Source organism: Lathyrus oleraceus, chromosome 6, assembly GCF_024323335.1.
Source record: "Lathyrus oleraceus cultivar Zhongwan6 chromosome 6, CAAS_Psat_ZW6_1.0, whole genome shotgun sequence".
NCBI lineage: Eukaryota > Viridiplantae > Streptophyta > Magnoliopsida > Fabales > Fabaceae > Lathyrus > Lathyrus oleraceus.
In genome coordinates, this window is record NC_066584.1 from 495,804,913 (window position 1) to 495,877,001 (window position 72,089).

The 72,089-nt window shown below is 38.9% G+C and overlaps 1 protein-coding gene and 1 non-coding gene across 4 annotated transcripts; both read left to right on the top strand.

The window, feature by feature from the left end:
- Positions 1–1,131: 1,131 nt before the first annotated feature.
- LOC127099633 (small nucleolar RNA R71) lies at positions 1,132–1,238 on the top strand. The gene has a single exon (XR_007794115.1). It is a non-coding gene; the product is annotated as a small nucleolar RNA R71 (small nucleolar RNA).
- Positions 1,239–22,136: 20,898 nt separating this feature from the next.
- Positions 22,137–37,813, top strand: LOC127091223 (uncharacterized). 3 transcript variants are annotated; one of them, XM_051029790.1, is made up of 3 exons: positions 22,137–22,448; positions 22,535–22,616; positions 22,799–23,124. In XM_051029790.1, the coding sequence occupies exons 1-3, from the start codon at positions 22,332–22,334 to the stop codon at positions 22,963–22,965; spliced, it is 366 nt and encodes a 121-aa protein (XP_050885747.1). In that variant the 5' UTR covers positions 22,137–22,331; the 3' UTR covers positions 22,966–23,124. The 3 variants fall into 3 exon arrangements, with proteins under 3 accessions (XP_050885747.1, XP_050885749.1, XP_050885748.1); XM_051029792.1 differs by lacking the exon at positions 22,799–23,124 and adding an exon at positions 37,457–37,813 and having other exon boundaries at positions 22,152–22,448; XM_051029791.1 differs by lacking the exon at positions 22,799–23,124 and adding an exon at positions 37,454–37,813 and having other exon boundaries at positions 22,161–22,448.
- Positions 37,814–72,089: the final 34,276 nt, after the last annotated feature.

Genomic DNA, 72,089 nt, shown 5'->3' on the forward strand with positions numbered 1-72,089 from the left:
TTAGCATATGAAGGCATCTGCGTAATAGCTTCTGTAAAAGGAATCGTGACGTTTAATTGTTTCAGTAGGTCAACAAATTTCTTAAATTGGCCTGCGTCTTTGGTTTTAATTAGCCTTTGAGGGTAAGGGATAAGTGGTTTGTAAGGCGGTGGAGGTACATAAGGTTCTTTGTTTTCTACGGTTTCTTTATTACTCTCTTCCTTTTCCTTAGGTCTACCTTCTTCCTCAGTTGACTTTTTAGAGTTTTGGTTCTCAATCCTTGGGTCAGACGGTCCTTCTACCTCTGTTCCACTTCTTAGTATAATTGCATGAGCGTGGCCTTTCGGGTTAGGTTGGGGCTGTCCAGGAAATGTACCAGTTGGGGCAGCAGTAGGTGCTTGTTGTTGAGCTACTTGCGAGATTTGTGTTTCCAGCATTTTGTTATGGGTAGCCAGGGCATCTACTTTACTTGCTAGTTGTTTAATCTGTTCGCTAGTGTGTATATTCTGGTTTAAGAATTCTTTATTGGTTTGCTGTTGAGAAGCTATGAAGTTCTCCATCATGATTTCCAAATTGGATTTCCTAGGAACGTTATTGTTAGGTGTAGATGGGGTCGGCTTTTGATATCCAGGAGGTATAGCTGGGGCTTGAGCGGGAGCTTGTCCTGGTGCGTATAAAGCGTTGTTACTTTTATATGAAAAATTAGGATGGTTCTTCCAGTTTGAGTTATAGGTATGCGAGTAGGGATTTCCTTGAGCATAGTTCACCTGCTCTGCTTGGATTCCTGTTAGGAGTTGACAATCTGTAGGGGTGTGGCCTTGAATTCCACAGACTTCGCAATTTTGAGTTACGGCAACCACGGTGGCTGGAGGTGATACATTTAAACTTTCAATTTTTTGGGCAAGAGCATCCACTTTTGCATTAACATGATCAAGGCTACTTATCTCGTACATGCCCCCTTTTGTTTGAGGTTTTTCTACCATTGTTCGGTCGCTTCCCCACTGATAATGGTTTTGGGCCATGCTCTCGATAAGTTGATAAGCGTCAGCATAAGGTTTATCCATAAGCGCACCACCTGCGGCAGCGTCTATTGTCAACCTTGTGTTGTACAAGAGACCATTATAGAAGGTATGAATTACTAACCAGTCCTCTAAACCATGGTGTGGGCAAAGTCTCATCATGTCTTTGTATCTTTCCCATGCTTCGAAAAGAGACTCATTATCTTTCTGCTTAAATCCATTTATCTGGGCTCTTAACATAGCTATTTTGCTTGGAGGAAAATATCGGGGAAGAAAGACTTTCTTCAACTCATTCCATGTGGTGACTGAGTTGGAGGGAAGAGACTGAAGCCATCTTCTAGCTTTATCTCTTCACGAGAAAGGAAAGAGACGAAGTCGAATTGCCTCTGAAGTGACACCATTAGCTTTAACAGTATCAGCGTATTGGACAAATACGGATAAATGAAGGTTTGGATCCTCGGTAGGATTTCCAGAAAATTGGTTCTGTTGCACTGCCTGCAACAGTGAAGGTTTAAGTTTGAAGTTGTTTGCTTCGATTGCGGGTGGAGCAATACTCGAATGCGGCTCATCTTGTGATGGAGCAGCGTAATCTCGAAGAGCACAAGCTGGTTCTGCCATCTCGGGTATCAGCGAAGGAAGGAGATTTTTGAGATCAGGAATTTCGATTGGAGGAAGAATGTTTGCAGCACGATACTCCCGAATTCGTCGTAAGACTCGGAGATATCGTTCAACGTCGTTGATTCGTAAGTAATACGGTTCGCCTTGTAAGCGAGTGTGTGGCATACAAATCAACGAAAGACAAGGGAAAAATAAAAATTGCCTTAGTCTCTACAGCGTAACAGAAGAGTTACGATATCGACTAAATAAAAGTCCCCGGCAACGGCGCAAAAAACTTGTTCGCGACTTTATGAGTCTATTGGGGTATTAACTGCAAGTGCACAGTCTAATCGCGTAGTTTTAAAAGATATCGATCCCACGGGGACTTAATGAATCGATATACCGTTTTTCTAAGGTTACTTCGTAAAGCTAAGACGGATGATCCTTTGATGATTAGGGGGAAAAGTAAAACTAAAATTGGATCTAGATTAAATATCAAATAACGCGGATATCGGTATGTAGTTCGTCGTAATTAGGGAATCAAATCTTCGTTGGTTTCTTAGTTTTAAAATAAGTCTTTTCAGTAGACACTATTAATTAAAAGTCTTTTCTCAAACTTTCACTCTGTTGAATCAGACTATGACTTTATATTAACGTACGCTCTCACTATTTAGTTAAATCTAAAATCCCTTTTTGAAAACAATAGAATCTATAGAAACTCTTTTTAAGAAAATACTAACCGTTTAAACGCCCTCGTCTCAAACTCTCGCTCTGTTGACTTAGACTATATGATTAAACTTAAATGCTTAACTCTCGTCCTCACATTTAACCTTTAAAAATAATTTTTGAAAATGATTAGGATTTAATTAACTTTAAAAATTGCTTTCGCCCTGATTTAAAGTTAATGTTCAATTTACAATGTCCAGTTAAAAGCTCAAACTGTCGTTCTATTGATTTTAACTTCTTTATGTCTTTTACTCTCGTACAAAAACTTTGGTATTAACCCTGTAAATTGAGACCATAAAAAGAGTGACTAAATTTTGAAACAAATTTAAACCAACTAGTTTTGATTCCTTTATTCCGCTTACTTTACATACCAATATCTAAATTAATTAGCCGGACATGGCAAACACGCATAAAAAATAATCATGCATAAATACAGCCATATCAAACAGACAATATATATAAACAGCAGCGCAGAGCATATGTAAATTAAAACAATAACTCAATTAATTAATGAACCTGGTAAATTACTAGAAATCTTGGTTTTGTTCCTAGCTTCGATGCTCGAACACTCCACCACAAGTCGGTTGGATTTGTTCTTCACAATTCTTGAGCAGACAGGTAAATAAAACAAGGAAATAAAAATATTGTGATCTGACGTAAGGTTAGATCCAGTGAAAAGTACACAATAGTTTCCGGTGTAGAAACTATTGTGAGAAAATAAATTGAATGCTTATTAAATTAAGCTAGCAAAGAAAAGAAAAGCAAAAGCAAAGAAAATAAAATGCTGAAGAAAATGGAATGCTGAAGAAAATATATTGCTGTAAAAATATTGCACGGCGTGGAGAGATACGACAGAGAGAGGAGAGCTTCAATTGGATCCCTTGAGGTCTATTTATGTTCCTCCATAAAGTAACCGTTTCCCAAAAGTTCCTTCAATATGGTTTCTAACGCGTCAACGAGTCAAGCGGAGAAATAGGGGAGAAGTGCTTATGTTACGCGCGTCAAAGGCAGAAAAATAGGAGTGGGGGGGGTGTGACGTCCATCACACCATGTGTTACGCTCGTAACACTAAGTAGAGGGGCGTGACGCTCGTCACATGAGTGTGGCGGTCGTCACAGGCCATTTTCCTTGTAGTTGGCGTGGGTTGGGCTTTAGTGAAATGCTTTTCCTAGAGAATCCTCTTTTTGCACCCCTTTTCTTTCCTTTTCACACATGCTTCAGTTTATGTTACCTGAAATTAATAATAATAGAATACCAAGTAATATCGAATAATATAAAATAAATCGAATCAAATAACACTATAATTTAATTAAATCAAGTCCAAAAATGTGATATTATTTCATGTTATCATGCAACTCTGATTTTTAGCTTTCTAACGCTTCAAACGACGCGTCATTTGGACATACGGATCAAAGGTTATGGCGTAAATCATCAGACAATTACACATATAATTTTCATCAATTATTTATGTCATTCCCTCACATTCATCCTCTGAAAACATTACCATTTGATAGTATTTCACGTCACCTTTCTAACACTTTAAATTGCGTCTCAATTCGAGTCACGAAACTCAAGTTACAACAAAAACAGTTGGAAACGAAAAATTAGCATTTCTGGAAAACACAATAGCTGTAACCGGTTAACCAAAACCCGTAACTTGTTACAGTTACGAAAATTTCAAAAACAAAACTTATCAGTTCAGCTGTAACCGGTTAACTAAAACTTGTAACCAGTTATAATTACAAAAATTAAATTAAAAAAACTTATCAGTTCAGCTGTAACCGGTTGCACCAACGCGTTAATCGGTTACCATTGTACATGAATGAAAAAAAATTGCAATTTTCATTGTTTGAGGCCTTCCGGATCTCCGATTTCGATTCCGTAAAAACCCTTGACCTCGGAATTTAACATAATACACTTATTCAGTGATTATAACAGAAATTTCACAATAATTCATATATTATCAATAAAATCATTCAATCTCATTAATTCATGTTTACACCAAACCTTCTAAACCCTCAAACATGGTGGAAAACATTTAACATCTCAAAACAAAAAATAATGCACATATAATAGCAACAAAATTCACACCAGATTCATCATACAACAATAATTATAACAATAAATTCAAAATCAAGCATTAGAAAACTCAATCCTATTGGAGGTCAAGGATTCCTCCTTCTACCCCTCATGCTTAAATATCCATTAAAGAAGCAATCTCCCCCTTACCTTAATCCTCAGCAGCACTTTGGTAAAATTCATGTTTTATTGATCCTTCTTCCTCAACTCTTAGCCTTATTTATATTCTCCCTTGTCTCTTGCCTCTTTCTATTTTTTTCTTCAACTTTCTACGTACTGATCCAAAAAGTTCCTAAACTTAGGTTAGACTCTTAACTTATATCATTAGGGTAATCTTTCTAGAATTAAAATTCTGACCCAACTCTTATCCCTCTTACTCCTTCCTCCACTCTACTTCTCATAATCTCTTTTTATCCAAAGTCTCTATTTTATCATTATAATTAAATAAATCAAATGAATTACTATCATTTATATATTAAAATACTAATATTCTAGATCTAATATAGTTTTCTCCATACATTCCACAATGCTAACCATACACCCTCCAACACTTATTTCGTTATTTAAACCATAATAATTAAATAAATTGCACACAATTAAAATTAAATCAAACATCGAAAATCATCAAAAATCACCAATAAGTCAAAATAAAATAATTAATAAAATTGGAGCGTTACATGATCAGTGATGGGTCATTGATTCAGAAGGGGGAGTCAGTGACGAGTCCTGATTCAGAAGGGGGATAAGTTATGTGTATAGTGAGAAGGGGGGCCATTGGTGAGTGGATTGAATCAGTAACATACCTCTTATGTCCGAATTGGTACCACACCCATATAGAGTCAAGGAGTTGATGCATTGTATACATACCTACTCTGTGATCGAGTTACTATTATTGTTTTGTGAATAATATTCATGAATTGGTGATTCTGATTCTGTTTGGGTGAGACATGAGTAAACTGTTGTTGTGTTTAATTCATACATTGATGATTGTCCTGTATGATGTTACCCTTGCTATCTTTTGCATCCTTAACATATTTTGAGCGTATTCTCACCCATGTATGCTTGTTTGTTGTTTTTTCTACTCTTTTGGGGTATAGAAAATCAGGTAGAGGATTAGTTGATGTTCCAGGGGGAGGATGGCCTTGAAGCCTCTTCGTTTATTTACTATTTTTTTACGAGTCATTTAGTTTTCGTTGAGCTCTAATTTGTAGCACTGGGGCGTGTTGCTTTGTTACATGAGATGTTTTTTGAGATGTTTGAATCACTAGTATAAAAAACACATTTTAAATCGGTTAAAAATGACTTTTTAAATCGGTTGGTGGTCCAATTTAATTTCGATCAATTTAAAAAGTTTTTTGGTTTTTAAATCAGGTTTGATCAAATTTAAAATGTTTTATTAAATAGGTTATTTTGATTTAAAAGCGTTTATTTAAATCGGTTTTACACATTTAAAAAATGTTCAAAAAGTAAGGAAAGTTTTTAAATCTATATGATCTGATTTAGAATCTCAAATTTAAATTGGTTAACTTGATTTAGTAATGTTATTTTAAATCGTTTTATCTAATTTAAAAGCACAATATCATTTTTTTTAATAATTATCATTTTTTTAAATAATTATCATTTTTTTAATTCTTGTTTCTTGCATAATATTGTACAAAAATTATAAATAATACAAAATTTCATCACAACTAAACACTAATAACATGCTTCATACACAACCATTGATACAAAATGTCATAGAATAAATTTTTAAATAAATTCGATCAATTTTAAATATATTCATGAAATTATGTTACAAATAGTACCATCGAATTAAGTACCTCTTGCCAAAACCAAACTATGGTACTATCAAAATACTAACTAGTCTAAGCAAAGTTAAACAAACTATGAGGCCTACTGCAAAAGCACAAAAACAAATGGCACCAACCTATGATTGCCATTTTTTACCTAACCAATTTAGTTCAAATGAATTCTAGAATAAAATTTGCACAACGTTCTTGAACATTTGTAATGTCATCCTCATGAAATGGTGTTGAGTATCCAAATATCTGAATAAATATTAAATAATATTAGAATATTATATTAACATTAAAGAAAACAATTAACACATATTTTTGAAATTTTTTGTTACAAACCTGATTCCATGAATTAACAATCCCAACCGATACAATGTTCAACATATGAATCATAACATAATAACCACACTCATAATTGAAAGATTGTCTTTAGCACTACAGTTACCATAAATTATAGTAAGTAAATAGTAAATATAAAAAAATTCCTAACTAATTTTAAATTATTTATGAAATTGTTAACTTACTTTAAATTATTCATTAAATTTGTCTTCTAAAACATCATAAATTACATGTAAGGTAAATAAATTATACTTACGAATCAACAATGAGAACAATGCTTTTATCTGGCTTCAATCCCGTCGAACATAAAAAGACTATATTTTGTATTTTTGGCTCAATAATATGTAATTGTCAATGATGACTACACTTCATGAGAAACAAATATTAATTTTGTCAACTTCCATTCTTTTAATATATGTGATTACCTAACAAAAACTAATTTAGTAAAAAAATACTATGAAGATCAAATACACTTACTTGTTGAGGTATGATTAAAAAAATAGTCTTTGTCATTCTCAAGCAGCTTTTCAATTATGTGACACTGAGAACTAGCTCGGTCGTTTTGTGGTTGAATGAAATTTGGAACAATGAAACCATACGTATTACTCTTGTCCAATTGAGTACAAAGGTGTTTTATATACCTAAATTCAAGCACCAAATTTGGACCAATAACATATCAACATGAAATAAAAGCATAATATAAAAAAGCGGCCAACAATCAAATTCAGGAAGTGAAGTTATGCATTAATATCTAATTTGTACTCCTCTTTTGGAAAATGGAAGGAAGTACACAACCTTATGTCTAGAAAATCATTTCAATATACACTTTAAAACCAAAAGGAACCAACATTAAATACATATCTCTAAAATTAATGTCACTGATTTATTTATCTATGATTTTGGTTATTGTATAATATAAGACACACTTATAGATCATGAAGATATTTATACATACTTTCTTCATTTCATTGACAAAAAGAAAAGTAGCACTATAACTTTTCTTATTTTAAAAAAGTTACATTATGTATCTCACTATAAAACACTTAGCAACTTTGTATGATTTTTAAGAATTTTGCTTCTGCTTCTCTAAGATGTTTTAGTTGTGGAGGGTTACTTCAGCGTGCTGCTGATTGCAAGAATGCTGGTTTTTGGATGAGACTGTAATTTTTCCCGCACCCGGAGAGAGTACGAATTCGAGACTCATCATGTTTGCTTCTTTGAGAGTAGAGAGCAATGTTGTGGCAAGTGCTATGTCTATGGTGTGTGAGTTTCCTGATGTTTTTCTGGAGGATATTCGTGACTTGCCACCAGAGCGAGAAGTTGAGTTCACCTTAGATTTAGTACCCAATACTAGTTATGTCGGTGACACCATATATGATGCCTGCATCAGAGTTTTGTAAGCTGAAGAAGTAGATAGAAGATCTCCTTGAGAAGAACTTTGTCAGATCTAGTGTGTCGTTATGAGGAACACCTGTGTTATTGATTATCGACAACTGAATAAGGTTTCAATCAAGAACAAGTATACTCTTCAGAGAATTGATGACCTTATGGATCAGTTGGTTGGTATTTGTGTGTTCAGTAAGATTGATTTGAGATATGTTCATTATCAGATTCGCGTGAAGGCTGAAGATATTTCAAAGTCTATGTTTAGGACCCGATATAGTCACTATGAGCACTCGATGATTTCGTTTGGTGTGTCTAATTCCCCAGGTGTGTTCATGGAGTATATGAATAAAATATTTAATCCTTACTTGCATTATCTCGTTGTGGCTTTCATAGATGACATCTTGGTGTATTCTAAGTTAGATGAAGAGCATGCACGACAACTACGAGTTGGGTTGCAAACCTTACAAGATAATTAGTTGTATGCTAATTTTTCCAAGTGTGAGTTCATGTTGCGGGAAGTGATTTTCCTTGGTTATGTGATTTCTAGTGGTGGTATAGCAATTGATCCGTTTAAGATAGACGCGGTGTTGCAGTGGGAGACTCCTCAGTCGTCTATAGAGTTAGGAAGTTTTCTTGGCTTGGCTGGTTACTATAAGAGGTTCATTAAAGGATTTTTGAAGTTAGTTTTTCCTTTATCTCAGTTGACTCGAAAGGGTCAAACTTATGTGTGGGATGCTCTATGTGAAGAAAGTTTCAAATATTTGAAAAAAAGGTTGATGATTGCGCCAATTTGATTTTACCAGATGCGAAGGAATCCTTTGGTATGCATTGTGATGCATCGAAGATGAGCTTATGGGGTGTGCTTATGCAAAATCACCAGGTTGTAGTGTATGCTTCAAGATAGCTAAAGGCTCATGAGAGGAATTATCCTACCCACTATCTAGAGTTGGCAGCAGCAGTTTTTGTGCTTAAAGTTTGGAGGCATTATCTGTATGGTTCGAGATTTGAGGTTTTCAGTGATTATAAGAGTTTGAAATATTTGTTTGATCAGAAGGAGTTGAATATAAGGTAGATGAGGTGGCTTAAGTTTTTAAAGGACTACGACTTTGAGTTGAGTTACCATCCCGGTGTTACCACCAGAAATTGGTAGGGCATGTTGAAGGCGTAATTAATGAAAGCGCCTTATGGATTTAAGGATTATACCCCACCAAGGGGAGGTTTGAAAGAAAAGTTGAGCCCCAGATAAGCAAGAGCTGGGAAAACCACAAGTTACTAGAGGATGAAATCGACAGAAGAAGCAAGTTTGGTCGAAATCCGTTTTGTCGACTGAACCAGAGATTGGGACTTAAGAAATTATTGATTGTACCAGAAATTATTGATGGTGTCGACATAAATACCTGAGCGGGATAAGTTTGAAATTCAAAATGACTAGCAGTTACAAGGAGAAAGAGCGCCAAAGATATGGAGCAGTTTTTAGATCGTGTAGCACGACGTCTGTCTACAAACAGTTATTTTTTAGTGGTTTTGCTTGTAGACAGTGTCTTTAGTTCATTATAAATAGGGGATCCCATAGAGGACTCCGGGGTGTTCACTTTGTACCTAAAGTGACTTGTAAAAAACTTCACATTCCCAGCGCGAGGAAGCAAGAGTTTTTCAAGAGTGCTATGTACGTGAATCACCACATTTACTTCAATGCAATTTCCTTATTTTTCAATTGTTCCCGTTGAACACTTTGTTTTAATTTCGTTTACGTTTGAATTGTCCTTTTTTGTTGTTGTCTACGTCGTCGACACTAATTCTATTACGATAATAGAATTCACCAAAAGCGTTTTCGTTGTGTATGTCTTTTGAATGTTATAGTGATGTCGGTCATGAGTCACCCATAGTCTATAGCATCATCATTTCGTGTGGAAAAACCTTTGCTTGTTCAATATTTTGTCAGAAGCCGTTTCTCACAAAGTTAATAGTCCGTCGAATTGAACGAGTTACCTAGTTACATTAGCACATGTCTTAGGACCAACTGGTCGATCCTGCAAGTAACCCTTAGTTTTAGGCTTAGGGAGGACCAGCGATTGTTTACCAATTTCCACAGTAAACAAAACGGCACACCCGGTGGGACCAGTGCTAGTGTAGTTACGCAATTGCATGAAACTTAGAAGTGGCAAACTATATAGTAGACCACAAGAAACTGTGAAAATGTCAAACTCCAATACGGATGAAGTGCCACAAGGGACTTTATCCACTACAAAAACAGTAATGTCACAGGTTGCAACTTTGCCTCCATTGATAAATGCAGCCTCAATGATGTCGACTACGGGTGCGGTTGGAGCGTCAATCCCTTTACCTCCACCGGGAGGTTCAGGATCAACGATGACAACGTTCAGACCTTATGTGCCTCGCTTTGGCACCACATATCCTCTTTATGGAATGCCATATTCCTTAATGCCAGGATATCAGTCAACATCAAGTGCAACATTGTTTTCAGACAACACTCAAAATACGAGTTCCTCCTTACATGGATTAGCGCAAAGGGGTAATGCTCAGAATAAGAATAATACTCAGAATAGAACCATGCCGCTGTCGAATACTTCAATAGCGGCGTTGAGGTAGCAAATGGATGATAGTAATCATGAGTTGGTTAATATGTTAACTAATCAAATGGGTACAATTTTTAATCCTGTGATACAAGAATCTGTTGAAACAAATAGGCAGGTGGCTAATCAATTGACACGCTTGTGTAACTTCCTAGGGGCACCGGCTCGACAGATGGCACAAGTGGTTAGGCAAACCATTCCTGTTCAAGTAGAGATAGGGGCAGCAGAAGATGAGACAGTCCATGAGGGATAAATCCTTAGACCCCAACAAAATCAAGGCGTTGAGTCAGGAGTAGCAGGACGTAATCAGATGGTGTTAGTTAACCGACATCAGGATGCTGACCAAATTGTCGATCAATATCGGCAAGAAGACTTAGCAGTGGAAAATAATTTGACAACTATTGTCGAAAGAATTATGGCTAGGAATGGTATGGGTGCCACATTGCAAAGGCCACTATATGCCTCCCCATTGGCTGAATTTATTCTCCAAACTGAGTCACCTAGAGGAACGAGAGTGCCTAAATACACTAAGTTTGGGGGAGAAATTGGGTAGTCGATAATAGAGCATATTGCCAGATATTTAACAGAGTCGGGAGATTTGGCTCACAATGAGTGTTTGAGAGTAAAAAACTTTCCTTCTTTGACTAAGGCTGCCTTCACATGGTTCACTTCTTTGTCCCCAAATTCGATTGATTTGTGGGCCAAGTTAGAAAAGAAGTTCCATGAACAGTTTTACGAAGGGCACTCCAAAATCAGTTTGGAAGAATTGTCTAGCATTAAGAGAAGGTTTGCTGAGAGTATTGACGATTATCTGAATAGATTTAGATCATTAAAGGCCAGGTGCTTTACGCAAGTACCGGAACACGAACTTGTTCAAATGGATGTTGGGGGGTTAGATTATTCCATTAGGAAGAAAATAGACCCAACCTTTGTAAGGAGTATGTCACAATTGGCTGATAGAGTTCGACATCTCGAACGACTGAGGTTAGAAAAGGTTAGACACAATAAGGCTAAGAAGGAAAAAATAGCTTTCGTCGATTATGATGCGACAGATCCAATCTATGAGGCTGATTATGCCTCATCGACCGAATTAGAAATTAACGTGGCTGAGTTAAAGCCAAGATCTGCTTATGAGTGTCGATCATTACTTCCGGCACAAGGGAAAAATCCTGTCGAAAACAATCCAAAATTCCCTTCAAAAACTTATACATTTGATGTGACAAAGTGTGAGGAAATTTTTGATTTATTAGTTAAAGATGGTCAAATGGTGGTGCCACCTGGTACTAAAATACCACCATTGGAACAAAGACAGAAAAGAGGATTTTGTAAGTATCATAATTATCTTAGTCACAATACTTCTAATTGTTATCTTTTTAGGGATCTGGTTCAGAAAGCAATTCAAGAAGGCAGGCTGAAGTTTGCTGGCCGCAAAATGAAGATCGACGCTGACCCTCTCCACCAGAAGGAAGCTCTGTTCGTTGAGCCAGTCAAGATCAACATGGTCGAGATCACTGAATATGATGAGGCTGACATGTTAGAGGAAACTGGTGAAAGCCCAGGTGTCGACATAGCTGAAGTCTATCCAAGGGCTGATGAAGATTTGGTAGATTTCATCTACCACTGCAAGAATAAGGGTTCACAAGTCTGCTTATGCCCTAGATGTGGTGTTGTCACCGACAAAGTTGCTGCTGAAAATTTCCAAAAGCTACAATTGGGAAAAAGCAAAGGAAGTGGGCTGAACAGAGCACACCAGAATGAAAGAATCTCAAGGAAAGTTGTGGAAAATGCTCAAGCAAGGCCTAGGAGCTTTGTACCATCGACAAGTGCTCCTAGAGGCACCTGGATCAAGCCTTAGGGAAAACTAGAAAACCCACAAGGTGTTGCTGCTGCCAGAGGAGGTTTAGCAATCAACTACAAACGTGAGTTCAAGTCTGAGAAAAAGACTCATGTTTCTGAAAATTATTTGGGGAAGAACCCCATGTCCAGAACTCAATGGAGACGTTTTCAACGTTGCAAGCAGGCTGAAAGAGAGGCTGCTAGGGAAATGGCTGAAAAAGGTATGGCTAATGGGGCTGATTCTGGAAAGAGAGTTGTTGTGAGGGTCGACACTGCAGCTAAAGAACGAATCATGGAGTATGTCCGTCGACCAAGTGAAAAATGTTCTGATGAGGTTACTGATGACTTAAATTCAGAATCAGAAGCAAGTTTGGATATCTTAGTCAACATGGTGTCAATTTTACCAGAAGAATACAATTGCGTTACTGAGGTGAAGGATTTGGTAGATGATGCCGACGCTGAAGAAATGGCGTTACATAAGCCAAGATGTTACTTTGTGCTGAATGATGGTTCTGTTGAGAGCCAAGAAGAAATTTTTGAGAGGCCCACAATGGCTATGAAGAGTCATCTGAAACCTCTGTTGATTAGGGCTAAAGTGGAAGGTGTGACTATCAATAAAGTGTTGGTAGATTGTGGAGCTACTGTTAACATCATGCCACACCACATTTTGAAGAAAATTGGCAAGTATGATACTGATGTTAAATCCAACAACGTAGTCTTATCTGACTATGGGGGCAAAACAAAAAGCACCATGGGTGTGATCATGGTGAACATCAATGTCGGCTCAATCACTAGGCCGACATTGTTCATGGTAATAGATGCCAAGCCAAGTTACAATTTGCTAGTCGACAGAGAATGGCTCCATGGTGTGGGAGTTGTACCATCTTCAACACATCATAGATTGGTGATTTGGAGAGAAGATGGAGTGGTCGAAAACATTGAAGCTGATCAAGGCTATTTCATGGCTGACGTGAACAATGTCGGCAAGAAGGAATTCGAGAGAAAGTTGGCTAATATTTCTCCTTGTTTACCAGCTGAAGATGTGTATTCTAATCTGAGTGAAGCTTTTGTTTCTCTAACTTTGCACGAAACTCATGGCTTCATTTGGGATGTGGAACGTTTAGAGGAACCACCTTATGCAGAAATTCGGCCGACAGACTGGGGGGATGTCACTGATGATGTCTGAGCTAGAAGCTCTAAAGAGGATTTCGGCATACGTTCCCGAGAACAAAATAAAATCGGCTTTAGGGTCTGAAGAAAACATGGTTGTCGAAGCCTATGTTTCAAAGAAAGAAGATATTTTGGCTATTGAGCCAGAGCCTCCAGATAAGTCATCTGTGACTAAAGGAAACGTCGACATGCAACGTTTAGATTGAATTTACGACGATGAACCTTTAGGGTTTGAAAAATATCCAAGGGCGCCAGAGAAGATGCAACCACAAGACCCTTTAGAAGAAGTTGACCTTGGCGAAAATGGCGACAAGAGGACAACATAGATCAGCGCCAACATCGACAAAGGGTTAAAATATGAGGTAATATCTCTACTTAAATAATTTAAAGATTGTTTTGCTTGGGATTATAACGAAATGTCTGGTTTAAGTAGGGATTTGGTAGAGCTAAAACTACCAATAAAAGTTGGAAAAAAGCCAGTAAAGCATACGCCTAGGCGTTTCGCACCAGATATCATGGCAAAAGTAAAAGCAGAGATAGAAAGGCTCCTCAAAATCAAGTTTATACAAACTGCAAGGTATGTCGAATGGTTGGCCAATATTGTGCCAGTAATTAAGAAAAATGGGTCTTTATGAGTATGCATTGATTTTAGAGATCTAAATGTTGCTACCTCCAAAGACGAGTATGCCATGCTCGTAGCAGAAATGCTGGTCGACTCGGCCGCTGGTTTTGAATATTTAAGTATGTTAGATGGTTATTCTGGATATAACCAAATTTTTATCGCAGATGAAGATGTGCCGAAGACGACGTTTCGATGCCCAGGAGCCTTAGGTACATATGAGTGGGTTGTCATGCCATTCGGCCTGAAAAATGCCGGAGCGACATATCAGAGGGTAATGAACTCAGTGTTCCATGATTTTATTGAAGATTTCATGCAAGTATACGTTGATGATATCGTGATAAAATCAAATTGTCGACTTACTCATGTCGAACATCTCCGAAAGGCCTTGGTAAGAATGAGAAAATGTGGATTGAAAATGAATCCATTAAAGTGTGCTTTTTGTGTGTAGGCGGGTGATTTCCTTGGCTTTGTGGTGCATAAAAAAGGTATTGAAATAAACCAAAGCAAGACAAAAGCCATTATGGACGTCAAGCCTCCGTCGACCAAAAAGGAACTTCAATCGTTGTTGGGCAAGATAAATTTTCTTAGAAGATTTATATTCAATTTAAGTGGTAAAACTAAAGCTTTTTCACCACTCCTTCGACTGAAAATGAGGATTTTAAGTGGCAAGAAAAGCATCAAGAGGCTTTCGAAAAAATTAAAGAATATTTGACTAAGCCTCTGGTACTGGCCCCTCCTGTTAGGAATAGGCCAATGAGGTTGTATATTGCAGCTTCAGAATCGACTATAGGAAGTATGTTAGTCCAAGAGGATGAAAAAAGTGTCAAAAGACCTGTGTATTACCTTAGTTGAATGCTTAATGATCCTGAAACTAGGTATAGTGATATAGAGAAACTATGTCTATGCCTGTATTTTTCTTATATGAAACTAAAACAATATATTAAGCCTGTTGATGTGTATGTATCGTCTCACTTTGATATTATTAAGCACATGTTATCTAAACCAATTTTGCATAGTCGAATTGGTAAATGGGCTTTGGCATTAACTTAGTATTCTCTGACGTACGTGCCCTTAAAAGCGATGAAAGGGCAAGTGGTGGCAGATTTCCTGGTCGACCATTGAATGTTCAAAATGGCTCAAAATTATGTAGACACAGTGCCATGGAGATTGTACTACGACGGTTCAAGACATAAGAACGGATCTGGGATGGGGGGAGTCATAATTTCTCCAGATGGAATTCCAACAGAGTTCAAATATAGGATTGAAGGAGTATGCACAAACAATGAAGCAGAATATGAATCTTTGATCACAGGACTTGAATTTCTGCTGGAATTGGGGGCATGGAATGTCGAAATTATGGGAGACTCTGAGTTAGTAATCAAACAAGTATCAAAAGAATACAGGTGTGTCAAAGAAAATTTAATCATGTATTTTGTGATTACCATCAGACTACTTAAGAGATTTGAGCAAGTAAACCTCCAACATATACCACGGAAGGAGAATTAGAGATCAAACGATTTGGCGCAGGAAGCTTTAGGGTATAAAGCGTCGAAAGACCAGAATGAAGAAGAGGTTCAAGTAAGAGAGAAGGTACGAGAAACATTGTTATCACCATCAGATTTGTCGATTATAAAGTTAGGAGTTGTAGATAGATATCATTTTGAAATTCTGACGGTCGACGACGGGGGAGAAAATGATTCGCACAAGCTGTTAGTAGATTATTTATGTAATCCTATAGGGTCGACAGATCGAAAGGTAAAATACAGGGCCCTCAACTATGTCCTGGTGAATGAGGAATTGTTCAAAAAGACAGCTGAAGGAGTTTTGCTAAAGTGCCTTGGAGAAAGTGAGGCGTATGTGGTTGTGTCGAGTGTACATAGTGGAGCGTGTGGGGCGCATCAAGCAGGACTGAAGATGAAATGGCTTTTGGTGCACTCATGAGTTTATTGGCCTTCAATGTTGAAAGATTGCATTGAATTTGCTAAAAGTTGTCAGGAATGCCAATTGCATGGGGGCATACAACATATGCCCGCAAGCGAGTTACATACAATTGTGAAGCCCTGGCCTTTTCGAGGGTGGGCATTGGATGTGATTGGAGAAATAAAACCAGCTTCGTCGAAACAACAAAGGTATGTTTTGGTCGGTATCGACTATTTCACAAAATGGGTCAAGAGGTTGTGATAGACTTTGTCCAAAGTCACATCATATGCAAATTTGGTATCCCCGAAACAATTACAACCGACCAAGGGTCAGTTTTTACTGGTCGAAAGATGCAAGATTTTACAAAAGAGATGGGAATCAAATTATTGACTTCTACCCCATATTATGCACAGGCAAATGGCCAAGTCGAAGTGGCCAATAAAGTGATCATTAGCCTAATAAAGAAACACGTAGGCAAGAAGCCAAGAAATTGGCATAAGACGTTAGATCAAGCTTTGTGGGCATGTCGAACGTCGCCAAAAGAAGCAACTGGAACAACTCCGTTCCGACTGGTATATGGGCACGATGCAGTGTTACCAGTAGAGATTCAGGTTCATGCAGTCAGAATCTAGAGGCAACATGAAATACCTTCTGAAGATTATTGGAGCATGATGGCAGACGAACTGGTCGAGTTAGATGAGGAAAGAATGTTAACCTTGGATTCATTACAAAGGCAGAAAGAAAAAGTCGCTAGAGCCTACAATAAAAAGGTGGCGGACAAAATGTTTGCTGTCAACGATTTAGTTTGGAGAGTGATTTTGGCTATGGATAAAAATGACAGGGTCTTGGGCAAATGGTCCCCAAATTGGGAAGGACCGTTTAAGGTTTTGCAGGTTTTCTCTAATAACGCTTACGAGGTCGAAGAGTTGGCACCAGATAGACGAATCTTGAGGGTAAATGAAAAATACTTAAAAAAGTATAGGCCTCTCCTTCAAGAGGTCAAGATTTCGACATGCTAAATGGCTGTCGAATAAATTAGGTTGGAGAAAACTATGTTTGAAACCAGCTACAAAAGCACAGAAAATTAAACAGACACGGTGCTGGAAAATAAAGTAGTGGCATAAAAGTTGGCAAAAGCCATTGTTCAAATATTACATCAAAATAAAAATGGCTAAAATTTGCCGAATCTAGACTGAAATGATTGAAGCTTAAGATTGTAGTGTAGAGACTAAGGTTCAAAGTTGTCGGCCTGGACCCTAAGCTGTTCAAGTTTCTTTTTAACGTTGGAGAGCTCTTCAGCTATGGCCAAGGCATCTGTGGTGGTTTGCTCAACAGTATCTTGGGTTGGCTTCACAACCTTGTCGACAATGCGGGATTCTTCCTCAGTAATTAACCCCAATTCACTGTCCAGAGCAACAATTTGACGTTGAAGGTTATGATTTTGTTCATTGGCATACATTTGTCTATTTGATCATGCATTTAGGTCATTCATCACCATTTGCATATTGTAACAAGTTCAGGCCAAAGGTTCAACAATAATGGATTTACTTGGTTAAAGTGGATTTTCGAGGTGGATATTATTTGGTAATTATTCGGGTTTATTTCCCATATTATTATGGTGCGGATCATCTCTTTATTTGATATTCATGGTTAGCTGGGAGATTGGAATGATTGTCACTTAATTCAGAAGTTTGCTTAGATTTAAAGAAAAGAGCAAAGTTGGAATAAAGGAAGATTTCATTCATTTATTGAAAAATAATGTATTACAAGGAAAGAGGATAAAAAAACTACACCTTTTTGGTACAGTTGACTTTTTCGTAAAAAAATGACTTTTTTTGTCAACGGTTGACTTTTGGTCAACTGTCGACCATTGACTCAGGTTTTGAATCCTGAGTTTTCCTAGACCTATTCTACAAGCATTTTATCAAGGGATTCATCATCATTAATTATAAATGACTTGTGTCATGATTATGTCAAATGCTAATTTCCAACAAATTCTATCTTCCATCACGCTTCACTTTCATGGCTTATTTTTCAATATTTTCCAACATTGTTTCAAGCCCAAAAATTCAGAATTTAATCCATGAGTTTACACCATTCAAAAATTGTTTATTTTAAACATAAAATCACTTCCTAAAGTAATTTAAAACCATGAGTTAAGACACTCAAAATTCAAGGCAAAAGTGGTGGAAAAACCAAAGGCAAAAGCATTTTAATTCAAGTTAATTACTAATGACTCTTTGTCTTACATCCTAACTTAATATTTTTTCTAAACTCAAACACCATGGAGGGAGCGTAATGTGAGAGCTGGAAAGTCAAATGAAAGAGTCTTATCCAGATTTGTTTCGTTCAGATAATTTTCGAGGACGAAAATTTATTAAGTGGGAGAGAGTTGTAGCGTCCCGAATTTTGATTAATTGATTTAATTGAATTTTAAATTCCTTTTATTTAATGATTTTGGTGATAAAATATTTTATATGATTTATTTGATAATTATGGGATTTATTTGAATTATTAAAATATTGTTAATTATTATTTAATTAAAATAAGGGAAATATGGATTAAATGAGAAATATTTAGATATGGGTGGAAAATAGTATTTTTCTAAAATTGGTCGGTTAAGGGATGAGTTGCCACTAATTTTGGGAGAATTGTGAATAAAATAAAATAATTGGGATTGTTAGGTTATTTAAATAGAAAAGTGTGGGGGGAGATTTTACAGTACATGAGAAGTTGGGCAAAGATGCAAGAGTGGAAAAGAGACAACTCTAGGTTGGAGAAGCACACCATAACCAAAAGATTTTATCTTTGCTGGAAATTAAAGTAAGGGGAGGAGATTAATTTAATATGAGTGTCAAATGCATGAAGGGTAGAGAGGGATCCTCACCCTCATCTAGATTTCCTCCTATTTCCCTCCATTGTTGATGCTTTTGGATTTCTTTTGGAAAAGTGTGTAAAACTAGTTGTAATTGTTATGAATGACATGAAATTCGTGAATTATTTTACTACTGGTTTTTCGTTTGCCTCTGTATGTGCAAATTGATTGAGTTGTTGTTCATGTTTATGATTTTTGATGTGATGAACATATTCTTAAAATTGTGATAAATTGATGAATTAGATTATGAATCAGTGGTTGATTAGTGTAATAACTGTTATATGAAATATGTGTAATATTTTTTGTTCGATTTGGATGGTTTAAGGGTCAAAATGGAGCTTTGATAGGGTTCCAATGATGGAATTTGTGTTTCCTGGTTTTGCTGTCATGAGCTTCTGCGCTTAGCAAAGACCTAGCGAATTTGCGCTTAGCGCAAAAAGATACCGCCCAGCAAATTCGTGATAAGCGAACGATGGTTACGCTTAGCGAGGATGACAATATAGAGTTGGCTATTTTCGAATCAATTTTTCGGCAAAGTTTTGTTTTGGCAAATGTTTAGTACTGTTAGGTACTGATTAACACTATTGGCATTGTCTGATGTTAATTGAGGAGTTGGTGAATAACAATTGATATGTTTTATCAGTTGTGTGAATACTTTGTGGATGTAAAAGTATGTGTTGTTAAATTCTTATATGATTATGCAATGGTGAGTCGTAATTATAAAGCATGATTACTTATGTTGAGATGGTGGCCTTATTGGCGAGTATGTGGTTCTAAGGGGAACTGATGAATGTTTATTACATTGGTTTGTTGTTGCATTGCCATGCATCATGGTGTACGAACTTTGGTCCACTGTTGTATCGTTGGTTCAGAAGGGGGACTAGTGACGGGTTGTTGATTCAGAAGGGGGACCAGTGATGAGTCCTGATTCATAAGGGGGATCAGTGACGTGTATGGTCAGAAGGGGGACCATTGGTGGGTGGACTAAATCAGTAACATACCTCTGATGTCTAAATTAGTACCACAAGCATATAGAGTTGAGGAGTTAATGCATTGCATACATACATGCTTTGCGATCGAATTACTATTATTGTTGTGTAAATGATATTCATGAATTGGTGATTATGTGATTCTGTTTGGGTGAGATATGAGTAAATTATTGTTGTGTTTAATTCATACATTGATGATTGTTATGTATGATGCTACCCTTTCTATCTTTTGCACCATTAACATATTTCGAGCGTATCCTCACCCATATTTGCTTATTTGTGGTATTATGTACTCTCTTGGGATGCATATAATCAGGTAGAGGAGTAGCTGATGTTTGAGTCGGAGGATAACGTTGAAGCCTCATAATTTATTTAATGTTTTTTCCCGAGTCATTTAGTTTCCGTTGACCTCTGATATATAACACTGAGACAGGTTGTTTTGTTACATGATATGTTTCTTGAGATGTTTGAATTATTTTATTAAGTACTTATGTTGAGACATAATAAATGTTTATTTTGGAGTTTTGATGTTTCACTGCTATTTAATATGTGTGATAATTGGAGTAAAATGCATGTCGTAAGTGTGTAACACCGACGTTGTGCAAAATTACATGTCATATTTTCATAAACCAACGGTGTCGGGTTTAGGGTGTTACATCCAACGCCTCCCCTGAGGGACTTATAGTCTCATTATCTAGACAACATATAACTTTTCTTGAGGGACTTAGATATTCTAGAATAACTAAACTCTCTCTTAAGGGACTTAGTATTTTCTTGGGCAAGATCAGACATAGAAATCACACCTAATAGATAAGAACAAAGCCTAGACTAAGAGACTTATTCACAGGTCTTGTTTGAGAGATTGATAGAATTCACGCCTGAGAGGTTCAACATCTCGCCTGAGGGACTTGTAGTCTCATTATCCAGGCTACATATACTTTGCCTGAAGGACTTAGATTCTCAGGCTAATTAAACTCTCGCCTGAGGGACTTAGTGTTTCCTTGGACGGGATGAGACATAGAAATAATGCCTAAGAGGTGCGACCGATGTCTAACCTAAGAGACTTAGTCATAAGTCTTATTTGAGAGCTTGATAGAAGTCACATCCGAGAGATTCAACGCCTGGCCTGAGGGACTTATAATCTTATTAGTCATGCCACATATAAATTCTCCTGAGGGGCTTAGATATCCCAGACTAATTAAACTCACGCTTGAGGGACTTAGTATTTCCTTTGAGGGAATCATGCATAGAAATCATGCCCAAGAGACGCGATTGAAGTGTAGCCTAAGAGACTTAGTCATAAGTCTATCTGAGAACTTGATAGAATTTTCGCATGAGAGGTCCAATGCCTCGCGTGGGAGATTTATAGTCTCACCATTCAATATGATTCCCCTTAAAAAAAAACTCAAGCCTAATAAGCTTAGCACGTCACACATATCATTAGGAAACCCATGACCTCGAGCTACTACCCCATACCCAGTTGTGCTCTATATCTCTATTTTATGCATAAAGTGCTTGTGTTTACATATATTTTTTTGAATGTTTTATATATAGTACATCTCATAACTATGGTGTATATCAAGTTTTCTTTTAGAGCAAGGGAACATTTAAATTTGGTGTAAAATGATAATTTGTAAATTACTTTTATAGATATTTATACTATCAAATTAATGGTTATGAGATTTTCATTTTCTTGTTTAAAATATTAGTGGTGGACTCTTTTAGAATGTTTACCATAGTTATTTTCAACTTAAAATACAATATATATATATATATATATATAATATATATATAATATATATATATATATTATATATATATATATATATATTATTAAATAACTTGTAAAAAATACTTACAAATTTACAATTAACACCATACAAAAATTAGTATAAAAACTAAACATAAAAAATGAAGTCTAGAAAACAAGCATCTAAATTGAAAATTTTGCTTGTAATAATAAATGAGTAGATATAGTGGTCCAAGTTGTAAGTTGAAGACTGACTTTTGAAGGTAGAATACTAGAATTTCAATAAATGCATACTGTCAATGAAATGGATCACTACTGGATGCAGCCAATTCTTTGACTTTAGTTACATACACACCCAATAATCTACACTACACGGATCCAATGCTATTAGTATTAATCTTCTAGATAATAATACTTACTTTGAATCATTCTTGTGAAAGAAAAAACAATCAAACACTCTGTCACTATGTGGGACCTTCTTAACATACTCATCATAAAATTAAAAAAAACGCCACTTTCACTTTTTTGCTATTCTCATTTTTCTGCCAACCCCACCAGGCACCAACAAGTGATGAAATTGTTCTATCAACTCAAGATGAGACTGATCTTGCAAACTTAGTAAAAAAAACATAGAAATTATTCAAGAAGTATAGTATGGCTTTTAAAGATTGTTCTATAAACAGGGAGGTTCAGAAAGCATCGGGTGTAAAAGTCTCAAAGAGTTTTCCTCTTTCCAGTCTTGCTTCTTTGGAGTCTTTGTCTTTGCCACTGGTATGTATGCAGATTTGAATTGAACCCTTTACTTTATTTTGAGTTTTGAAGTGATTATGATTTCTTATAATGAATTGTGAGAATAGGTGCAGGAGGTTGTTCTTTCTGGTGATATGAAGTGTGAGAACTGCCAGAAGAGAGTTTCTGACATTATTAACAAAATGAATGGTAAGTGTGTTTGTTAAAGTTTCTTCATGTTAAGTTATTCTTTGATTTTTGTTGAAATAATAGGATATGTTGTATAGACAAAAATTTTGAACTTGTTAATTGGTGTTAGTTAATATCTATAGAGAAAAAAAATCCTTTAATCAAATCCAATATCATCTCCTATTTGCTTTGTTTGCAAGAAGAGGTTAGAGAAGGGAGAGAGAGAGGAAAAGAGCAGTGGTCCTTACTGTGTTTGTTGCCACTTTATTATATAAAGACCTTTGCATGCGTTTTTGGCTGCAAGTCAGAGGAATATAATAGAGCCATAGACCATAGTGATGGCAGCATATATAGAGTTTCTTTTGATTAATGGAATACGGTGGAATAGAGATGGATGTAGTAGAACCGAATGTAGTGTTTTAGAATTGTGGTTGCGATTAAGTCAACCATAGAGAACCGATTTTATAAATATATATTTGAGATGAGACATATATCCGATTTTATAAATATATATTTGAGATGAGACATATATCGTCTAGAATGGCTTACATATTTTTAAAATTTTATATGAATTTAACTCAATCTTATAAAATGGATTTGGAAGATCATAATTGTTCCCATTTATAAATATTTGCGACTTATATATTGTCGTGTGGTTCATCTGCTTTTAAAATTGTTGTTAAATCTAACTCAATTTTATAAAACTGATTTATAACATGATAGTTGTTCTTATAAGCATATATTCGGACCATAAATTTTTCAATGGTCAAATGAACTTTAGAGTTATGGTTGAGTATAACTCAATTATTAAATATATTGGGTCTTTTCTTTTATTGGGCTTTCGTTATTGCAAAACCCATTTGGCTTATTTGGTAGTTAGTTGTTAGTTTTTACTGTTTCACTGTAACTATTATTTTCTTTTCCTTTAGTTAGAAGATAAAAGTGTATATATTCTTCTTCTTCTTCCATTTTACAATAACGAGAAATATAGAAAATACATTCATGACGAAACTATTGTCTGATATGTGTTTCCATTGTATTCTATCTCAACATGGTATCACGAGTTATATGCCATGGTAGCCATTGTCCATTTACTTCCTCTTTTCTTCTTTCTTTTCTCATTCAGCAATGGTTGTCACGCCTTACTCTGATTTTGCAACAAACTTTGCAAACCCCTATTACCTTCATCCAAATGAGAATCCAACTCTCATTCTGGTTTCCCCTCTTCTTGATGCCAAGAATTATCACACATGGTCTTGATCTATGGAAATTGCTCTCATCTCCAAGAACAAACATCAATTCATCGATGGATCCTTACTCAAACCCTTGCCTACCGATCCACTCCATGCACCATGGACAAGACGCAACACCATGGTCATTGCGTTGCTTTTTCGTTCTATCTCTGAATCCATCGCAAAATCAGTTCTTTGGATTCAAACTGCTTTTGGAGTTTGGACAAATCTTCACACGCGATTCGCTAAGAGCGATGTTTTTCGTATTTCTGACATCCAACAAGATGTATATAGATTCAGGCAAGGTACTCTCTCTCTGTTTCTGATTACTTCACCCAACTTAAGGTTTTCTGGGATGAATTGGAATCTTATCGACCGATCTTACGTTGTTCTTGCGCCATTCCCTGTACGTGCAAAGTTGTTACTTCTATCCATAAACATCGTGATGAAGATTATGCAATATGTTTCTTGAAAGGTCTGAATGAAAAGTTTTCTTCATCAAAGTCTCAGATCATGATGATGACATATCTTCTAGATATCGATCACGCTTTCTCTATTGTGATTCAACAGGAACGCGAACGCAATCCTCTCTCTTCTCTTGATTTGCCTTCTGACGACACAATTGCTCTTACTTCTACATCTTAATTAACTTCACTCAATACAACGGTGGCAATGGAACCCTAATTCCAGAGGCAAAACTTCTTCCTCACGCCCTAACAGGGTCTGCACACGTTGTGGTCTCACTAATCACACGATTGAAACATGCTTTGTTAAACATGGTTATCCACCGGGTTTCAAGAACAAGCCACAAGCTACTTCCTCTGCCAACCATATTTCAGACAATCCTTCAGCTGGTTAACAAATACTGATTTTGGTTTCACGCAGGAGTAGTACAAAGGATTCTTAGAGCTTCTTCAACAGTCAAGACCCAACCCAACCACTAATTTTGTCACTAGCACACCTTTGGCTATGAACACAAACTCCACTCTTGAAGTTGGTAAGCACTTAAGCTCTTGGATTCTTGACACATGTGCTACAGACCATATCACATTTCACCTTGATTCCTTTATCACACACAAAACCATTAAACTTATTCCTGTCACTTTACCTAATGGTACTCACATTGTTGCTTCCATATCTGGTAGCATTGCCCTCACTCCCTCCCTTATCATCCACAATATTCTTTATATTGCAACCTTTAATGTCAATCTAATCTCTGTAGCAAAACTTATTAATGATCTTAATTGTCATTTTTAATTATTTGCTAATGCGTGTCATATTCTGCAGAACACCTCCAAGAGACTGATTGGTATAGCTAATTTGCACAAAGGTCTCTGCATCCTTTAATCCTCTAGGAGTACCTCTATTTGTAATTTTGTTGATAATAATTCATACGACCTTTGGAATTATAGGTTAGAACACCTATTTGATGTAGGATTAAAAGTTGTTTCTAGAATTTTTCCTTTCATTACTTGTAAGCCTAATTTGGCATCTTGTGACTCATGCCATAATGTAAAACAAAAGAGGTTTTCTTTTCCCTTTAGTCATATTCATACTATTGCACCTTTTGATTTGTTACATACAAATTTATGGGATCCTTACTCTACCATTTCTCTTTTAGGCCAAAGATATTTCTTAACATTAATGGTTGATTTTAGTAGATACACTTGGGTAATTTTCCTCAAAACAAAAAATCAAACGAAAAACAACCTTATTAACTTTGTTGCTTATATTGAAAATCAATTTAATACTACCCTTAAGTGCTTAAGATCTGACAATGGCACAGAGTTTTTAACTCTAGCTCATTTCCTTTTATCCAAGGGTATCCTACACCATAAATCCTGTCCTGAAACACCACAACATAATGGTATAGTGAGAGAAAACACCAACACATTCTAAATGTGGCTAGATCTCTCCATTTTCATTCTCATGTCCCTTTGTCTATGTGGAACTATTTGAAGGAGAATTGCCATCCAAGGCGCAGCGGAATATAAAAATTTCTCCTTTAATGATCCTTACGAATGAGCATGATCAGTGATAGAATCGTTACCTCTTGTGGAGATTCAAACCTTTGGTGCAGATCTCTGACAATGATCAACCTTTGATACAGATCCACGGGGCGATCACGAACGTTGAACGATGACAACGTCTCTACTCAGTCCACACGAACGGATTCCTTCAATCGCAGTGCTAGCTGTTTGTGAGTGAAGGCTTTGAGTGAGAGAGAGAGAGATACGAAATTCCAACTCTTCAGTTGTGTTGTCTGGAGTGTGTATGCTTCTACCCAAGGGGTTCTATTTATAGAACCACTTGTGTGGGCTTCAAGCCAAAAAGCCCACTTAAGTGCATTTTGGCCCATATCTCAGAATATGCCAAAATCACTTAAGTATTTGGTACTTTACCATATTTCGTATTCTTCTTAAGTACACCGTACCTTACGATGTTCCTTAATTATTCTATCTCTCATCAATCCGTCCTTTGTGTGTGACCCTATAGGTTTTCGCGGCGTTGGCAATTATATTAAATCATGCATTTAACATAATAAACAGTGAGCGGTATCTAGCAACACATCACTGCTACCCAAGTCACGAAAATGTCATGTGATCTGACAAAACCTCCTGTGATAATAATTATGTGTATAATTACCCCTTTGCCCTTATGTCTATATTGAACACAAGGTATAGACCATGTCACCCTTGTCCAGTTCAATATTGGGCCCATAGACATTTATCCTGTTAAGCAGGATTGGCAAATTCCATCTAGGACACTCATGTCCCTCAGCATGCTTCGTGGAGTACCTATCAACTGCCTTTATGGTTATCCAGTTACGGACAACGTTGGATCAGCAATAAAGCACTCGACTCTACATCTAGGATCCATAGTGGTTTCAGGTCGAAGAGTGGTATACACTATTATCACCATGAGAATAACTTATGACACTTTGCATAACTTTCTATATAGTATTCTCATAGCGGGTCAATCCAGTATGAATATTACTCTTAATATTCATACCTATGTTTAAGACTTGATAACTCTTTATCCATGATCCATGAGACGTGATCATCAGTCTACAAACATAATAGTCTCCATGCTTTAATGTTATCCCATTTCATAATAAAGCTTGACTACGGACATTTTAAGAATAGTGTCCTTATGTTTAATGTGATCTCATGATTAAGTCATACTTGATACATTAAATGGACTATCTATTCCAGGGACTTTATTAAACAAACATAATAAAGAAAAATGCCTTTTTATTATTAATAAATAATTCGATACAAGTACCAAAAGTATTGGCCTCTAGGGCTTACACCAACAATCTCCCACTAGCACTAGAGCCAATTAGACATATCCCTAATGCCCATAGATCTAGTATGGCCATCATGCTTCTGCTGCGCAAGAGGCTTTGTCAGTGGGTCAGCAATATTGTCGAGTGTAGGTACTCTACATATTTTCACATCTCCTCTATCAATTATCTCTCGAATGAGGTGATAACGCCTAAGTATGTGTTTGGATCGTTGGTGAGATCTAGGCTCCTTAGCTTGTGCGATAGCACCATTGTTATCACAATAGAGACCAATGGGATCCACAATGCTAGGAACTATGTCAAGTTCACTAACGAACTTTTTGATCCAAACAGCTTCCTTTGCTGCACTTGAGGCAGCAATATACTCGGCCTCGGTTGTAGAATCAGCAACTGTATCTTGCTTTGAACTTTTCCAGCTCACAGCGCCACCGTTTAAGCAAAACACATAACCAGATTGCGATCTAAAGTCATCCTTATCTGTCTGGAAGCTAGCATCAGTGTAACCAATTACAGCCAACTCTTCCTGACCTCCATATATCAAGAATGATTCCTTAGTCCTTCTCAAGTACTTAAGGATATTCTTAACAGCTACCCAATGGGCATCACCAGGATCAGATTGGTACCTACTCGTTGTACTTAAAGCATACGAGACATCTGGTCGAGTACATAACATGGCATACATGATAGATCCTATTGCAGATGCATATGGAATCTTATTCATGTGTTCCCTTTCTTCCTTAGTTGAAGGGGATTGTGTTTTTGATAGACACAGGCCATGTTGCATAGGTATGAATCCTTTCTTGGAATCATGCATATTAAAGCGTCTCAGCACTTTGTCTATGTATGTACTCTGACTTAGGCCAAGCAGTTTTTGTGATCTATCTCTATAGATTCTGATTCCTAATATATAGGCTGCTTCACCTAGGTCCTTCATAGAAAAGCATTTCCCCAACCAAGTCTTTACTTGTTGCAGGGTAGGGACATCGTTTCCAATGAGTAATATGTCATCTACATATAATACCAGGAACACGATCATGCTCCCACTAACCTTCTTGTAGACACAAGGCTCATCTTCGTTCTTAATGAATCCATATTGTTTTACCGTTTCATCAAAACGAAGATTCCAGCTTCTGGAAGCTTGCTTCAATCCATAGATTGATCTTTGTAGCTTACATATCTTATGGGCTTCTTCTGGTATGTCAAATCCTTCAGGTTGTGTCATGTACACATCCTCAAGAAGATTCCCATTAAGGAAAGCAGTTTTGACATCCATTTGCCATATTTCATAATCATGATATGCAGCGATAGCAAGTAAAATTCGAATAGATTTAAGCATTGCAACTGGTGAAAAGGTTTCATCATAGTCAACGCCATGAATTTGTTTATATCCTTTTGCAACCAGTCTTGCCTTATAGGTATGTACCTTGCCATCCATGTCAGTCTTCTTTTGAAGACCCACTTGCATCCTATAGGATTAACTCCTACAGGAGGTTCTACCAAGTTCCAAACTTGGTTCGTGTACATGGAATCTATTTCGGATTTCATGGCCTCTAGCCACTTCTCAGACTCGGGACCAGTTATGGCCTCTTGGTAGGTCACAGGCTCATCTTGATCCATGAGTAATACATCACCTTGATCTGTTATGAGATATCCATATCTTTCAGGTAGGTGACGTATCCTGCTTGACCTACGCTGGTCTTGTTCTACTTGAGCAGGTTGTTCTTCCACAACTACTTGTGTTTCCTGCTCTAATTCCTCCATAGGTGTATCAATGCTTTGCGATTCTTGAATTTCTTCAAGCTCTACTTTCCTCCCACTGGTTCCTTTGGAAATAAAATCCTTTTCTAGGAAAACTCCAGTTCGAGCGACAAACACTTTGCCCTCAGAAGGATTGTAGAAGTAATATCCTCTTGTTTCTTTAGGATACCCCACAAATAAGCATTGGTCAGATTTGGGCTCAAGCTTAGTTGAAATTTGTCGTTTCACATAAACTTCGCAACCCCAAATCTTCATGTAAGACATATGTGGTCTCTTACCACTCCATATCTCATATGGTGTTTTATCAACCTTTTTGGATGGAACACGGTTAAGTGTGTAAGCTGCTGTCAATAGCGCATGTCCCCAAAAGGAGTTTGGAAGATCGGCGTGACTCATCATGGATCGGACCATGTCCAACAGGGTTCGATTTCTTCTCTCAGATACACCATTCCATTGGGGTGTTCCAGGAGGAGTAAGTTGGGATAGTATCCCACACTCTTTTAGATGGTCATCAAACTCTAGGCTTAAATACTCACCACCTCGATCTGATCGAAGAGTTTTAATATTCTTACCTAGTTGGTTTTGTACTTCATTCTTGAATTCCTTGAACTTTTCAAAGGACTCTGATTTGTGTTTCATTAAATACACATAACCATATCTACTGAAATCATCAGTAAATGTGATGAAGTATTGAAAACCTCCTCTGGCTGGTATGTTCAGTGGTCCGCATACATCAGTATGTATGAGGGCCAAAAGATCATTAGCCCTTTCACCTTTTCCTGTGAATGGGGACTTTGTCATCTTTCCAATTAAACAAGATCTGCATGTCTCATATGATTCATAATCAAAAGAGTCCAAGAGCCCATCTTTATGGAGTTTGGAAATGCGTTTCTCATTTATGTGGCCTAACCGACAATGCCAAAGGTAAGTTGGATTTAACTCATTTGGTTTCATCCTTTTAGTATTAATGTTATAAATAGGCATTTCAAGATCAAGGACATATAGTCCATTGTTCATCTGTGCAGTAGCATAGAATATATCATTCAAATAAATTGAGCAACAATTGTTCTTTATTATAAATGAAAAACCAAACTTGTCCAAACAAGAAACGGAAATAATATTCCTGCTAATTGCAGGTACATAATAACAGTTCTCTAACTGAATTATTAAACCACTAGGTAAAGTCAATCCATAAGTTCCTACGGCTAAAGCAGCAACCTTTGCTCCATTTCCAACTCGTAGGTCGACTTCACCTTTTGCCAATTTTCTACTCCTTTTTAGTCCCTGCACATTTGTACAAATGTGAGAACCACATCCAGTATCTAATACCCATGTCACAGAAGTAGATAAATTAATTTCAATAACAAAAATACCTGAAGTTGAAGTCTCTACTCCATTCTTCTTATCTTCCAGGTACTTTGGGCAGTTTCTCTTCCAGTGTCCGGTTTTACCGCAATGGAAGCAGGTGCCTGCTTTTGCTATGCCTCCACTAGGCTTCAAAGCAGCAACGGTGGGTTGGGTTTGACAACTTCCTTGCCTTTCCCTTTATCACCCTGCTTGATGGGCCTTTTGTTCTGTCTCTTTCCATTTCCGATCATCAGAATGGACTTCCCTTTTGACTTCAGATTCTGCTCAGCCGTTCTTAACATGGCTAGCAGCTCAGGAAGCGATTTGTCCATATCATTCATATTGAAATTTAGGACAAACTGACTGAATCTATCTGGCAACGATTGCAAGATCAAATCAGTCGCAAGTTCCTTTCCGAGGGGAAAACCCAGTCTGTCAAGGTTTTCCACATACCCAATCATCTTGAGTACATGGGGACCTACAGAGGCTCCCTCAGCTAACTTGCCTTGAAAAAGGGCTTTTGAAATTTCAAACCTCTCATGCCTTGCTTGCTCTTGATAGAGCAGCTTCAGGTGTTCGATCATATCGAATGCCGACATGTTCTCATGTTGCTTTTGCAATTCTGAGTTCATGGTAGCTAGCATGAGACAGGCAGTTTCATTGGCATCATCGACATGCTTCTTATAAGCATCTCTTTCTGCCTTAGGTGCAGAACTAGGAGGTTCCTCTTCAGGAACAGGTGTCTCCAAGACATACAGCTTTTTATCATGTTTGAGGACAATCCTCAGGTTTCGGTGCCAATCCAGAAAATTTGTCCCAGACAATTTTTCCTTGTCAAGGATCGATCGCAAAATGTTGTTAGAGGTGTTTGTTGTCATGGTAATCTACATAAGAAATAATGAAAATATAAGTATCATTGACATAATTAATTAGGCCTTTAATTAAACATGCTCCCACTATTTTACTCAAAACAAATGACCCTCATCATCTGATTCGGAAAATCCCGTTGGAAGATTTTCTAGTGGGTCGAGATCCATATTTCACTTCGTTCTAAGTCCGCGTAGGCGGATTACACAAAACTAGGTTATTTAGGTAGGAACTCCTTCCAATTGTATCTCATACAACTCTCGAAAATTTCAATTGGGTGAATAACTCCTTATTCTAATCCATCATATGGATTATTCCCAACTCTTGCTTCTAAACATATATAATCTTATTATAATTTGTTTAGTTAAGTTTGACCCATTGTTTTAACAGTTGGATATTACAATTATCCCATCGCACCTTACTAATATATAGATCATGCACCTCGCGTAGGCGAAACCTACAATTTCAATTACTAGTCTTGATGAGTGTTAAAACTTGGAAAGCTTAAAACTTAATATTTAGTTTTGAGGGAATTGCAACTTTACTGATCTCACCGGCTTGTTTATCATATAAACCGTCTCTCACATGCATCAACATACATACACATGCATCAACATACATATAAACAGAATGAAACAGTTATGGCCCCTAGCGCAATTGTTCTCCCAAGCCAATGAGAGAACCTAAGCTAACCTATAACGATCTAAGCTTCTCCAAGCAAGATCTTCAAGGTTGTCTTCCTTTGGCACTGACTTCTTTGCTTTCTTCATATCATTACATTACATGAAAGAAACTCGTTTTACATACGAGGGAGTGAGATGAGAAAAGAAGTTACATTTGGGAGATTAAGAGAGAGGCACGACACGCAGGTCGTATTTTAAAATCCAAAACAAAACAAAGGAAAACTAAGGCCATAACCGATCACCACAAGACAATAATAAAAACTTTATTATTATTATTATTATTATTAATTCCTTTAATTAATAAAATCAAATTAAATTTCGACGACCGATCACACTACGCAGAGTTAGCCGGGGGTCCGCTGCCCGGTCAGCGGACGGTGGTTCCGCTGACCGTTCAGCGGACAGGGGTCAAGGGGGCAGCGCCCCTTGCGGGGTCTAAGGGGCAGCGCCCCGCTCGAAAATTTTAATGAACAATTCATTTAAAAATTGACGTCGTTTTTCGTATCAACACTTGATACTTCAAAGCACTTTTTCTAGCCGAACCGGTGAATTTTTCCTTGCGTTAACCGGTTAACCATATGCGTTAACCGGTTAACACTGTTTGAAAACATTTAGAAAACTCTTTTCTGCCTTGCGTTAACCGGTTAACCAAATGCGTTAACCGGTTAACACTGTTTGAAAATCTCAAAAAAAAAAAAATTATTTCGCATTCCGTTAACCGGTTAACCATATGCGTTAACCGGTTAACACTGTTCCAAAATTAAAAAAAAATTTATTTCGTATTACGTTAACCGGTTAACCATATGCGTTAACCGGTTAACACTGTTCGGAAAAGTGTTTAGGACGCACAACTCTTGTGCAATCAAACCCCAATCGCATAACTCTCTAACAACACAACCCTTGTGTCGTCACTAACCCTGATGCACCAATTTCAGACCGTCAAACACGTCTCGATTGTTAATTCAGTATGATTGATCAACACGTCATTGCTTCACCATACTAATGTCGGATCAAGAAGCAAACGACCATTGATCGCTCAAAGGAAAACAATCATCGAGGTTTTTGAATGAACGAAACGAGAACACTATATCATATATAATGTATTTTGCATCAGGATCACATATATCACATATATGTAACTTGATCGATCTCAATTTAACCTTTGATTCATTCTGTTTTAATCATATTATTACAGAACAAAAACAGTTATCAGATTCATGGTTTCGTAAGTGGCTCTGATACCACTGAAGGAGAATTGCCATCCAAGGCGCAGCGGAATATAAAAATTTCTCCTTTAATGATCCTTACGAATGAGCATGATCAGTGATAGAATCGTTACCTCTTGTGGAGATTCAAACCTTTGGTGCAGATCTCTGACAATGATCAACCTTTGATACAGATCCACGGGGCGATCACGAACGTTGAACGATGACAACGTCTCTACTCAGTCCACACGAACGGATTCCTTCAATCGCAGTGCTAGCTGTTTGTGAGTGAAGGCTTTGAGTGAGAGAGAGAGAGATACGAAATTCCAACTCTTCAGTTGTGTTGTCTGGAGTGTGTATGCTTCTACCCAAGGGGTTCTATTTATAGAACCACTTGTGTGGGCTTCAAGCCAAAAAGCCCACTTAAGTGCATTTTGGCCCATATCTCAGAATATGCCAAAATCACTTAAGTATTTGGTACTTTACCATATTTCGTATTCTTCTTAAGTACACCGTACCTTACGATGTTCCTTAATTATTCTATCTCTCATCAATCCGTCCTTTGTGTGTGACCCTATAGGTTTTCGCGGCGTTGGCAATTATATTAAATCATGCATTTAACATAATAAACAGTGAGCGGTATCTAGCAACACATCACTGCTACCCAAGTCACGAAAATGTCATGTGATCTGACAAAACCTCCTGTGATAATAATTATGTGTATAATTACCCCTTTGCCCTTATGTCTATATTGAACACAAGGTATAGACCATGTCACCCTTGTCCAGTTCAATATTGGGCCCATAGACATTTATCCTGTTAAGCAGGATTGGCAAATTCCATCTAGGACACTCATGTCCCTCAGCATGCTTCGTGGAGTACCTATCAACTGCCTTTATGGTTATCCAGTTACGGACAACGTTGGATCAGCAATAAAGCACTCGACTCTACATCTAGGATCCATAGTGGTTTCAGGTCGAAGAGTGGTATACACTATTATCACCATGAGAATAACTTATGACACTTTGCATAACTTTCTATATAGTATTCTCATAGCGGGTCAATCCAGTATGAATATTACTCTTAATATTCATACCTATGTTTAAGACTTGATAACTCTTTATCCATGATCCATGAGACGTGATCATCAGTCTACAAACATAATAGTCTCCATGCTTTAATGTTATCCCATTTCATAATAAAGCTTGACTACGGACATTTTAAGAATAGTGTCCTTATGTTTAATGTGATCTCATGATTAAGTCATACTTGATACATTAAATGGACTATCTATTCCAGGGACTTTATTAAACAAACATAATAAAGAAAAATGCCTTTTTATTATTAATAAATAATTCGATACAAGTACCAAAAGTATTGGCCTCTAGGGCTTACACCAACACTATTATGTGCAACATGTCATTCATATCATAAATAGACTACCTTCACCCGTCTTAAAATCACACAGTCCATATGAACTTATTTTCAAGACTCCTCCTTCTTACATGTATTTAAAAGTTTTTGGTTGCTTGTGTTATGCAACTTCTAATCAATCCCATATGACTAAATTTGATTCTAGAGCCAGAAAGTCTATGTTCCTTGGTCATAAAGAGGGTGTCAAAGGCTTCATTTTATATGATTTATCTAGTCATGACATCTTTTTTCTCGAAATGTTATTTTTTTATGAATCTTTTTTCCCTTTCCACAAAGTTGACAAAACTCCATTACCTCCTACAAATCATGTCCACACTCTTGATGGCATACTTATTCCTGGCCCTATCCCTGACCATTATGTACCTACTGACCCTACTTCCCCCCCCCCCCCCCAGATACTCCTTTTCCCTTCACACCTGACATTACAGCTACATCATTTGGCTCTTCTAATCCCATTAATGACATGTCTCCATCATCCTCTCTCCTTTCCCAAAACCAGACCGTTACTCCTACCCCACACCCTCTTTTACCCACTAGACACTCAATCAGAATCTATAATCCTCTTTCTTACCTAGCAGATTATCACTGCCTACAAACTGCTACAAATCTAACACCTAACATCCTTTATCCTTTATCCTCTGTCTTATCCTATGAAAGTTGTTCCTCTTCTTATAAAAACTTATGTTTCTCCTTATCCTCACAGCAAGAACCAAAAACCTTTGCCCAGGCCAACAAACTTGACTGTTGGAAATAAGCTATGAGTGCTGAACTACAAGCTCTTGTTGATAATCAAACTTGGTCCCTTGATAACCTGCCTCCAAGAAAAGTCCCTATTGGTTACAAGTGGGTTTATAAAATCAAATACAATTTTGCTGGTTGCATTGACATGTATAAAGCAAAACTAGTTTCCAAGGGGTATACTCAACTTGAAGGCCTTGATTTTTTTTATACATACTCTCCAATTGCCAAGATAACCACCATTTGTGTGCTTCTTTCACTTGCTTCTATTAAAGGTTGGCATTTAGCTCAGGTAGATGTCAACAATGCATTTTTGCATGAAGAACTCAAAGAAGAGGTTTACATGTCAATTCCACCTGGCTATTCAGCATCCCCATCTTCTCAAGTTTGCAAACTACACAAGCCCATTTATGGTCTGAAACAGGCTAGCAGGCAGTGGTACTCTAAACTTTGCTAATTTCTCATTTCTCTTGGTTTCAAATAGTTTGAGTCTGACCATTGCCTATATACTAAGTCCTCAGATCAAACCTTTACCACCCTGCTTGTTTATGTAGATGATTTAGTCTTGGCTAGAAATTCTATACATGAGATCAATTTACTCAAACATTCTTTGGATTCCAAATCCAAAATAAAATACTTAGGCTCCTTGAGATATTTCTTAGGTTTTAAAATTGACAGAACTAACTCAGGCATATTTTTTAACCAAAGACAATATACTCTTGAGTTGTTACAAGACACAAGGAACCTTGCTTCCAAAACTTTTGTCACTCCTTTTGATCAATCTCTCAAACTTTCTATTTCTGATGGAACCCCTCTTGCTGATCCTACCATTTATAGGAGATTCCTTGGTTGACTGATTTACCTGACCAATAGCAGGTCTGACATTTATTTTATTGTACAACATCTTAGCCAGTTTATTTCTAAACCTCTTGCACCACATTATGATGCAGCCATACGACTCATTCAATACCTAAAGTCTTCTCCATCTGTAGGCATTTTATTCTCAGCCTCTAGTGCCTTAAAATTGCTTTCTTTTGCTGACTTAGGTTGGGCTAGATGCCCTGATATTAGAAGATATGTTAAGGTTTTTGTGTTCTTCTTGACTCCTCCTTGATCTCATGGAAATCCAAAAAGCATCATATTATATCTAGATCCTCTATAGAAGCAGAATACAGATCCCTAGTCTCTCTTACATGTGAATTACAATGGTTGCACAACTTGTTTCACGATTTCCACATTGGTTTTTCTTCTCATGTTTCTGTTTATTGTGATAGTCAATCAGCTATCTACTTAGCTCACAATCCAACTTTCCATGAGCGCACTAAACACATTGAATTTGATTGCCATGTAATTCGTGAAAAGATCAACTCAAAGTTGCTTCATCTTCTTCTTGTTTCAAGTGTCAATCAGCTTGCGGGCGTATTCACCAAGTCATTGCATGCTCTTGTTTTGCTTGCTAATCTTTCCAAGCTTGGACTTTGTAACATACATAGTCCGCCTTGAGGGGGGTGTTAAATATCTTGAGCCTTTTCTGTTATTGGATTTTCATTGTTGTAAGGCTCATTTGATTTATTTGGTAGTTTGTTGTTAGTTTTTACTGTTTAGCTGTAATTGTTATTTTCTTTTCCTTTAATTAGAAGATAGAAGTGTATATATTCTTCTTCTTCTTCCATTTTATAATAATGAGAAATATAAAAAATACATTCATGACGAAGCTATTGTCTGCTACGTGCTTCCACTATATTCTATCTCAATATCAATCATACCTAATCGGTTTTCAATTTGTAAAATGGTAATTTTCTTCACTTATAAAAATATCTTCGAGTCATCTTAAACGAGGCTTTGTGTGCACGTGTGTGACATATTGGTGAAAGTTTGAGTTTTGAGAATGTGTTCCTCTTAAAATCTTAGATTTGATTCTTGCTAGGTGCAAATTGCTTATAAAAAAATTGTTTAATGTGAGGCTCTTGAAATAAAGATATTTCATTTTATCAATTACTATAACTTTTTTTTCTTCGATTTGTTCGACTTCGACGGAATGTAAAATTAGTTTACAATGAAATTCATAAGGAACTTAAACTACATTTATTTTATTTTTTGTAAAACAAAACTACTGTTATTATTTACTTGTTGTAGAACAAATTGACAGTTGTAGACAACTTCACTTTTAAACTAATTAATTAGAGTTGCTTTCAATTTTGATGAATCTTGTTATAACCTTGTGATGGTGTTTATGATATTTTTTGTTAGCTTCTAATACAATACTCTCCTATCTTTCATTTTCCAGCAGAAACTGAATCCATAGTGGTGAATGTATTGGAAAAGAAAGTGATACTTACTTTTAGAATATCATCAACAAGACATGTTGGTAAAGTAATCTCACACAAAGTTACACCTAAAGTTGCCATTATGAAACGCATATTTCGGTCATCCAATGGTTAGAAAGGAAGCACATGTGCATAAGATTCTGAAGATTGATGTGATAATTAGTAATGTACAGCACACAGTTTTTGGAGTATTCATGATTGAATTTGTTTTGTGATTGCTTTTTCAACATGGATATTCCTAAATAGAGATAAGGGGATTTTATTGAATTTTTGTGTTTGAATAAATTCTTCAAAATTAAATATATATATTTTTTAGTTTATGTAGATGAGAAATGAAGGGATTCTGGTAGGTTTTATTACTGTTTAGTGCTGCTTTAGGCAAAAGCAATGCAAATTGGAGGCATAAAGAGATGCTTACCATAGTTAATTATAATTGGATAACTTGGTCGTATTGGCACGGTCAAGCACGATCAATTTTGAAACGATTCGAGAGAGTAATACAGTATTCTAAACATTATTAAAAATTGGTTTAATATTTTTTTCTCCGTATATCAAGTTTGTAGTTTATTTTGATTCTTTAATCTAAAAATATATATATGTTAATTTTTTAATTTTTCAAAAAATATATCATGTTAATTATTTTGTTGAATGTGGTTTATATAATTATGAATCGTTGAGATAATTATGAGTTGTTGAGATAATTATAGATTATTTAGAATATAACTCATATTATTGAGATAATTATAGATTGTTAAAATAATTATATTTTTGAAAAAATTATGAATTGTTGAGAGTATAACTCATATTATTAAGATAATTATGGATATAGATAGGAAACTAGAGACTATAATTTTAGATAAACTAAACTATATTATATATATATATATATATAATATATAATATATATATATATATATATATATATATAATATATATATATATATATATATATATTTTGTAACATTGTAATCTTATAAATTTACAAGACATAAATAAGACAGAACTATAGCTCCTCTATAGCCGCAGACATAGGCAATTTAGTTGAACCGCCTTAACAGAAATTTTGTGTATTTCTATCTACTTTGATTTGTATTTGCGTTACTATTCTAATAGTTGGTATAAGATGACGCTTAATCCTAGAGGTGTGAAATTCGAAGTGACTCGGTTCTACGGAACAAGCAATTTCGGTTTATGGCAAATGAGGGTTAAGGATATGTTGGCTCAACAAGGTTTACAGAAGGAGAAGGTTTGATAAGACTTTACATTCGTATCCTGGTCCTCATAACTCCGAAGGATGTCTAGGATAAATTGGAAAATAAGTACATGTCCAAGACGCTCGTAAACAAATTGTTCGCGAAGCAACGTCTATAGCCTGAAGATGCAGGAAGGAGATGATTTGCAGGCTCATGCCAACGCTTTCAACAACATCCTCGTTGATTTGGCATGACTTGGTGTAAAGGTTAAAGATGAGGATAAAGTCATTATTTTGTTGTGCTCTTTAACAAGTGTCGCAGCGGGAAAAAATTTGAGATTAAGATATTGATTAACTTAACTCAGAAAAGCAATAGTCGCCATCGAACTTTATTGTTTCCAAAGGGAATGGGAAAAGGTCGAACAAAACAACAAAAAGGTAAAACAAAAGAGAAATCTGGATATGGGGGTTGGTTATGCAAGGGGAATGTATTAGCAACCCTCACATCTATGGTACTCCATAAGAACCACTTACAAATCTGCGTTTATAAAAAAAGTTGGGTTGTTTGTTGATTGATTTTAATTTGAAAATACATTTTGTCGTATTCAAGTAGAAAACTCAACTTACTGCCCACAAGTATGAGGAAATGAGCATTTGCATCATCTTGATATGGATAACTTTTACTTGGACTTTCTCACAAGCACGTCTCAACATTAAAGTGGAAAATGTCAACCATTTCTCAATATATTGTAGAAGTATAGTGGTTTGCATCACTCCAAAAATAGACTAATATCCAATCTTTTCAAAAAAAGACTCTTAAAAGAAATTGCACAAAGACACAAAAAGAAGTTTGATGAGGTTTGTCTTTTTTTAGAAGTTTGAAAAAAAAGTTTAAGTATGCTGAATTGTTTTAGCATTTATTGAGAAAAAGATTTTTTGTATCACTTGACAAAGTCAAGGTTTATTAAGAAAAGGCGTGAAGTTTGAAAATAACAGGTTTTTGAAATGGGGAGAAATTTTAAAAATTGAAGAAGTGGGAGGGAGATGAAGAGACTATCCTAAAGCATAAAGTAAATGACATGAAATAAAAGGTCTAATTGTAAGGTAGCCCAAGAGAAAGTCTTTGTGTGTGCAAGTGTATTAATCACAAGATGGAGCAAGCATTTGACATTGGTCAAAACAAGCGTTCATTTCCGTTTGGATTGAGCCACAAGATGAAAAAGCACATAAGCAGATGAATATCAAAAGATTCAGATAAACCACAAAGAAACATCCAAGTCTTGAATTAAAGATCAAAGGATCCAAAGGGATCACAAGGTCTCGGATATCACTCCAAACAAGGGAAAGCAATAAGTTCTAAGATCTAAAGTCCAAAATACTCTTCAAACAAGGGATAGTAACATAAAGTCCATAAGATCAGATTAAATATTTTTAGGGTTTTAACCATTTTTATAATGTTTTTGTTCTTTTTTAAATAAGAAATCAAAAAAAAAAGTAAAAGCCAAGAATGTAGATGACATGAATGTAAATGATATAAAAGTAAATATTAGATGTCAACATAGTTAATATGTCAATGTTAGTATTAATAAGGATTAAACCAAGTCTGGACAATTTAGCGTTATGTTAAGCAATCATAAGTGAACTTATGTAGAAGTAACACCTATCTGAGGTCGGACAATAACAATTTATGTGTCATACATGTTAGAGAAGTGATACAAAAACCATTCTCCTAAAATAATGTAACACAATAGTTAAAACATGAGAAGAGAGATGAAGAAGAAGAGAAGGTTGGGCCAACATGTAGGGACCATCCATCAATAAGCCAAAGTTTCAAGGCATGATTCACTTGGGGATAACCTATCTCTAATGCAAAGTGTCAACCATGATCATATGATCATTCATAAACATGTTTGAACCAGAGAAGGTTGAATCAATCAAATGACCAATTCTCAAGGGTTTGAAAAATTGAAAATATGATCGACCAAACAATCATCAAGAGCCAAAATCAAGTCACGCAAAATTTTGACTAAAAGTAAAACAAAAATGATTTTAAATTTGATTTTAAAGGAAACTAAATGAAAAATCCAAAAGAGGTATTAAAAGGTAAAAGAAATGAATGAAAAATTATGAGAATTCAAGAAAAATATGAATATTTGGATCTCTAAAGTTTGATCTCTAAATGTTTAAAAATGCTTGAAAATTAAGTTGACGACATCGGTATTCATAGGACGGGGGATCTCCTCACCATCCATGGTTGCAAGAATCATTGCACCACCGGAGAAAGCTCTCTTAACAACATATGGTCCTTCGTAATTATGAGTCCACTTGCCCCTAGAATCAGTGTTGAAAGACAAGATCTTCCTGAGCACAAGGTTACCTTCTCTTAATATACGAGGTCGAACCTTCTTGTCAAATGCTTTCTTCATTCTATTTTGATATAATTGGCCGTGACACAAAGTCGTCATTCTTTTCTCTTCAATCAAATTCAACTAGTCATATCTATTTTGATACCATTTAGCCTCAGAAAATTTGACTTCCATCAAGACTCGCATTGATGGGATCTCAACCTCTATAGGAAGCACTGCTTCCATGTCACACACAAGAGAAAAAGGGGTTGCCCCTATTAAAGTGCTGACAAATGTACAGTATCCATGCAAAGCAAACAGGTGCATCTCATGCCAATCCTTATACGTCACAACCATATTATGGATAATCTTCTTAATGTTCTTATTTGCAGCTTCAACATCCCTAATCATCTTAGGCCTATAAGGAGAATAGTTGTGATGTTCGATATTGAAGTCGTCACAAAGCTCTTTCATCATCTTGTTATTCAAGTTCGACCCATTATCAGTAATGATCTTACTTGGAATACCATATCAGAAAATAATTTGATTCTTGACCAATCGGGCCACTACCTGCTTGGTTGCATTAGTAAAAGATGTCGCTTCGACTCACTTGGTGAAGTAATCAATAGCTACCAGGATGAAATGATATCCATTTGAAGCTTTGGGTTCAATCATACTAATCATATCAATTCCCCACATAGAGAAAGGCCATGGAAATGAAATAACATTGAGAAGTGTTAAAGGTACATGAATCTTATCAGCATAGATCTGACATTTATGGTACTTCTTCACATATTTACAGCAATCAGATTCCATTGTCAGCCAATAGTAACCTACCCTTAACATCTTTTTAGCCATTATATGTCCATTGGCGTGAGTACCAAAGGATCCTTCATGAACTTCATGCATTAACATGTCTGCTTCGTGTCTATCCACGCATCTGAGCAAAACCATGTCAAAGTTTCTCTTGTACAACACATCTTCATTCAGGAAGAAATTGCCAGCCAGTCTTCTCAAAGTCTTTTTATCTTTGTTGGATGCCCCAAGCTGGTACTCCTGACTTTGGAGGAAACATTTAATATCATAATACCAAGGCTTATCATCTGTAATTTCTTCTGCTGCAAACACATGAGCAGGTTTATCAAGGCATATAATCGTGATATTGGGTGCGTTATTCCAACGATTTACTTTATACATAGCGACTGCCGTTTGATTCCCTTCACGAGGTATATGTTGAAACTCAACTTTGTTGAAGAAGGTCAACAACCTCCTTGCATAATCTTTCTAAGGAATTAATCCAGGATGACGAGTCTCCCATTCTCCTTTGATCTGATTAAACACCAAGGCTGAATCTCCATACTGTAACACCTCAAAATTTGCCCTCCTCTCTTGGGACTAGCTTAACATATTGCATAGCATTTTTTTAGGTCATTAGACATTGCATATTGCATATCATGTGGTTACATTATGCAAGTCTTCCTCCTAGGTCTTGATCAGAAGATAAGAGGTTGGAGATTCAAGCCTGAGGTTTTTCTTTCAATGGACTGATCATTAGCCATCTGAGGAGTGGGCTACAAATTAGGGTTTTATGATTCTCAAGGAGATTGGTCTTGATCTTGGTTGCAATGATACATCATCATCATCATGGTCTTGATATCATCCAAGAGGTTAAAGAGATTGATCAGATACCTTGGGATTAGGGTTTTGACCACTAGTCAACCCTAATCAGTTGCATTTGGCCAATCAGGGCATGGCAAGGAGATGGGGTCTAAAATGGATATGGGGATCATCATGTGACTATATTGAGTTTATGTAAGCTAGGGTTTCATCATTGAGCCATTTCATCAGGAGTTTGAGGCTCAACTAGATCAGTGCACAGCCAAATTCATCTATCAATCAAAAAAGTCAATTGTGGTCAACTGTGCCTGAACTGATGGATTTGGAGGTGGGAGAGGGTTGGATACACTTCATTCATGTTGAAACAAGTTTCATTTGACATTTCAAACATCAAGAATGAAGAAAATAAAATCAGGAGAAAAGTTGCCAAAAATGGAAAGTGACTTGTAATGAAAGTTTCCAAAAATGGAAAGTTTTTCACCACAAAATTACATGTCCAAAAAAGCTTCAAATGAAATTTTGTTCAACATGAAAGTTGTAGATCTTGCTATCACCTTTCTAAAAAGTCCAAGAACTTGAAATTCCCATGTGTGGTTGACAAGTTATGGTCCATTCATTTTCCAAAAATGCCTAAAATCAAAGTGGCATAACTTTCACATGGAATGGCCAAAATGGATGATCTTTCTTTGAGCAAACCCCATTTCACATGTACTTTCATGATGTATAATCAAAATTCATCAAAAATACTCAAGGCAAAAAGTCATTTTTTAAGTGGATTCTTTTGAATTTTTGGTGTGAACATGTGAAATTGAGAAATACAAGGCCAATGCACATGAGACCACTTCCAACACTTCACAAATGCTAAATAGAACTTGTGTGAACTGTCATTTTACTGTTGCATTGCCAATTTGGAGAAGGTCATTTTTGACATAACACTTAAAAGTGCATTTGTGCTAATCACTTGATTTTTGGTAATTGAGATTAACAAAGTGGATTAAGGAGATGGTATATATTGCTAATTGTAACAGAAATTGTTAACCACATTTCATTCTCCAAGAATCATAACAGAATTTCCCTCCAAATAGCATGCTTTATGATATTTTGTGCAAAAAATGATAATGGTGATTGATATGAGCATGGGACCAATTGGTCTTGCTTCTAATTTGTTTGATTGTGATTGTGGATAATTTTCACTTGCTGTTTTGAATTTTTCATCTCCTTTGGACCCTAGGCTTGGCCTAGTGGTCTTGTTTCTCATGGTTGGTTTGGATTTTTAGGTTGAAATGCAAAAGGCTTAAGGAGAAAATTGCAAGCTGATTAAATTGAGTTTTGTTTGATGTTGTAAACTAACATTGGCTTTGTTTTGTAGGGTTTGATGCTTGAGCTTGGGCTCATAGCTTGCACCTGTGTGCATTAATTTGTGTTTGACTGTACAAATTAACATTTGCTGTTTACTGTTGGTTTGTCTGAGTACTGATGTGTTTGATTGATCCCAGGTACCATAGTCGCTTTAGTTCTTTAAGAACTTGCTGTGCTGCTGCTTGGTTGTATAAAACAGTTGAGGTAGACTCTCTTGTCTCCATGTAGTCTGGAAGACCTGGCTTGTTATTTGGCCAGGCAACTGTCTGAAGTCCTCCTTAAGAGGCGATGTTTGTGATTGTTTAACTTTGTCCCCAAGCAGGAAAAGACCTTGATTAAGGCAATTGGCGGAACCCAAGGGATATGCAATCTATCCCCCGCTATTCTGTTGAGTCGTCCCTCTGCTCACACCACTGTGTCGATGCATTGGGACATTAACCCAAGATCTTGTACATTTGTACAGTCGAGTCAGAGTCTTGAGTGTAGAAGGGTCCCTCCATTCTGGACCCACGCTCCTTTGTCTGAAGCTCTCCCTGGCCAGGGATAAGAGCTGTGAAGTCTAATCTTCACTCACCTTTCATCTGCTTCACCCTGACTCTCAATGTCAGGGTTAAGAGCGAACACTACCTTGTACAGATGACTTGCCTCGGCAGTCCACCCTTGTTTAAGCCTCACTTGACTGGATATAGTGTGTGCTATGTGAAATGTTTGTTTTATTTTGATTGATGCTTGCATGCTTGTTTTTCCTGGTTAGGATTAGCTTGTTGTTGTGCAAGTAGGATAGAAACCATAACATAGGGCAATGATGCATGATAACACTAGGCTCGAGTCCAGCTCCCTAGTAGTGTGTCTCCCTTTGTATCTGGTTAGAATTTCTTTCCCGTTCAGGGGAACTACGTCGCCCTGATCCTCATACCAGATGAGGTACGTAGGCAGGAGACCGTGCGAGGTCTCTCCGGGCACCCTTTTTCTTTTTTGTGTGTGTTTGCTTGTTAAACCCTCTTGTGTGTCAGGATATGGATGTAAGCCCAGCGATTGGCTGTCCGTATCCTGATCGTGTTTGTTTGGTTCGGAAGCCGATGTAAGTCCAGCGATTGGCGTTCGGGTTCCAGGTTTGCCCGTGTTTGTGTGTGTCTTGTTTGGCGTGCGTGAGCCGAACTACGGCAGCTCTGATTCTCGTTCCAGAAGAGATACGTAGGCATAGGATGCGATGTCCTAGCGAGCCCTCTCCTCCTTTCCCCCACCTGTGTTGTCTTCGGTGTGTGTGTGTGTGATGTTTGTTTTAGCCACCTTATTCTTTCTTTTAGAGCGTGGATCCCGTCGAGTACGACGGACGTGAGGGGTGCTAATACCTTCCCCTTACGTAACTGACTCCCTTACCCTTTCTCTTTGGTCGCGAGACCATGCTTTTTCCAGGTTTACTCTGAGCGTTTCCTTTCCCTCTTTTGGGATAAATAACGCACGGTGGCGGCTCTGTGTTGTTTTATTTTCAGCCCGCCGGTTGTTTTTCGCGGATGCGACAGCTGGCAACTCTGCTGGGGACAGGAAGTTGACCTGTGCTGGTCCATCTTCCCTAAGCGAGTCTCTCCTAGCGTTCTAGGATAGTTTAGGTTGCTTGTTTTGTTTTATTTATTGCATTTATTATTCTGATTGTGTATATATTTGCATAAATATTTGCATGCATCATACTATCATGTTGTCGTCCTCTGTGCAGGTGGTTCCTCTGTTTTGGGGTGGGTGTTCTGAGTGGGGCTAAAACCCAGGCCCGAGTATACACCTAGGATTAGTGTGCTCTCACGTTCTTCACATGTTGGGTTGACATGATTGTTGTGACGTGACATACCACAAGTCGGACGAGGTTCTTCTGAGAGGGCTCTTCCTTGTGGAGTTTCCACTATGGTTGAGTTTTATCTCTTTTGAGCTGTTGACTTCGGTGACCGATCATTTCCCGGATCTTTGGTTTATACGATCTTAAGGGAGCTACAACGGCACACCCGAAAGGGCAAACTCGTTGAGTATCTTTGCCCGATTGTCGAGACCATTATCCGCCTTAGGATGACCTGATTAGAATTTACCTGTGAGGGGGGGGTGATTCTTACAGATGCATGTTCAGATGGTGACTCAGATGGTGACTTTTGGTTCCGTTGATCAGAGTCATATTTATAAGTCGGATTTATGGTCATTTCTTGCTGAGACACCGGAGTGCTGTCCGAGGTATTTATCAGTGGGGATCCGTTTATTTCAGGATTCCCCGGGCCGATTCAAAGGTTTTCAGGTTATCTGCTCAGAGATTGTCTGATGATGATGATGATGATGTATCTGTCAGTTCCTTTTATTTCGGAACCCTTGAGTGGGATTTGTGGTTAGATCTTCCTTCAGATGGTTGTGATCAGTCCAGAGATCAGGCTTCAGTGCACCAGATGATCAGATGACTTGGAGGATGGCAACGCATTGCATTCATTCATCAGCATCATCTCATCTTGCATTTATCTGCATCTAACACATGTTTATCCATATGCAGGGACCTTTTTGATCGAGATCCTGGTTGAGAGGCTTCTTAGACATGAGGAGACCCGGTTTGAAGGACGATGTGGCTTATAGTTTCTTTGACCCAGAGATCAGTGTGCTGAAGGATATGATAGCATTGATTGCGCCTGACCATGTGGGGATGTTCAGAGAGGCATACGGTGGTATTCTGAAGATGGTTTTCAGACTCACTGACAGTAATAGGGACGTCATCCACACTTTTCTCCAGTTTTATGATCCTGGTTTGAGGTGTTTCGTTTTTCCGGACTACTTGTTAGGGCCTTTGATGGAGGAGTATGCTGGCATCCTGGGTATTCAGATCAAAAACCAGGTACCTTTCCTTGCCACTAAGGAGGAGCCTGATGTTGGGGAGATCTCTCGTGCTCTTTATTTGAGCCAGGAAGTGATTAGAGGAGGTTTGAAGGAGAAGGGGAAGTTGCCCGGTTTTCATCTAAGCCTCTTGGAAGCTAAGGCCAAGGAGTATGCTGCTTTGGGCAATTGGAGGGCTGTCTGTGCTTTGATTACTGTGAGCGTCTATGGAATCATCTTGTTCCCTAATCAGAAGAATTTCGTGGATATTAATGCCATCCGCTTGTTTGTTCAGAGGAATCATATCCCCATCTTGATCGGAGATGTCTATTACTCGGTCCATAATCGGAACGAGAAGAGGCGTGGGGGATTGATTCGATGTTGCGCTCAGTTGCTATACAAATGGTTCATGGGATATTTGCCTACCAAGGGTGCTTTTGTTCTTCTTGACCATACTGTCAGTTGGGCGACCAAGTTGATGGGTTTGCGCGCCAAGGACATAACTTGGACTCATATCGATGAGGCGGGACGAGATTTCATTTGTAGCTGCGGGAGTTTTCCTAATGTGCCTCTTATAGGAGTTCAAGGGTGTATCAGTTATAACCCGACACTTCTTAAGAGACAAAGGGGATTTGCTATGGAGGTTCCTCCTCTCGAGTATGAGATTCAGGACTCTTGTTACTTCCCTGTCGAGAGTAACCGGTCAGCATTGGAGAAAGTGTCTGAGGCATGGCGTAATATTCAAAGGAAAGGCAAGATTCCTTTGGTAGAGCTAATAGTAGGTCTTTCCCTTTGTTTGATGAATGGCTCAGAAGGAGAGTGGAGTTCACTCGTCTACCTTTTCCTGTGGGTGATCTTTGGTATCCGGTGATTGAGGAATCTCATTCTTCTATCAGTATAGAAGAGTTCTTGGAGATGAAGAGGGAGAGGGATCAGTTGCAGGTAGAGAAGACCGAGTTGGAGATGAGGGTTGCTAGAATCCAAATGACTAATCAGGAAATCAAAGGGAAAATGCAAGACCAGGATAAGAGACATGCTCTTGTGGTGAAGCGCTTTGAGATAGACACCGCGTATTATGGCAAGGTCAGCCAAGCACTGGAGTCATCCATAAAGGAGCATGACCTTACCAAGGAGAAGCTAGCTAGGGCCTTGAGGGTTATTGAAGAAGAGAAGAGGAGGCAAATCCTTGTGAGGGATCAGAGAGATGCCGGAGCCAAAGTCCTTGCTACAAAATGGGAAGCTGAGAAAGCAAAGATTATTGCTGAGAGAGATCACTATCTTGCTGAGAGGGATCATTACTTCAGACAGATGAAGATGCACCAGAAGGAGATAGGGAGATTGCAGCAGGAGAACACTGAGCTTAGGTTCGCGGTGAAGTTTACCCAGATGGTTGATGATGCAGAGCCGTCTGCGGGACCTCCTTCAGTGTAGACCTTTCTTATTTGTGTTGGATTACCGTCAGGCTTGTTGACGGAATTCATTTGCTTGTATTTCTTTCCCGATTCTGGAGACTTGTATCTGATTTGATGTATGACTATGGCACTTATTGTGCATTTTGTTATGCATTGGTTATTTTCATTCAGTGATTAATCCTCAAGCTTTATTTGCTTTGCTTCGCCCACACGAGCACACACATGGTTGGGTGATATCTTTGCTAAATCATCTATCCCTGATCTGTATGTTGAAATTGAATGTTGAATATCAGAATATTGATGCCGGATTATTATTTGTCTCTATGAAGCCAGGATCGAGAGACAAAGTGTTCCTCATGTGGATAAACACTGCATTCATGCATGATCATAATAACTTGTGTTTTATTTTACAGGTATCAGTTCTAACGTGCTTGATTGTTTCAGGAATCATTGCTCGTGCTCGCAGAGTTGTACCTTTGCACTCAACCCGTCCTCACAGATACTTCACGCGACGTAATACGCCCAGACTGATGGATCTCCCGAATACTGATATTCTTGAGCTGAAGGACAAGATGAACGAGCTGATCAACATCATGCAAGGCTTTGCAGTTGGTCAGAAGGCTCTAGCTGACAAAGTTGAGAAGCTCGAGCGGGCTTCAGCAGCAAACAGTGGTGTCAACCTGGATGGTGTCTCCAACCAGGGGCTGGGTGGTTCTCGAGATGGTGGCAAGAGAACAACCGTGGGTATAGTGAACAACGCTGCTGGTTTCGGTACTGCTGGTGGTCAACCGGGTCAGAACATGAAAGACAGTTTGTTCCCTCCTTTCTTCGGTGTTGATGACGACAGAGAGGAAGACAGAGAGGCTGATCAGTTCTCGATGCACAATGAGTCGTTCGGACAATACGGTACCCCACCGCAGAACAAAGAGATTCAGCTGCTGGCTGAGAAAATCCGGGCCTTGGAGAGTTATGCCACTCCTGGGGTGGTTCACATGTCGAACATGGGGCTAGTGGAGGGGATTGTGATCCCGCAAAAGTTCAAGGCGCCCACATTTGATCGGTATAATGGGAGTTCCTGCCCTGAGACTCATCTGCAGGCGTTCGTCCGTAAGATCTCAGCTTACACCATGGATCAAAAGCTGTGGATGTATTTTTTCCAGGACAGCCTGTCCGGAGGCTCACTGGAATGGTACACCAAGCTCAAGTCCTCAGATATAAAGAACTGGCAGGATCTGGGGGACGCATTCTTTAAACAGTATCAGTTCAATGCTGATATGACCCCGAGTCGTACCCAGCTGCAGGGTATGTCTTAGAAGAATAACGAGGGGTTTAAAGAATATGCCCAGAGGTGGAGGGAATTGGCTGCCAGAGTGCAACCTCCACTAGTGGACAGAGAGATGTCTGATCTCTTCATGGGGACCTTGCAGGGTGCATATGCTGAAAGGATGGTTGGTTGTCCGGTGACCAACTTTTCAGATATTGTTGTGGCGGGGGAAAGGATAGAGAGCTGGCTGAAGCTCGGAAAAATTCAGGGTAACGCTTCGTCGTCTGGGTCGAAGAAGCCCTTCAGTAATGGTGGCCAGAGAAAGAAAGAGGGTGACACCTGTGCAGTATACGCGCAGAGAGGACCCGGTAGGGATCGTTACTTCCAGCACACTGCTGCGGTAACTATTCCTACTGAGCATCAGCCTGCATCGCAACAGCAACAGCAACAACCTCAACAACAAAGACAACCGTTTCAGCAGAGGCCGCAGAGGGCTGGTTACCAGGTCAGGGGCCGAATGAATGACAGGCAGTTTGACAGGCCACCGGTTACTTACTCTTTCTTGTTGAAGAAGTTGATGGATCTGGGGCTGGTACAACTGAGGACTTTGGCACCTTTGAGACCTGATCAAAGGCCAGCCAATTATGATGAGAATGCAAAATGCGAATTCCACTCGGGTGCTCCCGGATATAATGTAGAGAACTGCAAAGCTTTTAAGCACGTGGTTCAAGACCTGGTGGATTCGAAGGCAATCAACTTTGCACCATCTCCCAATGTCAATGCTAATCCCATGCCCGCGCATGGTCAAAGGGGAGTGAATGCTATTTCTGAAGAGAGTGGAGTCGGGTTGTCTACTGTTGATCAGTTGAAGACTCCTCTGGCTGAAGTTAAGAGGCAGTTGATGCTGAATGGGGTTCACCCGGGTTGCGATATCGATTGTGCTGAGTGCACTGTTTCTGTCAATGGGTGTTCATTGTTGAGGAAGACTGTTCAGAGTCTGATGGATGAGGGGAGTATTTTGATCGAGAAGGTCGATGTGGGAAAAGAGGAGGTCTCCACCATAACAATTTATTTTGATCCGGTGGATTTGTCTACTCTTGCCGAGGCGGCTCCAGTTACCATCACGGTACCTGGACCAATTCCGTATGACAAAGATGATGTCGTGCCATGGCATTATGGTGGTGAGGTGTACTGTAACGGTGAGAAGGTAGAGGATCAGACTGCAAGTGAAACTACCGTGTCAAAGGTGGATAATGCCGGTTCCAGCGGTTTCACTCGCAGTGGAAGACTGTTTGCTCCAGATGCCTTGAGGGGAGGAGAAGGAGAAAAAGAGAAAAAATAAAAGGCCGAGGCTTTAGCCAGGGCAAAAGGAAAAGCAGTGGTTGGTGATAGTACTCCAGTGGGGACACCGGCGCCTGTGGGGTCGGAAAATAAACTTGATGATGATGCAGAGGAATTCTTGAGGATCATCAAAAAGTCTGAGTACAAACTGGTGGACCACCTGCAGCAGACTCCCTCCAAAATATCCATTTTATCTTTGCTGTTGAGCTCTGAGGGGCACAGAGAGTCTCTGTTGAAAATTTTGAAGAAAGCCTATGTTCCTCAGGAGATCACGATTAACCAGTTGAAGACGGTCGTGTCTAATGTGCATGCCAGTCATGGGTTGGGTTTTACCGACATGGATCTGACGGTGGATGGGAGGAATCACAACCGGGCGCTACACATCGCAATGGAATGCAAAGGGGCCGTGCTTTCGCATGTGCTGGTTGATACCGGCTCCTCATTGAATGTGTTGCCGAAGAAGGCTCTGGCTAAGCTAAATTGTGATGGGCTGATCTTAACTCCGACCGATCTAATAGTGCGGGCATTTGATGGGTCGAAGCGGGCCGTGTTCGGAGAGATTGAGCTGCCTGTGAAGATAGGCCCAGAGGTGTTTAAGTCGACTTTCTATGTCATGGATATTCAGCCGGCATACAGTTGCTTGTTGGGTAGGCCGTGGATTCATGCTGCTGGGGCAGTAACTTCGACTTTGCACCAGAAGTTGAAGTATATTTGGGAAGGACAGGTTGTCACCGTCTGCGGGGAAGAGGATATATTCGTCAGCCACCTGTCCTCATTCAAATACGTTGAGATGGACGGTGAGATCTGGGAGACGCCTAGTCAGGCATTCGAAACCGTTAAGGTGGAGAATGCTCTTCTTGCTAAGGAGGAAGAGAAACCGTCCATTGCTTCATGTAAACAGGCCGCCGAGGTGGTGAAGAGTGGAGAGGCTCCTGGTTGGGGCAGGATGATGGACGTCTCTGCAAAGAAAGACCGCTTCGGAGTGGGGTACCAGCCTGGCAGAGGATCATCAGGACAAGGCAGAGGACGACGTACGTCAGTAACCTTCACTAGTGCCGGAATGTTGGATCCGGATCACATCTGCATGATGAGTGATGAAGCTGATAGCGACTGTGAGATGGACCGGTGGATAAAGCCGTGCGCGCCAGGGATGGGAATCCAGAACTGGAAGGCTGAAAAGATCATCCGGGTCACTCTGCTGGAAGAGTAATATTTTTCCTGTTTTGATTTTATATGCATGAAAGCCATACGTGTTGCCCGACACGTAATGGTTCATTGTAAGGGCCACCTCATGTTTAAAATTTGCAAATTCGCATCATTAATAAAAGGATGTTTTTCAGTTAAAAGCGGTGTTCCCTGTTTTTCATTTATTTTTGCAGTTTAAAAATAAAACAAAATAAAAATGGCAATGTTTTCATTTTTCGTTTTAATTTGTCTCACACCGGTTCTAAAGCAATGCATGAATCAACATTCATGCAGATGCGATTCTTCTCCGGATCTCATTGATAACAATCCTGTTACACCCTTGTATGACTTCGACAATCCAATCTATCATGCCGAAGAAGAAGACGAAGAAGATTGTGAACTACCAGGGGAATTAGCCAGGTTGTTGAAACAAGAGGAGAAGGTGATTCAGCCGCATGAAGAGCCGATTGAGGTTGTGAATTTGGGTACTGACGAGGTTAAGAAAGAGGTGAAAATCGGGGCTGCTTTGGAGGAAAGTGTCAAGAGCAGAATGGTGGCATTGTTGAAAGAGTATGTCGACATCTTTGCCTGGTCTTATCAAGATATGCCAGGGTTGGATACCGATATCGTTATGCACAAGCTACCGATGCGAGCAGATTGTCCTCCAGTGAAGCAGAAGTTGCGCAGAACTCGACCTGACATGACAATGAAAATCAAAGAAGAAGTGCAGAAGCAGTGGGATGCTGGTTTCCTTGCTGTCACTAATTATCCGCCATGGGTCGCAAATATCGTGCCAGTCCCGAAGAAAGATGGGAAGGTGAGAATGTGTGTGGACTACCGAGATCTGAATAGAGCTAGTCCGGAAGATGATTTTCCACTACCTCACATCGACGTGTTGGTAGATAATACAGCTCAATTCTCGGTGTTTTCCTTCATGGATGGCTTTTCTGGCTATAATCAAATTAAAATGTCGCCAGATGACATGGAGAAAACTACGTTCATTACACCATGGGGCACTTTTTGCTACAAGGTGATGCCATTCGGTCTCAAGAACGCCGATGTTACTTATCAGAGGGCCATGGTGACTTTGTTTCATGATATGATTCATCATGAAATTGAATGCTATGTTGATGACATGATAGCAAAGTCCCAAACAGAAGAGGGGCATTTGGTAGATCTGGCCAAGTTGTTTGACCGGCTGAGACAGTTCAGACTGAGGTTGAATCCGAATAAGTGCACGTTCGGAGTGCGGTCCGGTAAATTGCTGGGGTTCATTGTAAGCGAGAAAGGAATCGAGGTTGATCCTGCAAAAGTAAAAGCAATAAGAGAAATGCCTGAACCGAGAACAGAGAAGGAGGTTCGTGGTTTCTTAGGTAGATTGAACTACATTTCACGGTTCATATCTCATCTAACAGCCACGTGTGAACCAATTTTCAAGTTGTTGAGAAAAGATCAAACGGTCAGGTGGAATAATGATTGCCAAGCGGAATTTGAAAAGATAAAAGAGTATTTGCAGGAGCCTCCGATTCTGATGCCTCCTGTGGAGGGAAGACCGTTAATTCTGTACCTGACAGTCCTCGAGGGGTCTATGGGGTGTGTATTGGGGCAGCATGACGAGTCTGGTCGAAAAGAGCATGCCATATACTACCTTAGCAAAAAGTTTATCGACTGTGAAACAAGATATTCACTGCTCGAGAAAACTTGTTGTGCTTTGGTCTGGGCTGCTCGCTGACTAAGGCAGTATATGCTGGTTCATACCACTTTATTGATTTCCAAGATGGATCCGATCAAGTACATTTTTGAGAAGCCAGCATTGACCGGACGGGTTGCGAGGTGGCAAATGATTTTGACTGAATATGATATTCAGTACACCTCTCAGAAAGCAATAAAGGGGAGTGTATTGTCTGATTACCTTGCTCAGCAACCTATTGATGATTATCAACCGATGAAGTTTGAATTCCCTGATGAGGACATCATGTTTCTCAAGTCGAAAGATTGCGAGGAACCAATCCCGGAGGAGGGGCCTGACCCTGAATCCGAATGGATTCTGATGTTTGATGGGGCCGCTAACGTGAATGGAAGCGGTGTTGGTGCTGTTTTGGTTACGCCGAAAGGATCCCACATTCCTTTTGCTGCCCGGCTAACATTTTAGTGCACCAACAACGTGGCTGAATATGAAGCCTGTATATTGGGGATTGAAGAGGCGATTGATTTGAGGATCAAGAACCTTGTCATATATGGAGATTCAGCTCTGGTTGTAAATCAGGTTAACGGAAAATGGTATACGCATCAATCTCATTTAGTGCCATACCGGGATTATACGAGGAGATTGTTGACATTTTTCACCAAGGTGAAGATGCATCATGTGCCTAGAGAAGAGAATCCTTTAGCAGATGCTTTGGCTACTCTAGCTGCCTTGATTAAGGTGCAGTGGTGGAATCAGTTCCCCAGTGTTGAAGTAGGTCGTCTGGATAGACCGACTTATGTGTTCGCTGTTGATACAGCGCCTGATGATGACAAGCCGTGGTATTTCGATATCAAGCGCTATCTTGAGACTCAAGAGTATCCTGAGGGAGCATCTAAGAAGGACCGAAAGACTCTGCGGAGGTTGGCCATGGTGTTCTACCTGAACAAGGATGGGGTTCTGTACAAGAGGAATTTTGATTGGGTCTTGCTCATATGTGTCGATGATAGAGAAGCAAGCCAATTGATGAAAGAGGTTCACGAAGGATCGTTCGGTACCCATGCCAGTGGGAATGCGATGGTAAAGAAGTTGCTGAGAGCAGGTTATTACTGGATGACAATGGAGGCCCAATGTTTCAATTTCGTGCGGAAGTGTCATAAATGCCAGATTTATGCTGATAAGGTGCACGTGCCTCCTAACCCATTGAGTTTGATGTCGTCTCCATGGCCGTTTGCTATGTGGGGCATTGATATGATAGGAAAGATCGAGCCTACAGCTTCGAATGGGCACAGATTCATATTAGTGACTATTGATTACTTCACCAAGTGGGTGGAAGCAGCCTCTTATACGAACGTGACAAAGCAGGTCGTTGCCAGGTTTCTCAAGAGAGACATCATTTGCATATATGGGGTTCCCGAGAGAATCATTACTGATAATGGTTCTAATTTGAACAATAAGATGATGGCAGAATTGTGCCAGGAATTCAAGATTGAACATCACAATTCTTCTCCCTATCGTCCGAAGATGAATGGGGCGGTTGAGGCAGCCAACAAGAATATAAAGAAGATTGTGCAGAAAATGGTGGTAACCTATAAAGACTGGCATGAGATGTTGTCGTTTGCATTGCATGGGTATCGAACGTCGGTGCGCACATCTACTGGGGCAACTCCTTTCTCATTCGTGTATGGAATGGAAGCAGTATTACCTGTTGAGGTTCAGATTCCCTCTTTGAGAGTCCTGATGGACGTAAAGTTGCAAGAGGCTGAATGGGTAAGGACCCGGTACGAAGAATTGAGCCTAATTGAGGAAAAGAGGCTAGCAGCCATCTGCCATGGGCAGTTGTACCAGCAAAGGATGAAGCGTGCTTTTGACAGAAAGGTACGACCTCGGGTATATCACGTAGGTGATATGGTGCTGAAAAGGATCCTTCCTCCTCAAAACGATCGTAGGGGCAAATGGACACCCAATTATGAAGGTCCATTCGTGGTCAAGAAGGTTTTTTCTGGCGGAGCCTTGTTGTTGACGACCATGGATGGCGAGGATTTTCCGTCCCCTGTGAATGCGGACGCAGTTAAAAAATACTTCGTGTAAATAGACCCGCTGGACGAAAAGAATAAAATAGTCCAGGCAAAAATGGGCATCCCGGCGAACCAAAAAACAGAAAGAAAGGTTCGGGCAAAAATTAGAGATAAAAATGAAAATTGTACACCCGGCAAGTCGAAAACCTGAAAAGGCGACTTGGGCAAAAATGGGTATTCCGGTGGACTGAAAACCCGAAAGGGCGGTCCAGGCAAAAGAGGGATTGAAACGAACAACTGCGTCTGGCATGATCGTTTGCGCTTTGGTTAAAGCATCATGGATAATACCCGGTAGGGATCAATCAGAAACGTCTTGTTCAGAAGGCAGAAAGCACGGAAAGTCTGAGGACATATGGGGTGTAACCCAGTTGGAACTCGATGAGATCACGGGTTTCACATTGCCATTAGGATAGATTTTTCCTTTTGTGCGCAATTACCTCTTTTCAAGAATTGCTTCCTTTGTATTGCTCAATTTGAGCCACACAATTTTCAATCAATAAAATGCATATTCAGTCAAATAATTTTGTTTTTGTTTTTCATTACCACTTTGATTGCAAAAACATCCAATTATTATGATAAAGAATCTTGCATTTTAAGACATACAGGTCCCTTCCGGTGCATGTTTATAAGATTGAAAGCTTGAAATCTTATTCGGAAGGTTGAGTGGCCCAAGTGTTGAAATCTTGACACGCCTGGGGCATGGTTTTATCTAACGATCTCTTTTGCAGGAACTGTTTGATGTTTTCACTCACTTGCAGGTGGTGATGTGGGAGTTTTTGACGAGACAAATCCCCATGGAGTCCAATCAGGGACGAATGAACGAAAATGAACGAAAATGACGAAAGGACGACGAAGGACGTACGACGACCCTTGGAATTAATCAAGAAGACTCTTCAAAGTCGGAAAATTGAAAAATCTGTATAGTCCCCAGGAGTTCGCTCTCCGTCGAGCGCGGAGCGGTTTGGGAGTACAAGATGATGGAGCAGAAAAGGTCCAGACGAGTCGGGATGTATATCCCCAAGCAGAGTCAGGAGGACCAAATCCCCAGTAGATCCAAGGTCTGTGGTTACCCTAGCAGGGTCGGGATCGTTATCCCCAGCAGGTGTCAGATCGATGCTTCCCCAGTCGCCAGGCCTGGAGGTTGTTGTTTCCCCAGCAGAGCTATCTGTGAGCATTTCCCCAGTGAAGTCGCCAGGTATCTGTGAGGGTTCCCCAAAGCAGAGTCGGGATTGATATCCCCAGCAAGTCGAAGACTGTTGTATCCCCACAGAGTGTTGGTGGTTCTTATCCCCTGCAGTTTCCCGAGCGGATTGGGTGCAAAGGAGGTTCTTCCCTAGCAAGGGTTACCTTTTCCCAGCAGCAGCAGTGCTATTCCTCCAGCGGGGTGGAGATCGGAGAATTGACGAGTTCCTCAACGGAGTGTCTCGTGCTCCCCAGCAGAATCCCTTGAGGGGGATGCTTTTTATGCATTCATCATGTAGAATAAGCATAGCATGTTGCATAGAAAAATAAATCGCGTAGCATTTCCACAATGGTGGAGCATTACGCAGAAAAAGTCATGCATCATATTGCAAGCATAAGCTAGTCTCAGGCCGTGGTTACTGTTTGAGAGGTGGTTTTGCCCAAAGGTGAAGGTGTTACTCCGAGGAGTTTAGCATCGTGGTTTTAATCAAAGGTATTCCCCAGTAGTGCGATACTGAAAGAATTTGTTTTCTGTCGGCCAGAGATGGAAATATTACGCGATCAGCGCGACTCAAGCTGTGGTTACCGCTTGAGGTTTTGGTTTCGCCGGATAGTGAAGATGTTACTCTGAGGAGTCTAGCATCATGGTGTCAGATCAGCAATGTTCCCCAGTAGTGCGATACTGGAGGAAGTTTTTCCGTCGGACGGAGATGGAAATGAAATCAAAGGATATTACGCGATCAGCGCGATTTTGGGGTTCAACTGGAGAAAGGGAAATGTGGTGACATTTTCTGGAGATCGGGGTTCAATCGGAGAAAGGGAAATGTGGTGACATTTTCTGGAGATTTGGGGTCCAAATAGAGATGGAGTTGAAGATTATATCTGGGATGAGGTCCGCAGGATTATCTTCTGTTCATGTGTCACCTTAGACTTTGGCTGAGGCCAGTGGAGGTCGTTATGGGTGTCTTCTGAAGAAGAGATGCACGTGTTACCTTCCTTTTGTGAAGGTATACCCTCTGACAAGTCGCCCTCAGAGTGGTGTTTGGTGTTATTTCCGACGTTGCCAGCGGAATTATCACAAGAAATTGGAGAACGGGGTTCAAATGGAGAAAGGGAAATGTTGAGGCATTTTCTGGAGATCGGGGTTCAAATGGAGAAAAGGAAATGTTGAGACATTTTCTGGAGAGCGGGGTTCAAATGGAGGAAGGGAAATGTTGCGACATTTTCTGGAGAATGGGGTTCACAATGGCGATCGCAAATTATCGTCAGGCGACTGGGGTTCAAATGGAGAAAAGGAGACACGAGGTGTTTTCTGGAGATTGGGGTTCATTATGTTGGCAAACAAGGTGTCGGGGTTCAAATGCAGTGATCTGGGATCATTTGCGCGGAAGAAATTTCGGGGTTCAAGAAAAGAATAAAAAGAAGAGATAATAATCCCCAGCGGATGTGGTGTTCAGGCCATGGTTATCCCTGGGTTACCATTTATTTTGGTATCCAGGTCGACATGTTGTTTCGGTGATCAGGCCGACTTTCTCCGTTCCAGACGGATTTTTGTTTCAGAAGATTGTGTTCTTCGCCGATTCTGATAGGCGTTGTTAATTATTTTCCCATCAGAGTGTAAATTGTTCATCTGTTCTTGGTATTCAATCACTCTTCATCCTGATCATCTGAAAGTCGAGGCTATTCATATCAACGGGTTCACAGTGGATTGAATAGGGGCAGCTGTAACACCTCAAAATTTGCCCTCCTCTCTTGGGACTAGCTTAACATATTGCATAGCATTTTTTTAGGTCATTAGACATTGCATATTGCATATCATGTGGTTACATTATGCAAGTCTTCCTCCTAGGTCTTGATCAGAAGATAAGAGGTTGGAGATTCAAGCCTGAGGTTTTTCTTTCAATGGACTGATCATTAGCCATCTGAGGAGTGGGCTACAAATTAGGGTTTTATGATTCTCAGGGAGATTGGTCTTGATCTTGGTTGCAATGATACATCATCATCATCATGGTCTTGATATCATCCAAGAGGTTAAAGAGATTGATCAGATACCTTGGGATTAGGGTTTTGACCACTGGTCAACCCTAATCAGTTGCATTGGGCCAATCAGGGCATGGCAAGGAGATGGGGTCTACAATGGATATGGGGATCATCATGTGACTATATTGAGTTTATGGAAGCTAGGGTTTCATCATTGAGCCATTTCATCAGGAGTTTAAGGCTCAACTAGATCAGTGCACAGCCAAATTCATCTATCAATCAAAAAAGTCAACTGTGGTCAACTGTGCCTGAACTGATGGATTTGGAGGTGGGAGAGGGTTGGATACACTTCATTCATGTTGAAACAAGTTTCATTTGACATTTCAAACATCAAGAATGAAGAAAATAAAATCAGGAGAAAAGTTGCCAAAAATGGAAAGTGACTTGTAATGAAAGTTTCCAAAAATGGAAAGTTTTTCACCACAAAATTACATGTCCAAAAAAGCTTCAAATGAAATTTTGTTCAACATGAAAGTTGTAGATCTTGCTATCACCTTTCTAAAAAGTCCAAGAACTTGAAATTCCCATGTGTGGTTGACAAGTTATGGTCCATTCATTTTCCAAAAATGCCTAAAATCAAAGTGGCATAACTTTCACATGGAATGGCCAAAATGGATGATCTTTCTTTGAGCAAACCCCATTTCACATGTACTTTCATGATGTATAATCAAAATTCATCAAAAATACTCAAGGCAAAAAGTCATTTTTTAAGTGGATTCTTTTGAATTTTTGGTGTGAACATGTGAAATTGAGAAATACAAGGCCAATGCACATGAGACCACTTCCAACACTTCACAAATGCTAAATAGAACTTGTGTGAACTGTCATTTTACTGTTGCATTGCCAATTTGGAGAAGGTCATTTTTGACATAACACTTAAAAGTGCATTTGTGCTAATCACTTGATTTTTGGTAATTGAGATTAACAAAGTGGATTAAGGAGATGGTATATATTGCTAATTGTAACAGAAATTGTTAACCACATTTCATTCTCCAAGAATCATAACAGAATTTCCCTCCAAAACCTCCAAATTCTCTCAAACTTCATCACACATTTTTGATCATTTCTCATCCAAATCTTCATCAATTTGCATCATTCTTCTTGGATCTGCATTCTACAAGTGGAGTTGAGGAACTGTTTCACGAGATCCATGCCATAACCTTGCCAAATCGTGACTGTCCAAAGCTTGCACAACAATGGCATTTTGCTAGTTCTTGCATCTGGAGCTGTTTTGGATCGAGCTAAGCATTGCATTCACCTTCCTCGCCATTGTACTGCATCTGTTTTTAGCTTTTACACGTGGAAACATCAAAATCAACATATGCCATCATCATAAGGTGATTTTTCGAATTCCTCTATTGTGTGAATTGAGATATGGCTTTTGTAGATCCCTCCATGTAGAGTAACATGATGCTTGTGGTTTGTGATTTGGTTGAGTGTAGTGTGAGAAATCGTGTTTTGAAGTTTTGATGTGCAAACTTAAATCGTTCGATCCCGTTGCTATGCTTAGAGTTAGGTTAAATTAGTTACATATTCGTGATGTGCTAGTTGAGACGGTTCTTTTGATATAGAGTTTGTAGATTTTGGTTGAGATTTGATGTTCTTCATTTTCTGGAAAAATCTGGAGTGTTCTTGCTCAAGAACACTATGAAACACGCGTTTGATCTTCCAATTCCATTGCCTTGTTTGAATTTCTGTTTACCGCTTCCCAGAACCAATCAAAACGCGCCACTGCTTTAAATTGAGGCGACGTCGTTTTGCCTGTGCGCTTAAATATTACAAAAATGCCACTGGATCATATTATTTCCATTATTTCATTTTCTTTTTCTTTTTCTTCATTTCATTTTGATGCTTGATCTTCAAAAATTCATAGATGATTCATTCCTTGTCCAAATTTTGTGAGATTTTTTTCATGATTCTCCTTGTAAGGTGTAGATTTTAATGATGATTTTTATTATTTTTGTGCACATGTGGAAAATTAATTTGTTTAGAGATTGATTGAATGTGTCACATTTGTACATGTATTGCCATATCTTTCATAAAATGATGATGGTTTCAAAGAAATGGATGAAATTTTTTGTACTTATTCTGGACACTTTGATGGTGATTTTGATGTAGAGTTTGTGGTTTTTGGATACCTGGTTGTTGAGATATGAATTTTTGAATAGAGGTGTGACAATTTGTGTCACACCAAGCTTGATGAATTTCATGATTTTATTTGCCTTGCTTAGGGATGTTGAATTGAGCCAATGTTTTGCATGATGGAGCATACGTATGTTGAGATCACATGTGAATTTTTCTGGATTTATTGATGGCATTTCCTATTTGATTGGAATTTTTCTTTCTGTTGGCTCATTTTGTGATTCCATGTGACACATGTTGCCATTTTGCTTGTGAAATTCTGATCATTGATTGTATGAGTGTGAAATTTGGTATGAGCATTGTAGACATATTATAGGTCATTATGGTTTTGATCCCATTCATTTATCTTGTTGTGTCACTGTTTTATGATTTATGGAAGTTGATACTTGTTTGGATACCATGTGTTGGCTCGCTTGAACTTGCCTGAACTTCTTGATTTTTATTGACCTACTTCCTTTTGTCCAATTGAGCTGAAATTTGATATGCTATTCATTGGATATGTTCTGTTTAGACTTGAATTTTTGTGGAATTAATTGAATTGTTTTGATATGCTTTTGATTGAGATCTTTCTGTTTGGTCTTTTGATGTTGCAAATAGCATGCTTTGTGATATTTTGTGCAAAAAATGATAATGGTGATTGATATGAGCATGGGACCAATTGGTCTTGCTTCTAATTTGTTTGATTGTGATTGTGGATAATTTTCACTTGCTATTTTGAATTTTTCATCTCCTTTGGACCCTAGGCTTGGCCTAGTGGTCTTGTTTCTCATGGTTGGTTTGGATTTTCAGGTTGAAATGCAAAAGGCTTAAGGAGAAAATTGCAAGCTGATTAAATTGAGTTTTGTTTGATGTTGTAAACTAACATTGGCTTTGTTTTGTAGGGTTTGATGCTTGAGCTTGGGCTCATAGCTTGCACCTGTGTGCATTAATTTGTGTTTGACTGTACAAATTAACATTTGCTGTTTACTGTTGGTTTGTCTGAGTACTGATGTGTTTGATTGATCCCAGGTACCATAGTCGCTTTAGTTCTTTAAGAACTTGCTGTGCTGCTGCTTGGTTGTATAAAACAGTTGAGGTAGACTCTCTTGTCTCCATGTAGTCTGGAAGACCTGGCTTGTTATTTGGCCAGGCAACTGTCTGAAGTCCTCCTTAAGAGGCGATGTTTGTGATTGTTTAACTTTGTCCCCAAGCAGGAAAAGACCTTGATTAAGGCAATTGGCGGAACCCAAGGGATATGCAATCTATCCCCCGCTATTCTGTTGAGTCGTCCCTCTGCTCACACCACTGTGTCGATGCATTGGGACATTAACCCAAGATCTTGTACATTTGTACAGTCGAGTCAGAGTCTTGAGTGTAGAAGGGTCCCTCCATTCTGGACCCACGCTCCTTTGTCTGAAGCTCTCCTTGGCCAGGGATAAGAGCTGTGAAGTCTAATCTTCACTCACCTTTCATCTGCTTCACCCTGACTCTCAATGTCAGGGTTAAGAGCGAACACTACCTTGTACAGATGACTTGCCTCGGCAGTCCACCCTTGTTTGAGCCTCACTTGACTGGATATAGTGTGTGCTATGTGAAATGTTTGTTTTATTTTGATTGATGCTTGCATGCTTGTTTTTCCTGGTTAGGATTAGCTTGCTGTTGTGCAAGTAGGATAGAAACCATAACATAGGGCAATGATGCATGATAACACTAGGCTCGAGTCCAGCTCCCTAGTAGTGTGTCTCCCTTTGTATCTGGTTAGAATTTCTTTCCCGTTCAGGGGAACTACGTCGCCCTGATCCTCATACCAGATGAGGTACGTAGGCAGGAGACCGTGCGAGGTCTCTCCGGGCACCCTTTTTCTTTTTGTGTGTGTTTGCTTGTTAAACCCTCTTGTGTGTCAGGATATGGATGTAAGCCCAGCGATTGGCTGTCCGTATCCTGATCGTGTTTGTTTGGTTCGGAAGCCGATGTAAGTCCAGCGATTGGCATTCGGATTCCAGGTTTGCCCGTGTTTGTGTGTGTCTTGTTTGGCGTGCGTGAGCCGAACTACGGCAGCTCTGATTCTCGTTCCAGACGAGATACGTAGGCATAGGATGCGATGTCCTAGCGAGTGTAACACCCCGATAAAAATAAGATAATTATTTAATTTAAGTTAATATTATATTTATTAATTTAATTAAAATAATTGGAATTATTGGATTATTATTATTATTATTGGAATAATAATTATAGGAAAATATATAAGTTGGAAATAAGGAAAAAGAGTTCCATTTTTTTGGAAAAGAGGGTTTTACGTGAAAAGCAGAGAAGCGGCTTAAAAGAGGAAAAGGGCAAAGAGCAGAGCAAGAGGAAGAAGGTTGGAGAAGAGAAAAGGTTGAAGCTTAAAGATTCGCCGGATTAATTCAGGTAAGGGGGGTTTATCGTCGTTTAATGGGTATTATAGATTAACATGTAATGGGTAGTGATAAACCGTTGAATTGACCCTAATTGGGATGATGAGTGCTGAAAATTTGTGATGAATAAACTGTGTTTAAGCTGTGATTGAATCGGTAATTGTGTGAGTCGTGATTCCCCGAGCGTATCGCTTTTTACGGAATTGGAATCGGAGGTCCGGAAGTCCTCCAACGGCGGAAAATGCGGAGAATTCTGCATTCTGCTTCGTGTTAGCGCAGGAACAGCTTTCTGTCTTGCGTTAACCGGTTAACCTAGGGCGTTAACCGGTTAACACTGTTGTGAGTTGTGGAAATATTGCTGTTCTGTCTGCGTTAACCGGTTAACCCAGGGCGTTAACCAGTTAACACTGTTGAGTTTTGCCAGAAAGCGTGTTCTGTCTGCGTTAACCGGTTAACCCAGGGCGTTAACCGGTTAACACTGTGGGAAAAGAGAAAAAAATTGATAATTGAATCTTGTGTACGTTTTGGAACGGAATTATATAGTACTTAGTTGATGTCAAAGTTGATTATAAGTTGACTATGTTGAAAACATTGTTGTGTTGCATTTATTATCCTGTTGTCGGAATTTAAAGTCGTGTATGTCAAAGTTGATTATAAGTTGATTATGTTGAAGACATTGTTGTGTTGCTATTGTTATCATGTTGTCGGAATTCATATGCATTAAGTCGGAGCTTTGCTCACACCACGTTGGCCTGGATTGGCAAAAGTTGAAAGTTGAAGGCTTAAGCCTTAATGCCTCGTTAAATTGGCAAATTTTAAGTTGGGAGTTTTACTCCAAATGGTACCACATGCATGACGAGTCGAGTCTCATTAGAGTTGCATTTTGTTGGTTTGTTGTATGAGTATTTAATTTAATTGAGCAGTGGTGCTTGTGTTGATATTGAGTATGACGTTTGAGTTGATGTGCCGTTACTGAATGTGTGATGTGATTAGGGTGATTAATGTGTCGAATTACTTAACATGACATGATATTTTATAATGCTTATCATATCGATTGAGGAACTCACCCTTACAACTATTTTTCAGGTAACGAGCAGTGATTGAGTAGAAGCTAGTGCTTGGAGTCTAGTGTAGTCTCCTTAGTGGGTCATGCTCTGATAGATGTAACATCGGGACGGGATGTTTCACCTTGTTGAATAATTCTCATGTAATGTGTTACATGTGTTGAATGATCGATTTGATCTCTATCCGCTGCGTATTGTGCAAATGCTTTATGTTTTGATATAATAAAAGAGCATGACAGTTATTATGATGAATGGTGTGAAATGATTGTGTGACACCCTTAATTGCGTATTACTCTGATTGATATATTGTTATTCTAATTAAGTATTTGGGGAATTTTAGAAGGGTGTTACATTAGTGGTATCAGAGCAGGTCGGTCTGTCCGGCCAGTTGTCGTGTCGTTACTGTCTAACAATTGTGTATTGTTACTAATCTAACTTTTAAGTTGTGTTGTGGTGATAAGTTGAAATGGCTGGAAGGAATGACGCTGCAATGGCTGCCGCAATGCAAGCGATGGCACAAGCTGTGCAGAACTTGCCAAATGCTGGTGGAGATGCTGGATCACGTAGCTTGGCGACTTTTCAAAGAGAGAATCCGCCGGTGTTTAAAGGGAAGCATGATCCAGATGCAGCCTTGGGATGGTTGAAAGAGATCGAGAGAATCTTCCGTGTTATGGATTGCACTCCCGCTCAGAAGGTTCGGTATGGTACTCACATGCTAGCAGTCGAAGCTGATGACTGGTGGCTAAAGACTCACGAGAGGTTGACCGTGGCAGATGAAGTCATTACTTGGGATGTATTCCGTAGGGAATTCATGAGAAAGTATTATCCGGAGGATGTCCGTGGTAAGAAAGAAATTGAGTTCCTTGAGCTGAAGCAAGGAAACTTGTCTGTCACTGATTATGCTGCAAAATTTGTGGAGTTGTCCAAATTTTATCCTCATTACACTGGTGCTGGTGCTGAATTTTCAAAGTGCATCAAGTTTGAGAACGGACTGCGCTCTGAAATTAAGAAGGCTGTTGGGTATCAGAAGATACGCATTTTTACTGAATTGGTGGATAGCTGCAGGATATTTGAAGAAGACAATAATGCTCATTACAAGATTGTCAGTGACCGCAGGGGCAAGCAACATCAAAATCGTGGCAAGCCGTATGATGCTCCAGTGGGAAAAGGGAAACAAGGAGCTGCTCCGGCTCAGAGGACTAGTAGGGGAGGTGCTCCTGCTGGTATAGTTTGCTTCAAATGTGGTCAGGCTGGTCATAAGAGTAATGTATGCACTGCTGAAGTAAAGAGGTGTTTTCGCTGTGGTAAGACTGGTCATGCAATAGCTGATTGCAAGCACAAGGAAATGATTTGTTTTAATTTGTGGCGAAGAAGGGCATATTGGAAGTCAGTGTCAGAAGCCAAAGAAATCTCAAACTGGAAAGGTGTTCGCATTGACCGGAACTCAAACCTCTAGTGAGGACAGACTTATCCGAGGTACATGTTTCATAAATGGTACTCCTTTAATTACTATTATTGATACCGGTGCTACACACTATTTTATTTCTGCTAACTGTGCTCGAAGACTGGGTTTAAAATTGTCCGCTTTGGATGGTGAATTGATTGTTGAGACCCCAGCTAAGGGATCAATAACTACTTCCTTGGTATGTTTAAATTGTCCTTTGTCGATCTTCGATAAAGATTTCTATGTTGATTTAGTATGTTTGCCGTTGGGTGAGATGGATGTAATTCTTGGTATGAACTGGTTGGAGTATAATTATGTTCATATAAATTGTCATCTTAAGTCGGTGAGGTTTTCCACTCCTGAAGAGGAAGGAGTTGACTTATTACCTTTCAGAGAATTGTGAAAATTGATGAAAGAGGGAGCTCAGATGTTTTCTTTGATGGCGACGTTGTCGGTTGAGAGTAAAGCTAAGATAGAGGAACTGTTAGTGGTGAAAGAATTCCCTGAAGTTTTTCCTGATGAAATTCCTAGTGTGCCGCCAGAGAGGGAAGTTAAATTTACTATTGATCTGGTGCCTGGTACTAGGCCTGTTTCGATGGCACCGTATAGAATGTCGGCATCTGAATTGTGTGAATTAAAGAAGCAATTGGAAGACTTACTTGAGAAGAAGTTTATAAGACCAAGTGTGTCACCGTGGGGAGCTCCAGTGTTGCTAGTAAAGAAGAAAGATGGTAGTATGAGGCTTTGTATTGATTATAGACAATTGAATAAAGTAACGATCAAGAATAAGTATCCACTACCGAGAATAGATGATTTGATGGATCAATTAGTGGGTGCTTGTGTGTTCAGTAAAATTGATTTGCGATCGGGCTATCATCAGATCAAAGTGAAAGATGAAGACATCCAGAAGACAGCGTTCAGAACTCGGTATGGACATTATGAGTATTCTGTGATGCCTTTCGGTGTGACTAATACGCCAGGAGTATTTATGGAATACATGAATCGTATTTTCCATACTTATCTGGATCATTTTGTGGTAGTATTTATTGATGATATTTTGATTTACTCTAAGTCCGAAGAAGAGCACAAGGAACATTTGAGATTAGTGTTGGATGTTTTGAAAGATAAGAAATTGTATGCGAAGCTGTCCAAGTGTGAATTTTGGTTAAGAGAAGTCAGTTTTCTCGGCCATGTAATTTCAGGAAAAGGTATTGCTGTAGATCCTTCCAAGGTAGAAGCTGTATTGCAATGGGAGACTCCTAAGTCGGTTACCGAGATTAGAAGCTTTTTGGGGTTAGCTGGATATTATAGAAGGTTTATTGAAGGATTTTCTAAGTTAGCACTTCCGTTGACTAAATTAACTTGTAAGGGTAAAGCTTTCGTGTGGGATGTTCAGTGCGAAGAGAGTTTTAATGAATTAAAAAGGAGATTGACGTCGGCGCCGGTTTTGACTTTGCCAAATCCGGAGGAACCGTTTATAATCTACTGTGATGCTTCATTGATGGGCTTGGGAGGTGTGCTCATGCAAAATGATAAAGTAATTGCTTATGCGTCGCGACAGTTAAGAATTCATGAAAAGAACTATCCTACGCATGATCTTGAACTTGCTGCTGTGGTGTTTGTGCTAAAAATCTGGAGGCATTACCTTTATGGTTCCAGATTTGAAGTTTTCAGCGATCATAAAAGTTTAAAGTATCTTTTTGATCAGAAAGAGCTGAACATGAGACAACGTAGGTGGCTAGAATTGCTTAAGGATTATGATTTCGGGTTGAATTATCATCCAGGAAAAGAAAATGTTGTGGCCGATGCTTTAAGTAGAAAGACCTTGCATGTGTCAGCAATGATGATTAAGGAGTTGGAATTAATTGAGCAATTTCGTGATATGAGTTTGGTTTGCGAAGTAACACCGCAGAGTGTAATGCTAGGAATGCTAAAGATTAATAATGATTTTATGGATAGTATCCGAGAGGCACAGAAATTGGATGTGAAATTAGTAGATATCCTTAATCGTTGTGGGCAATCAGAGAAGAGTGACTTTAAGATTGATGCGAGAGGTGTGCTAAAATTAGGGGAAAGAATTTGTATTCCCGATGACGCGATTTTGAAAAGAAGCATTCTAGAAGAGGGTCATAGAAGCAGTTTGAGTATTCATCCAGGAGCTACTAAAATGTATCAGGATTTGAAGAAAATATTTTGGTGGCCCGGAATGAAAGAAGATGTGGCTCGTTTTGTGTATGCGTGCTTAACTTGTCAGAAGTCGAAGATTGAGCATCAGAAGCCTGCTGGGTTGATGCAACCGTTGGAAGTTCCAGAATGGAAATGGGATAGCATTTCTATGGACTTTGTAACGGGGCTGCCTGCTACTTTAAGAGGGCATGATTCGATTTGGGTGATCGTTGATAGGCTCACGAAGTCGGCTCACTTCATACCTATTAACATCACTTACCCAATTGCGAAGTTGGCAGAGATTTACATCCGAGTAATTGTAAAGTTGCATGGTGTTCCCCTGTGTATTGTGTCGGACAGAGATCCGAGGTTTACATCGGGATTTTGGAAAAGTCTGCAAGATTCGTTGGGCTCTAAGTTGAGGTTGAGTTCGGCATATCATCCTCAAACTGATGGCCAAACTGAGAGAACTATCCAGTCATTGGAGGATTTACTGAGAGCTTGTGTTCTTGAACAAGGAGGTTCGTGGGACACTTATCTTCCATTGATCGAGTTCACATATAATAATAGTTACCATTCTAGTATCGGAATGGCACCTTTTGAAGCATTGTATGGTCGTAGATGTAGAACTCCATTGTGTTGGCACGAATCTGGTGAGGGTGTAGTACTTGGACCAGAGTTAGTTCGAGAAACTACCGAGAAAGTGAAGTTTATCCGAGAGAAGATGAAAGCTTCTCAGAGTAGGCAGAAGAGTTACCATGACAAGCGGAAGAAGGAATTAGAATTTCAAGCTGGTGACCATGTGTTTTTGAGAGTCACGCCTGTGACCGGTGTTGGGAGGGCTTTGAAGTCTAAAAAGCTCACTCCTCGCTTCATTGGTCCGTATCAAATCTTAGAACGGGTTGGAAAAGTTGCTTATCGGATGGCATTACCACCTAATCTTTCGAATTTGCATGATGTATTCCATGTGTCGCAGCTTCGGAAGTATGTCTCAGATCCGTCTCATGTGGTTAGTATGGATGATGTGCAAGTGCGGGATAATTTAACAATGGAGACAAAGCCTATACGAGTTGAAGATCGTGAAACAAAGACTCTTCGAGGAAAAGAGATTGTGTTGGTTAAAGTCGTTTGGTCGGGAGCTGCGGGCGAAAGCATGACATGGGAACTTGAGAGTCAGATGAAGGAGTCTTATCCGGAGCTATTCGCTTGAGGTATGTTTTCGAGGACGAAAACTCTTTTAGTGGGGGAGAGTTGTAACACCCCGATAAAAATAAGATAATTATTTAATTTAAGTTAATATTATATTTATTAATTTAATTAAAATAATTGGAATTATTGGATTATTATTATTATTATTGGAATAATAATTATTTGGAAATATCTAAGTTGGAAATAAGGAAAAAGAGTTCCATTTTTTTTGGAAAAGAGGATTTTACGTGAAAAGCAGAGAAGCGGCTGAAAAGAGGAAAAGGGCAAAGAGCAGAGCAAGAGGAAGAAGGTTGGAGAAGAGAAAAGGTTGAAGCTTAAAGATTCGCCGGATTAATTCAGGTAAGGGGGGTTTATCGTCGTTTAATGGGTATTATAGATTAACATGTAATGGGTAGTGATAAACCGTTGAATTGACCCTAATTGGGATGATGAGTGCTGAAAATTTGTGATGAATAAACTGTGTTTAAGCTGTGATTGAATCGGTAATTGTGTGATTCGTGATTCCCCGAGCGTATCGCTTTTTACGGAATTGGAATCGGAGGTCCGGAAGTCCTCCAACGGCAGAAAATGCGGAGAATTCTGCATTGTGTTTCGTGTTACGCGGTAGCAGTTTACCCTGGTGCGTTAACCGGTTAACACTGTTGTGAGTTGTGGAAATATTGTTGTTCTGTCTGCGTTAACCGGTTAACCCAGGGCGTTAACCGGTTAACACTGTTGAGTTTTGCCAGAAAGCGTGTTCTGTCTGCGTTAACCGGTTAACCCAGGGCGTTAACCGGTTAACACTGTGGGAAAGAGAAAAAAATTGATAATTGAATCTTGTGTACGTTTTGAAATTAGAATTAATACTTAGTTGATGTCAAAGTTGATTATAAGTTGACTATGTTGAAAACATTGTTGTGTTGCATTTATTATCCTGTTGTCGGAATTTAAAGTCGTGTATGTCAAAGTTGATTATAAGTTGATTATGTTGAAGACATTGTTGTGTTGCTATTGTTATCATGTTGTCGGAATTCATATGCATTAAGTCGGAGCTTTGCTCACACCACGTTGGCCTGGATTGGCAAAAGTTGAAAGTTGAAGGCTTAAGCCTTAATGCCTCGTTAAATTGGCAAATTTTAAGTTGGGAGTTTTACTCCAAATGGTACCACATGCATGACGAGTCGAGTCTCATTAGAGTTGCATTTTGTTGGTTTGTTGTATGAGTATTTAATTTAATTGAGCAGTGGTGCTTGTGTTGATATTGAGTATGACGTTTGAGTTGATGTGTCGTTACTGAATGTGTGATGTGATTAGGGTGATTAATGTGTCGAATTACTTAACATGACATGATATTTTATAATGCTTATCATATCGATTGAGGAACTCACCCTTACAACTATTTTTCAGGTAACGAGCAGTGATTGAGTAGAAGCTAGTGCTTGGAGTCTAGTGTAGTCTCCTTAGTGGGTCATGCTCTGATAGATGTAACATCGGGACGGGATGTTTCACCTTGTTGAATAATTCTCATGTAATGTGTTACATGTGTTGAATGATCGATTTGATCTCTATCCGCTGCGTATTGTGCAAATACTTTATGTTTTGATATAATAAAAGAGCATGACAGTTATTATGATGAATGGTGTGAAATGATTGTGTGACACCCTTAATTGCGTATTACTCTGATTGATATATTGTTATTCTAATTAAGTATTTGGGGAATTTTAGAAGGGTGTTACAGCGAGCCCTCTCCTCCTTTCCCCCACCTGTGTTGTCTTCGGTGTGTGTGTGTGATGTTTGTTTTAGCCACCTTACTCTTTCTTTTAGAGCGTGGATCCCGTCGAGTACGACGGACGTGAGGGGTGCTAATACCTTCCCCTTGCGTAACCGACTCCCTTACCCTTTCTCTTTGGTCGCGAGACCATGCTTTTTCCAGGTTTACTCTGAGCGTTTCCTTTCTCTCTTTTGGGATAAATAACGCACGGTGGCGGCTCTGTGTTGTTTTTGTTTCAGCCCGCCGGTTGTTTTTCGCGGATGCGACACATACACATCAAGGATTTTAATTCTCAAATCAATGGCCTCTTCAAGATCCATGATACAAGCTTCATATTCTGCCATATTATTCATACAATCAAACATCAATCTTGAAGTGAAATGGATATGATAATCCTTATGAGTAATAATGATTTCCCTAATTCCATTACCATAATCATTAACAGCTACATCAAACACTAAACCCCACCGGGATCCGGGCTCTGGTCCTTCTTCAGGCAACGGTTCATCACAATCTTTAGCTTTTAAGTACATAACATCTTCATCAGGGAAGTCAAGCCTGATGGATTAATAATCATTGATCGGCTGGTGAGCTAAATGATCTGCAAGAATTATCCCCTTAATTTCTTTCTGAGTACGATACTCAATATCATATTCAGACAATATCATCTTCCAACGATCTATCATTCCAGTCAAATCAGGCTTTTCAAAAATATACTTGATTGGGTCCATTTTGGATATCAACCAAGTGGTGTGATTAATCATATACTTGTGTAAATGTTTGACAGCCCAAGCTAAACCACAACAAGTTTTCTCAAGCATAGAATACCGAGACTCACATTCTCTAAACTTCTTACTCAGATAGTAGATGACATGCTCCTTTCTACCAATTTCATCTTGTTGTCCAAGTACA

Excerpts from the sequence above, each read along its gene's own strand:
- LOC127091223 (XM_051029790.1), top strand. The coding sequence starts at position 22,332 with ATGGCTTTTAAAGATTGTTCTATAAACAGGGAGGTTCAGAAAGCATCG. Across the intron at positions 22,449-22,534 it reads AGTCTTTGTCTTTGCCACTG|GTGCAGGAGGTTGTTCTTTC; the intron begins GTATGTATGCAG and ends TTGTGAGAATAG. Across the intron at positions 22,617-22,798 it reads CATTATTAACAAAATGAATG|AGGTTAGAGAAGGGAGAGAG; the intron begins GTAAGTGTGTTT and ends GTTTGCAAGAAG.